This window comes from Peromyscus eremicus, chromosome 16_21 (assembly GCF_949786415.1).
Source record: "Peromyscus eremicus chromosome 16_21, PerEre_H2_v1, whole genome shotgun sequence".
Classification (NCBI taxonomy): domain Eukaryota; kingdom Metazoa; phylum Chordata; class Mammalia; order Rodentia; family Cricetidae; genus Peromyscus; species Peromyscus eremicus.
This window is the reverse complement of record NC_081432.1, coordinates 62,600,019-62,672,107: the sequence shown is the minus strand read 5'-3', so window position 1 is coordinate 62,672,107 and position 72,089 is coordinate 62,600,019.

The window sequence follows — 72,089 nt, the reverse complement described above, 5'->3', positions numbered from 1 at the left end:
TTTGTCACAGTGGTCCCTTTAGAACCCCACAGGCCATCGGAATCCAGATGAACAAGAATATTTGTCATTGCATCCAGTGTGAGTCCTGAGAAGGTACCTGGTACACAGTAGGTGCTCAATAAGTACTCCACACTGCATAGATGTGAACTTCTTCATCCTCTATGGAGGGCCCTGGCTTCTAGTTCTATCCTTTGATTACCCATGGATGCATCATTCATACACCACGCAGCACCCAGCAGTTTCCCACAGATCCGGCCCTGGGCCCAGTGGACAGGCCAATACCTAGCCACAAACAGAACGCTTTCTGTTTGTCCTTCAAGTGTTTGAAGACCCTCAAGCACCTCCAGGTGTTTTATCACCAATTGCCCTTTGAAGCAGACATCACAGGGCCTTGTTTTCCCAAGGGTGCCATTATTTTGAGTACCAACTGTATACAGGCCAGGCCCAGCATTGGCAAATGTGAGCTCACAAGGCCAAGTTACATAAAGGTTGAGTGAGACAGCCTGGGCTGTCTAGCAGACCTGTGAGCATGCTCAGTCCCTCCAGCAGCAGGGCAGAGGTGGCAGCCTGGTCAGTGACTGGAACCTACCTCTGCGACAGCCTGAAAAGGTTAAGCTAGAAAGGTGAGTTTCAGGGTTCTGCATAGCCTGTGGTCTGTCCACTGCTGGCCAATTGCTGGGTTTGTGAGCAGAATAGGAGACGGGCTGGAGAGCGAGCCCAGGCTGTGAGTCACTTCTGTAGAGCCCCAAGAAAGTTACCTACAGTTTTACCCTTCACTGTGACCTGGAGCAACACAGAAAGCCTGGAAACAATGTCCCCATTCGCCTTTTTTTTTTTTTTTTTTTTTTTTTTTTTTTTTTTTTTTTTTTTTTTTTTTTTTTTTGGTGCCCAAGAAGGGAAAAAGTGTTTACAGGAGGCAGGGTCTCATGTAGCCCAGGTTGGTCTCAAACTTAGTATGTTGCCAAGGATATTCTTGAATTTCTGGTCCTCATGTCTGTACCTCCTAAATGCTGGGGTTATAGGTATATGCCATGTGTCACCATGCCCAGTTTTAGAGAAAGTCTAAAAAACTGAAACCACACCAAAATTTCTTTACCTTGCCCTTCTCCAAACATGAGATTTTAAAACATGGAAAAAAGAAAAACTGTCGAGGTGAAAAGTCCTCCTCCTGCCTACAGCAGGTGTCCCATGGTCAAGACAGGTCAGCAGGAAACTCTCACTCCCCTAGTAACTCACTTGTGGACCACCACATCCCTCAGCAAGCCCTCACGTGTGTGCATAAATGATCATGTACATCCATCCATATTCATGCGCATGTACACAGAGACACAGACACAGGCACAGACACAGACACACACAGACACACACATACACACACACACACACACACACACACACACACACACGCACGCACACACACCTGGGGAGACCAGCTCTGGCCCTGTCTGCACCTGTCTTGCTGTGTGACTAAGGTAAGTCACTTTTCTCTGGGATTCATTTCATTAACTATGAAATAGAGTTGACCTCTCTGAACTCAAACCCCACCCCTCCCTCCACACACAGATCTGTCACCTGGATTCTTTGAGACAAGACTCAGCAGGTCCCTGATTCCACCTTGTGAACTGGAGTTCCCAGGAAAGAAGGAAGGAAGGGAAGAAGGAAGGAAGGAAGGAAGGAAGGAAGGAAGGAAGGAAGGAAGGAAGGAAGGAAGGGTCAGTCATGCCTGTGTTAAACATTCCTCAAGTCTGATTGGCTGGTTATTGGCCAAAGGGTGACTTAGCTCCTAAGTAGACATTTACTTCTGTGTGTACCCTAATAATTCGTGACTATTAGGTAAATTCTTTGTAATGTTCAGAGCCCTGGCTGCCACCAACCCAAAGGCTAAGGAGGTCATCAAACAGCCTCTGAGGCTACAGCCGGTTTCCCAACATGCTACCCAAAGATTCCACCAATGCATTTGCAAAGTGTCATGATTTATGGATTTCCTTGTTCTGTTATTTGAAAACTTCATGAAACTATTGCCTTAGAACATGCCATCTAGGGAACCTGAACCTGTGTTATGGTCACTAATATGTGGCTCCAGAATTCTCCCTCCTTCTGTGCGTGCGTGCGTGCGTGCGTGCGTGCGTGCGTGCGTGTGTGTGTGTGTCTATATGCGTCTGTGTCTGCACTCTAGAGCACACACGCACATGTACCTGTGTGGATGTGCATGTTTGTGTGTTTGTGTTTGTGAGGGAGGGTGCAAATGTGGCACAGCCCAAATAAGGAGGTCAGAGGACAACCGCATGTGTCACAGAATTCCCCCCCTTCCATCTTGTTTGAGACAGGGTCTCTCTGTTCTTCACTGGGCTATCCTGTCTGATAGCTTCCAGGAATTCTGCTGTCCAGCTCCGGTCTCCCCATGGCTGACATGCATCCTGCTGCTACCATGCCTGGAATCTAGGTAGGTTCTAGGGATCCGAGCTCAGGTCCTCTTGCTGATGTAAGAAGTGCTTAACCACTGAGCATCACCTCCCCAGCCTTAGGCTCTTCCCAAGTGCCTTTGAGGCACTCCCCACCCCACTTCACTCCATGTCAACAACTGTCCTCTGCAGCCAGCCATGCAGGCTGTTCTGGGAGGGAGCTGGACTGGAGGCCTCCCTCTGCCCAGCCCTGTGTATTTGCTGCACACTGCTCCAGTCTCAGAAGTCACCGAGAGAGCACAGGGGCGGCCTGCTGCAGTCTGCCTTGCTAAGCAAATTACAGCCTCTCAGGGGTGCCGATGACAAATGACAGTTAAATGGCTTGCTTTGCGTATGCAAATGAAGCCTCCTGATTTACATTCATTTGCGCCTGATGGGTGTCTGAAATGGATGGATTTGATTTGTGCTTGATCTGTAAGTGTCTAATTTATTAATCAATAAAACGTCATGTACAGGAGTAAGGATCCCTGGTTCCAGCCGGCCTCCATATATGTATGTAAATAACACCATCTCTCAATCTACTTGTTAGGTAAATGTTAATATAAAACTGACAGAGATCTGCAGCTGTAGAATTTTACGAGCCTCAGAGCTGAGATTTACACATGTTCCCTGCCCACTCTCTGCCCCACCCCGACCCCAGCTCCACCTGCTCCTCACTTCACACCTTCCTTGAAGTTCCTCGCCTCCTCCAGGAAGCCCACCTGCTCTTCCACCCTGCACAGCTGTCAGGCTTCCTGGGCATGGAACTTTGCCCTCAAGTTCACCCTTAACACAACCTTCTCAAGTTCCCTCCTCTCTGATTTGCATTGAATTCACCGTCCTCCAGGGACCCGTTGTTAAATGCTGCTGTCTTTAACAGTCTTGCACCTGCTTAGCGTGCGGCAGCAGGTGTGGCCCTTGAGAAGGAGAGATTGGACAGTCCTTGTCAGTGCTGTGCTCAAACTGGGCAAACTTGGAGGGGTGGAGGGCAGACTCTTCCAACTCCCTCTGTCACCCGAGCTGGCTTCCACCCTACCAACTGCTCTGCCACAGGAGGACCTCAGAGGGCTTCAGTGGCAGCCATCTGCAGATCCATCCTCTCCCCTTTCTATGAACAGGAGCATTGAGTGATGTCTGCTCCAGGTGTGGGGACACTCAGAGTCAGGGCGAGCAGGACTGGGTGAAGCCCTTTTCATCTCTACGACATGGGAAGCCGCACCTTCATGCAACAGCTTGACGGCAAGACGTCACAGTAGGTGTAAACTTGGACTAGTCAGTGGGAGTCACCAAGACAAGGCTGTGATACCGAGGGGGCCTAAGGGAGGGCCTCTCGGGTGGGGTGGGTGAGTCCAACAGGAGTCCAGATGTTTCCTTGGAGGATGGGCACTCACATGTTTAAAAGTTAGGTTTTCTCGTGACGTTCTGGAAAAATTTGTGTTATTTACTCCTCCCTCTATTTCCCCCTCTACCCTGCCCTTCCACCCAACCCCAATTTAAACCTTTTAGCCCATTATTCCCCCTTTAGCCCTTTATACCACTGTGTTCTATCTCCCTCCCCTGAGATTCCCCCTCTCCTTCCTAATTTCCTGACCTCTACGGTGTTCCAAATGAAGCGCACATATCAGAAGATTCAAAAATAACAAGACTGCAAAATAACCAACTCTAAATTACACATCTACATCACACACCCTTCTCCAAAGCTCAGGGATTATTCTGGAAGCATGGGCATAAATATTTCCAAAGACAGGGTGGTGTTTGACTACAGGGAATCTGTGTTTTCTGGACACAGCTGGACAGTTGTGCATAGAACCCACAGCGGCTGTGACAGCATGCACGTACCTGTGCAAGCTCAAACCAGACAAAATCGCAGCGTGCAGAACAGAGGTGGGGAAGCCCACCCCAGCGGAGGAGCTACTGGCAATTGGCAGCTGCTAGGAGATGGAGAGGTCAGTATCCCCTACGTGTAAGCCTTGGTAGGTCAAGCTCACTCCAGTGTGAAGCCACCTCACTCCAGCATAGACTGGACATGATGGGTTAAGAAAGAGAACGAAAAGGACACAGAGTTAGGGAGGGGTATGAGAAGATGAGGAAGAGGGGTTATACAGTCCACACATGTGCAAAATTATAGAAGAAGAAGAGAGAGAGAGACAGACAGACAGACAGACAGAGAAAGAGAGAGAAAGAGAGAGGGAGAGAGAGAGAGAGAGAGAGAGAGAGAGAGAGAGAGAGAGAGAGAGAGAGACAGACAGACAGACAGAGAAAGAGAGAGGGAGAGAGAGAGAGAGAGAGAGAGAGAGAGAGAGAGAGAGAGAGAGAGAGAGAGAGAGAGAGGGAAGTTAGGCAGGGGCTGAGAACCGACTCCACAGGAAAGCGTTCATCTAGCGTGCACAAGACCTTGGGTTTTATCTCCATCACTGCAACGATGATGACGATGATGATGATGATGATGACGATGATGATAAATAAAAATAAAGGGAGATGGACAGAAGCATATCTCTAGAAGCACCAGGGGAGGGCTGGAGCTGTGGTCACCTCAGCATCTTCATCCCTGGGCTTCTCAACAAGTGTGTGGACAGCCAAAGGCCTGAGGATAAAGAAGTACCCCAAAGAAACCAGGAGCCGGCCGACCCATCTGTGGCAGAATTTATTTTACTCACTTAGCCCCGTTGTCTTTGAAGGGACACCAGAGGCCTACGCAGAGTGGTCAAGAGATTTGCCCAGATTCACACAGCTAGCAAAGAGGGGAGTCGGAATTTGAACTCAGATCCGTCTGACCCTCTTTCCTTCCCCTTCAAACACAAAAGGTCCTTTGTAGACAATGTGCTCATCCAGAGGACGAGAGAGGAGCCATGTTCCAGATTACTCATTAGGAGAGCTAAGCAAGCCTGACTAAAGATGGGGTGATTAAGAAGGGGTTGAGGGGAGGCCACTCTACTAAACCTGGCCAGAGTTTGACAATCATAGGACATAAATTATCTCACCCATTAATGATCATTTAGAGATGCCATTTTATTTTATTTATATTTATTTTATTTTCATTTTTTTTTTTTGAGACATGGCTTCTCTGTGTAGCTTTGCACCTGTCCTGGAACTCACACTGTAGCCCAGGCTGGCCTCAAACTCACAGAGATCCTCCTGCCTCTGCCTCCCAAGTGCTGAGATTAAAGGCGTGCGCCACCAGCACCCAGCAATAATGGTATTTTAAAATTAATTAGAGAAATGCACCTTAAGGCCTTGAAAGTGGCGTGGTTGCACTCAATGTTTGGGTCCAGGTTCTACAAGTTGCCTGGGCTACGCAAGGCAGATTCCTCCTGCCACCGGGCACAGAGGAATCACGTCCCTACTCACTAGATGTTAGTGCTTTAAACCCAAGGCTGAGGCTACTCCCACAAAGTGGCTTTTCCCACTCTCATTCACAAAAGACAAACTCAGAGAGGGTCAGTTACCTGTCCAAGGCCACACAGCCCATTAATGATGGAGCTAGGATTTGAACTCGGTTTTCTCTGAGCTCAGATAGTCAACTCTTCTACCTCCTTGAAGGTTAATTTTCATTGTCAACTCAACTAGATTACGAAATGAACAAGGGGTGAAGAGTGACTCTGGGTGTGTCTGTTCTGGGTGAGGGGCTGCGCAGGGACTCCCAGGGACTGACCTCCTCATGCAATCACCTCATTGATGGCAGTACCTTTCCGTTGTTCCTCTCAGCCATTTTGGCCGGCCACAGAAGGGGCAAGGAAGACATCCTGTCAGGATTGTTCTCCTACCAGTACCTTAAAGGAGCCTGGGGCTGGAGAGACAGATGGCCCGGTGGTTCAGAGCACTGGCTGCTCTTGCAGTGGACCTGAGTTCACTTCTCAGCACCCACACCAGGCTGCCCAGAGGCACTATCACTCCAGCACCAGGAGACCAGTGTCTTCTTCTGGCTCTGTGGACACTGCACTCATGTGGCACACACACATTATAGACACATGAACAGGAAAGTGAGCCTGTAATTTCCCAGGTCTAAGCCTTGAACCCTAAGTGGTTGGGACCACAGACATCAAGCCCTGCTCCTTCTGCCCCCGCAGCCTAAGGAGATGGACTGCACAGCTGCATGGGAGACACCACGTTAAACCTGAAGCACTGGACATTCAGGCGCCCCTAACAGGGCAACCCAGTGAGACAGTACCATCACCTGAAGAGGGGTATATGGGCGACACTAAGGCTGTCAGCACCCAAGTCCTGCTGCTCTCTTGCCTGCGTGCTGCTGCTCTCTTGGAGATCCAAGACAGTTATAGCTGGTCACAGCCAGTGGAGAACGTGATAAAACCCCCTGACCAACAGCAACTTGGGGAGGAAAGGGTTAATTTGACTTATGCTTCCAGGTCACAGTCCATTACTGAAAGAAGCCAGGGAAGGAATTCCAGGCAGGAACCTGGAGGCAGGAACTATGTAGGACTATTATTTGCTTGCTCACTCAGAGACTCACACTTAGCTAGCTTTCTTATACAGCACAGGACCATCTGCCTAGGGAATGATACTGCCTGCAGTGGGCGGGACCCTCCTGTATCGGTTAACAACCGACAATTTCCACACAGATGTATCCACAGGCCAATCTAGACTATACAGTTCCTCAACTGAGGCATCCCCTCTCAAATGACTGTGAGCAATATCAAGTTGACAGTTAACGCTAACCAGGAGAGTTGGCTTGGAGACTCTGAGGAAGGCTCCAAACCTCTGTGGGCTCCATTTCCCAAGTCATGGAGTCGCGGAGCGGGTGGGGGATCCCAACTGCTCCTGACACCGGCAGGAGGTGATGGTTGAGTCTGGCTGACAGGTGCAAGCTTGGCCCTGGGCCCAGGACTCCACAAGCCTCAGTGAGCCCAGCAGCTGCTCTTCTGGCCCTGACTTGAAGGCTCCTTCTTGTTCCTGCTGTTTTAGCCTCTTTGATATCTCAGACACAAGGAGCAGACACAGACAGCTTTCTTGCTTGTTAGAATCCTGCCAGGCCACAGTGAGAAGTTCCAGGTGGACCCCCTGGGTGGAAGTACCACTGGTGTGCACACTGTAAGCCTGCAGAAGCTGCAGATCCAAGGCCAGTGGACAGAGAAGGCATGGAAGCCAAGGCAGATTTCAGGTTGGTGGCCTCAGGATCACTTGAAATCCTTTCTCCTCACAGACAGCTTTATGCAGGTGGTGGCCTAGTCCTACTGGGGTCATCAGCTCCACAGACGGCTTGGACAGAACTAACTCATCACAACACATATCTTCCCTTTGTGAAAACATAACGTACGCAGTGATTGGTCACACACAGTGACACCATGTCTCCCAACACTGTCTTTACCTCTGTTCAACAACTTCCATTTTACAAGATAGTATTGCATGCTTCATCTCTTAATGTAACAGACATCCGTACTGATTCTCATTTCATAGATGAAGAGATGGGCTCAGAGAGGTTAAATCACTTGCTGCACCTCCTCCAGGAAGCAGCAAGTGTGAGTGGCTCCCACCAAGCCTTCTGGTGCCCGGCTTGGAATTCATTCATTTCTCCTGTCATTTTGACTTCCACGATACTGACACGGATCATCGCATGAGGAGACTGTTATGATCACTGTTCATGTGCCCGCCTCTCCCACTGTGGTGGGAGCTCCAAGAGTGGAACCCTGTCCCTTCTGAACCCAGGATGGAAATAACAACAGCCAGGAGATGGGGAAGGGCTCCAGCCCTCAGGCTTAATCAAGCCCTTGTCTCTATCACCTGGACCGAGGGCCAAGCACCAAAAAGGGCCCATTGGCTGTGTAGAATTTGCAGCAAGCATTTAGAGGTCCTGGCGGTCTTGACTCCATGGGTGGGGTGTTTCTCTGGGGTCCTGGGGTGTCTTTAGGAACAATGCTTTGTTTTGTAAACAGTTTCCCTTTCTGTCCCTTATCTGCCTCTGCCTCCCCACCCCCCTTCTCAGCTCTTTTGTCCTGTCTTTTCCTTTCCCTTAACTGGATAAAATGCAGAACCAAAATATAGTTTCCTATTACTTGATGTACAGTTTGCATTTTTAAAAAATCTGTTCCCAGCTCTAAAAAGTATGTGAGTGGGATGTTTTTGACTTTACTTCTGTCTTGCTCAAACACACACACACACACACACACACACACACACACACACACACACACGGAGGGGGAAGTGATCAAATTCTACTTCTTGCATGACATTCAAGTCATCTTTTTTTTTTTTTTTGATTGTTGATTATTGGTAGAAAAAAAATTAAGGTTCTGCTTGTACCCCTGAGGTTCTTCAAAAGTGAGGTGTGACTCATAGCCTCTGCCACCAGGTCAGCCAACCTGCATCAGCCGATGGGAAGCAGCGGCCAGAACATCCCTTCGGAATGTCAGCCCTGTACGTGGGAGCCTGGTGCCCAGACAGAGAAGAGCCAGGCCAGACCTGCACACATGGACCGCATGTAGAGGGAAGCAGGTTCAGGGCTTCGAGTTACTAGGAAATGGTACCAAGAGAAAAGGCTACACATCCAGTATGAATACAACTTAAATTATTATATTTATCCATTTTGTGGGTTGAAGGGTATGTGTGTAGAGTCAGTGGACAACTTGGGAAATTAGTTTTCTCCTACCGTGTGGCTCTCGGAACCAAACTCAGGTGGTCAGGCTTGACAGTAGGCAGCTTTACCCTCTGAGTAATCAACAGAGGGCATGCACCTAGGCTGTATGGCCATGAGCTGCCATTTTGTATATGGGACTTGAGCATGTGAGAACCTTGGTACCTGTGGGGACCATGGAGCCAGGCCCTCTTGGACACCCAGGGGTGTCTGACCTTTTGTCCCAATGCATGGAAAGTATGAGGCTTAAAGGAACAAAGCAACCTGCTCCAGGCCCACATAGAGCCTGGAACTGGAATCCACTGCCACCTCCCACCCCCAACCCCCTACCCCCAGCTTGAGTCTCCACTGTGGTTGGTCAGCCTCCTTCTCTTGGGCAGCTGCACCTCCATATCAGAGTCACAACTGCAAGCAAGAGGTCCCCAGAGAAGGCTTCCTTTAGCCCCAAGGTGCTGTGGGATGTTCTGTATGGCAAATGTGTTGCTGATTGGTCAATAAAACACTGATTGGCCATTGGCTAGGCAAGAAATGTAGGCGGGACAAGGAGGAGAGTAAAGCTGGGAAGTGGAAGGCTGAGTCAGAGAGACACTGCCAGCCGCCATGATGAGAAACAGCATATGAAGATCCCGGTAAGCCACGAGCCATGTGGCAAGGTATAGATTTATAGAAATGGATGAATTTAAGCTGTAAGAACAGTTAGCAAGAAGCCTGCCACGGCCATACAGTTTGTAACCAATATAAGTCTCTGTGTTTACTTGGTTGGGTCTGAGGCTGTGGGACTGGCAGGTGAGAGAGATTTGTCCTGACTGTGGGCCAGGCAGGAAAATTCAAGCTACACCAAGGCCTTGTGTGTAATGTGATCACAATGACCTCTGGTCCTCCAAATCTTAGCAGCTCTGCCTGTCAGTCACAGGAGCAGGTGACAAGAGTGCCCTGTGGGAGGCACCCTGGGCATTAGCAGCCAGACTGCCTGGTGATTATTATCATCATTACCATGACAGCTGTGATTGCTCTTCCTAAGTTAGGAGGCTGCAGCTGTGTCCCAAATGCTTGGGTGTAACTGAGGGCGTCCTGAAACCTGAAATGTGACCTGGACCCAAGTTCAGAAGGGTAGAGAGAAGCAAGGCCTGGGTTGCCCTTGTCAGTGTCTTGGGGGCCCCGGGGTGTGAGCAGGGACTGTCTAGGGTCAGGAGACCTCTCCATAGCAGCCTATCAAGGAAAGGCTGTGCTGTGACCCCATTAACCACCAGGGCCTGTCACCCCTCATCCAAACACCTCCTTTGCAGGTGGGAGGACAGGGAGGAAGGAGGTTCCATGGGCTCTGCTGTCTACCGCAGACTCCCCTGAGAGCTGTGACAGGCTCAGCTGCTGCCACAGGGGTGCAGGCAGGAGGAAAGAGGGCAGGAAGGAATGCAGGCCACACTTTGCTGATTGTGCAGGCTCAGAGAGGGGCCAGTGAAGCTGCCTCTGATATGCACAATGCAAAGAAGGAAAAAAAAATGAAACAATTCGATTAGGAGAGGGGATGGGAAAGGCAAGGAGACGGAGGTGACCTGCTTTCACAGCTGGCTCAGCGATGTGGAGGCAGACGGGTCTGGCCAGAACTGCAAGGCTAGGATGCTGCTGCACCGGCCTAGGCCAGAGTCAAGAGGAGGAGAAGGAAGGAGTCTGATGTCAGATGCCACCACCTGTGACCAGTCACACAGGGCCGTCTATTCCAGCACAGGAAGAGGAGGGAGAGCCTGGGAAGGCTCACAGGACTCTGCAGCAGGGGTGGGCAGAGAAAGAGCAGATCCTCAAAGCCTCAGTCCAAGGGAGACAAGGGCTGTCTTTAAAGCCTCGGTCTGAGAGAGGCAAGGCCTATCCTTAGGAAGCCTCGGTCTGAGGGGAGAGCTAAGCCCTACTTTTAAGTATCTTTAGGCTGAGCAAACAGCATCTCAAACCTCCCTGAAGAGACATGCACATACACAGGTCCTGTTTCACACAAGTGCCTGCAATCTTCTGTAGGTTCAGGGCTAAATGAAGCGACCAAGCAAGAGGATAGATTCTCCCCACCTTTGTTGAATTAGAAAAATGGCAAGAATCAGTATGTTTAGGGCAAAGGGCTGGGCTGCCATGGTGACAAAAGATCAGGGAAAATTCTCTGGAATCTGTACCTGGCTGGGAACGACCGGAGGTGGGGCTGGGGAAACTGTAGACCTGTCTGGAGGACAGGAGGGCTGACCTAGAGTTCTCCACTCAAGCTGCAGCACTCACCAAGGACCCGGACATCAAGAGGAGACCTATGATTTGATTACTTTTCTATTGATGTGAGGAGACACCATGACCAGGAAAATTACAGAAAGAAAGTTTTATGGGGACTTACAGTCCAGAAGGTTAGAGTTCATGACCGTGGCAGGGAGCACAGCAGCAGACAGATGTGGTACAGGAGCAGTAGCTGAGAGCTCACATCTTTATCCATAAGCAGGATGCAGAGAGAGCACACGGGCAATAGTGTGGACTTTTGAAACCCCAAACTCAGCCCCAGTGACACACCTACTCCAACAAAGCCACACCTCCTAATCCTTCCCTAACAGTTCCATTAGCTGGGGACCAAGTATTCAAGAATATGGCCTGTGGGAACCATTGTCATCCAAGCCTACACAATCTGCTACACAGAGGGCCACTAAGAATCAGGTGAGATTGAGTGTTACCTCCATGGCTGTCCTCTATCTCCAGTGAAGGAATTCTCTAGAAAATCAGCACATTGCTGAGTACTATAATCCCACAAGTGGCATTCACTGAGTGCTTATCAAGCTTTCACAGGTTTGCTGGTGCAAACTTTTGTAGACCTCATACCATAGGGCAGGTCCAACTTCAATATCTGTGGAAGGTTGGTTCCAAGACCCCCTTGAATAAAATGGACAGGGTGGGCTGGCAAGGCAGCGCAGTAGATAAAGACACTTGCTCCCCAGCCTGGACCTGAGTTCCATCCCTAAGACCCGCACGGTAAAAGGAGAAAGCATACTCTTTCAATTGTCCTTTTGACCTCTACTCATGCCAGGGCACACGTGCTTAAGTACACACACATACACACACACACACACACACACACACACACACACACCCATGCACACACATACAAGTTGTCTTCTGATCTCCATGCAAGTCATGGCACAGGTGCTCAGTTACACACATATATATACACATGCATGAATGCACACACAAATTTTCCTCTGATCTCCATGCATGTCATGACTCACATTCTTCACACACACACACACACACACACACACACACACACACACACACACACTTTAAAGTTAAAATAGTTTATACAAATAAGCAACTTCAGGGAGAAAGACTTCTTTTAGTTCCAGGTTTCAGAGAGTTCAGTTTATGTGTCTTGGCCCCATGTCCCACGGCCCAGCATGGCAGACGGATCATGTGGACAGGAAGCTTCTTTACCTCAGGACAGACAGGAGGCAGGGGATGGGGGATAGGATACGACAGAGCTCTCCCCAAATACATTCCCTGATAACCTACTTCCTCCAGCTGTGCCCCACTTTTACAGCTTCCAGAACCTCCAAAATTAGCTCCACCAGTTGGGGACCAGTCAACACAAGAGCCTATGGGGAGGAGGATTCACATCCAGACCAGCGTAACACCACTCAAGGCTCACACGCTTCCTTCCACACGCTTCCCAGCATCTCTCGATTACTTCCCATAGCGCATCCATGGCATGTTGGAGTCTGTTGTGTAGGGGACTGAGACAAGAACAAAGCCTGTGCAGGTTGGTGCACATGTTCTCTTCCTCTGAGGGAGGCTGATCTAGTGGCTGTGGATGCTGTGGGCATGTGGCACTGGCTGTGAGACGGGAAAATGCCTGAGTGCCTGGGGCCAGACTGTTTCCGATTTCAGAGTTTTCCAACAGTTGTGTAGATAGAACCAGCATCTGTAATTCAGATATCTGAAATCTCAAGGACTACAAAAACGTATGCACCCCCCCCCCCGTGTATGTGTATCTCTGCATGTATGTGTATGTATGTGTGTCTGTGTTCACGCTCCTACATGCATGAGATCTTTGGATGTCCCCCCTTATCACTCCCCGTCTTATTTTTGAGACAATATCTCTCACTGAATCCTAGTAAGCCCTAGGGCCCCACCTCTCTCTGCTTCCCCAGAGCTGGGGTTACAGGCATTTGCTACCATGCCCAACTTTCTGCGGCTCCTGGGTACCAAACTTCCATTTTCACAGTAAGCACTTTACCAACTGAGCCGTCTCCCCAGCCACTATAAATCAAATGATTTTAAAGTATGGTGTCAGATGCGGCATTTCAGATTTTGGGGACAGGAATGTTCAACCTACATCGTCATTTCTAATTTCTCCAGTTCCCAGACCAAAATAAAAAGCCAAAGCACATGGGGCTGGAGAGATGGCTTGGTAGTTAAGAGCACTCACTGCTTTTGCAGAGGACCCAGATTTGGTTCCTAGAACCGATATGACAGCTTACAACCATCTGTAACTCCAGTTTCCAGAGATCTGATGCCCTCTTCTGACCTCCACAGGCTCCTGAACACACATGGTACACACAAATTCAGGTAGGCACACATGGGTACATATAAATAAGAAAAAAAAAAACTTAAGAAAAAACAAACCCAAAAAACAAAGAGTATAAGTAATGTGTCAAAGGTGTGAAGCCAGAGATATGAAGCCAGGGGTGTGAAGCCAGCTGTGGTACAGCTGGAGTGTTATCCAGGGCTTCTGCTGCATTGGATTCATTTGATTGCTACCAAAGCCTAGGAGCTCACTACTCCATAGGAGGCCCAGGAGGCCCTAGCACAGTCTGGAGCACATGACAGAAGCATCTCAGCTGGCTGTGTGATGCTTAGGAGCCAGCAACCACACTAATACTTCAGTACAAACAGCTGAGTTTCCTGCTGAGAGACTACACTTCCCAGCTTCTCTTGCAGGCTACAGAATTCATTTCCGCCTCTATAAGGGGCTGCATCCCATCTTCCTCAGTAGGTATTTTGGCCATCTGCACATGTGGATGATAAAATGCTCTGTTGAATAAACACGCTCCCACCTAAGATCAGACCAAGCCTCCCTTTCTTTCCACCTCCCATCTCTCTACAGCTGCCTTTAACTAACCCTCTAACATAACGGTGCCAAAGCTCGGATGACGTCTGGAGCCCCTTCCCCTAGCAGGCAGCTCCAAGCCCCTATTCTAGGGCCTGAGTAAAGTCCTCTTCTCTCGCACAGTCTCTTCGTTTCATTCGCTGTCTCTGCCCTTTCTCACTCACCTTATTGTTTCATGATGACGCAGTCTGACCTGGGGGTGGGAGGGGTCCACCCTGCATTCAACCAGGACAAGAATGCAACACAGGGAAATGCCAGTGCCAGGTAAGCCATTGGACCTGACTCAGAGGTGCCTGGCTGGGTCTGGGAGCTCTCTGGACCTTTCTATGTAAGACCCACTCAGTTGAAGGTTCTAGAGACTTTCCAAGAACCACTCAATCAGCCAAAGCTCTGGGAACCCTCCACTGGTGCTGTGGTAACTTAACCCTGGAATTGTAATCGTTGAGGATGCCCCTTTTATGCTCCGAGTGTGTTTGGTCATTTCAGAACATAAAGAGCGCTCTCGAAGCAACTGAACATTGACCTTGTCTTGTGTTTGTCTCAATTTTCTGCAGAGACTAACTCAGTAGAAGATTCCAAGAGCTTTCTATTGGCTAAGACTAGCAGAGATTTCCTGGATTTCTCCAGTGGCCCACAGCCAAAGTCTCCAGAGCCTTCTACTGGCCCTGTGATCTTAGGTCTGGGGTTCACTGGAGCTCCATAATTGAAACAGCCACTGCTGGGGCAAACTTGGACCTTTCGGTTTTTAATATCTACACTGATGTAAATAACTCCCTAAGACAGAATGGCAGGATGCTCGAAAACTCACAGTTTTCTTTCATCTTGCTCAAAGCCCTGGCTTACCACCAGGCTCGGAATCAGAATGTCCACTGTTTCTTTGGGGTCTCCAAACTTGCATCTTTTTGTTACAATTATTCCTACCTGAGCTAGCATAGAACTCTTTTGCCTTATGCCTCTTCTGCCAACTCTTTTGGCCTGTTTGTGTTTCTGCCTCTCGAGCATGGAAAATCCTGTTTGTCTCTGTAACAGGTAAGAGGTAAAAAGTACTCCAGGTTGTCTGCTCCATCTGCAGACACACACAAACACACACAAACTGGTTATGGATAAGTAGATCACTGAGTTCAGTCTTACATGATTCACATATCTTATGGATATGGATAATATTGAAAAAATGGCCCAGGAGATGATGGCACACACCTTTAATCCCAGCACTTGGAGAGAGAGGCAGGCAGATCCCAGATTTAGAAGCTAATTTGGTCTACAGAGTGAATTCTAGGACAGCCAAGGCTACACAGAGAAACCCTGTGTCAAAAAAAAAAAGGAGAAAGGAAGAAGAGGGAGAGAGAGAGAGAGAGAGAGAGAGGGAGGGAGGGAGGGAGGGAGGGAGGGAGGAAGGAAGGAAGGAAGGAAGGAAGGAAGGAAGGAAGGAAGGAAGGAAGGAAAAAGGGTTTCATGCTGGTCTGCTCTACTGAGAAGGCAGCTCTGGGGTTGGGTTTTAGCCCATCTGCCCCAGACCCAAGCATGCTTGTTTAAGCGTTTCCTCCAAAGTCTCTGTCCTGGGTCAGGCAGGCCACCTGACTGTGATGGGGAGAAGGAGAGAAAGCAGAGCAGCCCAGGAAAAGACGCTTTGCTCTTGAGAACAATTAAGAGGTGAACTGTTTCCCACAGAAGTTACAAATGACAAGGTGGTCAACTCTCTGAGTTCCCCCCTTTTCCTTGGCCTTGCTGACTATTTTAAAGCTTTTGTTGAAACTAACTTTCTGTAGTTTAGGATTTGGAAGTTCACTGAGTATGATCTAAAAGGGATGTATAGATAATCTTAATATTACTATTATACATACCAAGTCAGTAAGTGGAATTCAAGTCTTGTTTAGGAAACGGTATGTGCCGGATGGGCTCACCTTGGAGTACCATGTGCCTGCTGCCATCTTGGCTGATGACCTCATCACACTAGAAGCATGCTATGTGACTTTGTCACCATCTCGGTTACGGTGATCACATGGTACCCCTCTACTTATAACTGCATTCCCTCTTTTAGACGAAGGAGGCAACACCAGACTTTCAAGATGGTTTGTTTTAAAACTACGTGATACAAAAATATGATACTTTTGCTATCTTTATTAAGCTTTAGCTATTTGGAGAAACTGAGTCATATAAAAATCTGGCATTTTCTAAAAGTACACTAAAAAGTCCATTTTCTCTGTAGACTGTTTTTATGGTTTAAAGTTTATTTTGGTGGGGCTGAAGAGATGGCTCAGAGGTTAAGGGCACTGGCTGTTCTTCCAGAGGTCCTGAGTTCAATTCCCAGCAACCATATGGTGGCTCACAACCATCTGTAATGAGATCTAGTGCCCTCTTCTGGCCTGCAGGTATACATGCAGACAGAACCCTGTATACATAATAAATAAATAAATGTTTAAAAAAAAGTTTATTTGGTAATAAGAGATCTTTAAGTCATGAATTATATATTTTTAAGGATCAAATCTAACAGGAAGAAAATTGTAAAATACTAATCTTATGAAAGGTACCAACTTGTTTTAAATTATTGAAGGTAATTAAGATATAGAAGTCAATGGTCAGTTGTGCTAAGTATAAATGTAATTTATTTACAGAGACAAACTTGGAGGAAAGACTAATTTTATCTCTTGTATAGTTTTCTATTATCTCCTATCATATAGTATTCTACATATGTTGTCAATATAAAGCCTGAAACAAGTAAGTCAAAACAAGTTTAAAGTTAACATAGTTTTAAATATAAAATAATATTCAAAATCAGGTATATAAAATTTGCTTATACAAGATTGAATGCTTGCATAAAACGGTTTAAGTTTGTCATATCTGTGATAGGAAATTCATAGGCTCTAGTAGTTCTCTTGGATGGGGCACCGCACCAGCCCGCCAGAGCGAGTTAGCCTCATTACAGGACAGGGATGCATGGGAAGTCAGACCTGCCCTAAGTCTGCTGCTTCTGCCTCTGGCTGTGTTGGCCTGACCAGCTTTGGTCATAAGGATCTGACCAAAAACTCTGCCTCCTTATCTAAAGATGAATTACTCCTCATGTCTCACATGACAGGGGTGGATCCTCTTGCCCAGTGGAGGATCTCAGAGTCTGCATCCACATCCTACATGTCTCCAACAGCAGAGGCGGGTAGCAATGACTCTGCCCTCAGTGTCTCCTGACTGACATAAGAAGATGCTGTGAGCAGGACCTTATACCTAAGCCTACCTCCTACTGGCATGGGACCTGAGTGCTAGTTCACTTGGTCATGCCCTTTACCCTGTCATTCAGTTCTTCTTAGCAAAAGCTAATTTCAGGGTTTATCCTCTAACCACCTGTCTCCGCATTAAAGGAGGAAGTCATCAAACTCACAGCTTAGGAAATTATTCAGAATATTCAACAGCTGGTTTTGTATCTGTAGAGTCAGCAAATGATTCTATTAAGGGGTACCCTAAGCCAGTGGTTCTCAACCTGTGGGTCGCGATCCCCTTTGGGTTGAACAACCCTTTCACAGAGGTCACCTAAGACCATCATGCATACTAGATATTTACATTACAATTCATAACAGTAGCAAAATTAGTTATGAAGTAGCAATGAAATAATTTTATGGTTGGGGGTCACCACAAAGTGAGGAACTGTATCAAAGGGTTACAGCATCAGGAAGGTTGGGACCCGCTCACTTATGTGGAGATTCTCTCCAACCTGGGCTTACCTGTGGTGCTTTTAGAATCCAGTGAGCCCCAGGTCTTCTGCCTGCACCCTCATCTTGACACCAAGAAGGGGTACACAGGTTTTGGCAGGGACACTTCTAGATGTTTTCCAAGAAATTCCCAAAGCCAGTATTTGTTAAGGCTCATTTAATTTAGTTATCTTGCTTTACAAATTATGCTTCTGAACGACCAATCTCCTTTTAAATAGAATGATGTTAAGAAATCTGCCTACTGCTGCCGGAATGTGGTGGCCGAGAAGTTTGTCCCTCAGCAGAAGGAGTGAAGAGCTAGCTTCCTTGTTAATTCAGTCACACGTAAATTATTACAGAGTTGACATGACTGACTGCTTTTATCTTTCATCTGTTGGTTGGGTGTATGGAATGAAAATGCAAAGATTTTTAAGAGGTTCTGCTAATAGGGTTAATTTTAGGAAACTTTGTAAAGCGAATCATTTACTTTGGATAAGGCAATCGCTGCCTCTGGGAGTATAGTTTTTAAACTGAAAATTGGAAGTCATTTGTTTTTGGGGAAAACAGTTTAGAATTAAATTGTCTCTTTGTACAGCCCAACAATATAAAATATATTTACTATATAATCTTGGAATATAACAATCTGATGTTAACAAAAATATGTATTTTTGTGTTGTCAAATACTAAATATGCTCATTTAAAGAAATAATTCCACTTTTTGAATTTTTATCTCATCAAATTGTTTCTAACCAGAAATTTACTTGGCATACTCTGTTTTCGTTCATTAAACGCTACCTGGTGTTGTTAATATTTGACACAAATACACAAAGTCTGTCACGTGTGACAGCAAGGCCTACCACTTAGACAGTTCTGTCAGATTGTCCCTTAGGTGCGGACATTAACTGACGTCTTTTCCAAAGCTTCCGGGTGTTTGCTCCTCATGCAGGAGTCTGGGGTAACAAACAGCTGACTACAGCCACCTTGTCCTTCCACAGAACACAGTCCTGACGGTTGTCCAATCACATTTAACTCATGTTTCTCTGAGGTGAAGTTCTCCTCTGTCTCTTAATGGTCCCCACTAAGTTGTACAGTTGTTCCCTCCTGACTTCTGCTCTGGATCTTTGACAACTGTCAGTTTTCTCATGGCCCCTGGGATGGATCCTCCACTGAGGCCTCCAGCTGCTGCTCCCCCATCACCCTTCTGTCAGCCTTCAAACAGTGACAGAGAGACCAATGTCCCCAAGCCCCTAAAAGCGTTCGGGTGACCTCTAAAAGGGGAGTAATGGGCTGTCTAACTCATCCTTCTCCTTGCCATTCTGAACACTGTTTGGGGGACTCAGAACTGAAGCAGCTGGACTGAAGCCTCCTTTGCATCAATCCACCTCCCCGTCTCACAGCTCAGACGAGCATCCTTCAGGACCAGCTCGACTCCCTGCTTGCCACATTATTCCCCTCTTTCCTCCTTGTTATCCCGACTCATGTTTTTACCCCATTTTTAAATGTTTTACTTACAGAACTTAACCCTATACCCAAACAAAACGTCCCGCTCAAGCTCTCCCAATGCTCTCACCCTACAACAGCTCCCTGAGACCTTTTAGGTGCTGTGGAGAAACAGGCTAAAGGAACGTCACCCCTTTCACCCTGAGCCAGATACAGTTCTCTGCATTAGTCCCCTGTTTTCTCCTGTCTCTGTCCTTTGATGCTCTGTAGCTCCCCGCTGTTCTGCTAGCTCATTTTAGTCCAACAGTCCTGGTGATGGGACAATCACTGCCACCTGAATCAACTCTACGCCCATTTCCTCCCACCTCTCTTCCTCCCTATCCCTCAACCTTCCCAGGAAATCCCTTGGTTTTGCTCTGTAACCAAATCATCTGCTCACAACCTCTAATAATTATTTTCCAAATCTCTCCAGGAATACAAAATGGCAATCACTTGATCCATCAAAGTCGATCAAGTTACATGACTAGAAGACCCTCCCCTAATGGACCCACGACTACCCCCTCTAACAAAGACCCTCCTCAGTAGAAACAGCTATAACACCCCTGCCCTGCATATTTTATATCCTCTCAGAGTGAAAGACTACACTTTCCAGCTTCCCTTTCGGACTGTGGAAGTCATTTCCGCCCCTATAAGAGGCTGCATCCCATCTTCCTCTGTAGGCATTTTAGTCATCTACACATGTGGATGACAAGATGCTGCCTTGCCAGGAATAAACACGGTCCCACCCAAAGTCAGACCAAGTTTCTCCTTCTTCCTGCCTCCTGTCTCTCTACAGGGGCCCTTAAATAACAATGACCCCTAGGTATAAGTACTCTTACATCTGGAGTCACAACTAGGTCACATCAAAGTGTAGCCAGGGCCAGGTGCCACTACAGAAACCTAAGCCAATAAGTTTCCTAAGAGCATGTGTCAGGAGAGATGAGGGGGATCCACCACGGGAGAGGTCTAGTGCCCCTTCTTCCAGGAAGCCTTCCTGGCTGCCACTGCCCTTATCTGATTTCTACCATCCTTATCTTCCTGAAGACCACAAGCTCCACCATGGGGGCTGTCCTTGACCCTTCCAGAACATTGGCACTGAGTTAGGAGGGCTGAGCACTCCCTTCCCCATCAAAGAGGGAGACCTAGTCACATGACCTACCCCAGTCAGCCCCTTCAAATCTCTACCTGCCATTTATGGAATCCAGGATCCCCCAGAGATCACAGGGACACTGGACTCATGAAGCCCATCTCTTGGGCTCCATCACAACCTCTGTGCCTTGCTCAACTTGTTCAGGCCTTAGGTCTGTGTAGGAGGGACTTGAAGGCCCTCCTCCACCATGCCTGCTCTCTGCTCCGCCTGGGTCTTTTCTTGCTCTTCTGAGAACTGACACAAGAAAACACGGATTCACTCAGCACTGTGAGGAGGTAAGTTCAGGGGATTGGGCATTCAGAGTCCTGGGGAGAGCCAGGAGCAGCCGGCCACCTGGGAAGAGGGGATAGGATGGGCTGCATGGGTGATGGGAACAGAGCCCAGAGGGTCCTCTCTTCCTGGACTCCCTCTCTGTGGCCTCCCCACTCCCATCACCCCCCCACTGTCAGCCCCCAGCCTTCCCTCTTCCCTCTGACCGCTCCTTCTAGAGGAGGAAGCCGCCCCAGCCCAGGATTCCTGCACAAGACACGAATTATCATAAACACAATGGTTTCCATGAGGAGACTGTCTGCCTATGAGAGGGACCCTGGCTCTCACAGCCCTCACCCACCTTGCTGCTGCAGCAAGCAACTGGCCACTACTTCCTCTGGAGACATCCTCTCTCACCTCAAACCCCAGGCGCCGGAAATCCTGGCCACTTCTTTCCTCCAATCATGGCCTTTTGGAACTTCCCAAGGGACACTTGACTCCATCCTACCCCAAGCTGCCCTGTGGTGTCTTACCCCTTGTGTAATCCAGAGCTTCCTAGATCTCATGCTTATTCCATGTCAGAACAGCAGAGGCCAGCGGGAGGGACCAGGCCAGTTCTGGAAGCTTCCTGGGTGTCTGGATCAGTGTCCTTGGTCATCATTTATATTTTCAGCAATGAACATTGGCTGGAACAATGGCTCAGTTTGGAACGTGATTACCATATAAGCCCAAGGGCCTGAGCGCTATGCCCAGAACCCATGTAAAATAACCACATGACAGCTTATTGCAAGCTCAATACTGAGGAATCAGAGGCAGGAGGATCCTCTTGCCGGCGTGGTGAGTTCCAGGCCTGTGAGACATCCTGTCTCAATTAACAATGTGTAAGGTAGATGAGGAGTGACAGTCAAGGTTGTCTTGTCCTGTGGCCTCCACATGTGTGTGTACACATGTGTAAAACTCACCCTCCACATACATGTGTATACATGTGCAACATGCATCCCCCATGTGCACCTACACACATACACACGCACACAACTATTGAATGAATGGATTAGTTCTCCTGATGGGGCCTCTAAAGTTTGTTTGTTGTTTGCTAAAAAGATGTATGTATTGTTTTTAGTTGTGTGTGTGTCAAACGTGTCTGTGTGTGTGTGTGTGTGTGTGTGTGTGTGTGTGTGTGTGTCAATGTGAGTGCAGAAGTGTCAGGTCCTGCTGGAGATGGAGTTGGCAGGAGGTTATGAGCCACCTGACATGGATGCTGGGACACCGACTCTGGTCCTCTGAACAGCTCTGTGTGTGCCTGCCTGCCGAGAATCTCTCCAGCCCCAGGGCCTCTTAAGATTTGGGCAGAATCTCTTTCCTTCTGGTTTCTTCTCGTCCCAGGCTCTTTGGTTTCTAATGACACAAGGCATCTTATAGCCCAACACTCGTCCCAACTCACCCTGTCCCCTGCCCCAAGTGTCCACTTCTGTCTGTGCCATCTGCTACCAAGCCAGACCCCCCGAAGGCAGAGACTGAGAACCAGTCACCAGCTGTCCACATCCAGAGCCTTCCTAAACAGAGCTAGAGGTTGCCTCCTCTTTCAGGGGTCGGTGACCCCCTTCCTGTGAACACTGCCCCAGAGGCACCAGTCCCCCAACTTTAATCACAGTGATGTTTCTTCGCTGACAGGTACTGACAAGGGGTCACACTAACTGCTGGAGGAACAGGAAGAAACGAGACAGGAAGACGAGAAAATGACCTCTCTCCACAACCTCCGGAGAAAACCAGATTTCTGCTTATCCCTTCACTTAGAAACCTCTGAGCACCCACTGCAGGCTGGACACACTCCTAGGAAGTATGGGTGAAACAGAGGACATCCCACCCTCAGAAACACCCCACAAAGCACCCAGGCTCCAAGCCACCCACTTCAGCAACACAGTATCCAAGCCCGCACAGCACACGGCCCAGTCACCATCAGTGTGCCTTTGCGTTTGAGCAGAGAACTAATGGAGAGCTGGACTTCTATGTAGGATAAGGAGGCCTTAGGCTCGACAGTTAAGAGCACTGGCTGCTCTTTTAAAGGACTAAGGCTTGATTCCCAGCACCTACATGGTAGCTCACAACCATCTGTAACTATAGTTCTAGTGGATCAGGCACCCTGTCTATGTGGGCACTAGGTACTTACAAGGTACGCATACAAACAGGCAAAACACCTATACATATACAAAACAATAATTTGCAAAATTTTTAAAGAGGCGTTAGGTGGATAAGGATCCTAATCCCTTCTCTATTTATCATGGGACAATGAAAAGGTCCATCGATATATAGATTTCTGGCTAACTTTCTCCCTCTGGGACCCAGAGAGAGGCCTCCACCCTTTACTGCCCTCTTCCCTCACCTGTCCCAGATACTGTGAGTGACCTGATGGGGTCAGATGAGGCAGTGTGCAGGCTGCAGTCAGGGTCCTGGTCCTGCTGTGGCTGTGGACGCACCCACTGAAGGACTGTTTGACGTGGGCCTCACTGCTAGCTCAGCTACAACCACCTGTGTGAAGGTGAGGAAGCCTCTTAATACTCCATGCTCTGGGTTCCTTGTTCGATTTATGAGGAAATACTACTCTTGACATTATTACTACTAATGTAACATCCCAGAGCTGGGACATAGTTCAGATCATAGAGCATTTACCCAGTGTGCACGAGGCCCTGGGTTCAACCTTAAGCATTGCATAAATTAGAGATAGTGGTGCATACCTGTAACCTTAGCACTTGGGAAATAGAGGCCAGGAAGATCAGGAGTTCAAGGCCATCCTTGGCTGCATAGTGTGTCAGAGGTCAGTCTGGGCTACGTAAGTCCCTGATATTTAATAAACATTTTGGAAAACCATCACTTGTGAATATTATGGTGGCTCTATGACCACTCACCTTTCCCTCTGGGCTTCAGATTCCCTGACTTTGAAAGGAACAGGTTGGATCTACACTCCCCCTATGGGGATGTTATCTTCTACAACTCATGTTTCATCCCTTTGGGCCCCAGATCCTCAGGAATCTTCTCTCCCCCATCAGTACTGGAGGCCTGGGCATCACCCCCCCCCCCAGGCCTGAGCCGGGGAGGAGGAAGCAGTCAGACTCTTGGGATCCCCCCCCCCAATTCAGTACTGGAGGCCTGGGTATCACCTCCCACCCCTGCCAGAGGACTGAGCAGGGGAGGAGGAAGCGGTGAGGGAGCTCTTAGAGCCCATGGATCTTTTTCTGTGTGGGTCTGCTGTGCCTGGTAGTGAGGGAGAGGAGATGTGATGTCGCCCTGAGGGGCTGCCAGCTGCCACTGCCACACAACAGTGTCGGAGGCAGAGAACATAATGAACACAACGGTGTTTTCATTCTGAGAGAGAAGCGTGAGTGAGGCTGCACCTTCTCCGGAGCCTCTTGTGATGTGTCTCCTTCCCCCAGTCTCCTCCTTTGCTGCAGGGGTCCGACTGCCCTCAGAGGCCAGAGGGGCACAGTGGAGACCATGAGTGTCCAGGGAGGCAAGCTTCTATGATGGAAGAGGACATCCGGTAAATGAATATCCTTTCCCAGCTCCCTCGGGGGCCCAGAAGGATCTGTGTCCGGCTATAGGAGGCCACTGGGGTCAGGAAGAAAGAGGCATCTCTCCAGGAAAAGACCAGGGCTGTGGGGCTGTGAGTCTTGGCCGAGGCAGGGTCCTAGGTGCTGGTTCCTCCCTACATGCTGAGGCAGAGGGGTGGCTGTCTTCCCAGAGTGCAACTCGGAAACTGGAGGTACCTGCACTCTGCCACAGGTCCATCCATCAGACTCCAGCCCTCTCCCTAAAGAATCCAGTCTAAAACCACCAAATCACACTCCTGTGGCACAACTGTACCTCCAATATTCTCCTGCCGTAGCTTGTGCAGGGTGGCACATCCCAGAGCCCTTGTGTGAGAAGGCCTGGAACCCTTGAGCATGCCCCCATCTCTGTCAGGTCACCAAAGGACCATCTGTGCCAGAGGCAGGGAGGGGAACTGCCTGACCACCCCAGTCCAGGAGGGCCAGGTTGACTATGCCTCGTGGACATGCCTGTGAGTGCCTGGCTGCTCTGGAGCCTTCCCAGAAAGGAATCCCTGTGGCGGGTGTCTGTGAGGGACTGGATGGAACATGGTGGACACTGGGGGGGGGGGGGTTTCAGCGTATCAGAGACAAAACCCCCAGAGCCTCCTCTCTAAGCTCAAGAACGAAGGTGCTGGCAGGATAGCTCAGTCAATCTGTTGGCCGTGTAAACATGAGGACCTGCGTTCAACCCCCAGAACCCATTAAAAAAAATGAAAAGTCAGGATGGTGGCAGAGGTTTGCAATCCCAGCCCTGGAGGGGTAGACATAGCTGGATCCCTGGGGCTCACTGGCCAACCAGTCTAATCAGAGAGCTCAGGTCCCCCAAAATAAGAACCATATTGGATGCTGTCCTCTGATCTCCACACACATGCATGCACATGCATACCTACACATACACACAGACACACTCACACACACACACATACACACACACACACACACACACACACACACACACACACACACAGAATGAAGATGATGGAGAGCAGGCCTGGGGCATTGAGACAAAACCCAAAGGGACACAAAGATCACTGGCAAGGTCTCAGACACACTGACCACTAGCACAGGTGACGTGGGCAGAGGATGCTGAGAAACATGGCTGAGCTAAACAGGAACTTCTGCCTGAGCAGAGGTGTCTAAGTCCAGCACCTCCCCCAAGAGACTGGTGCCAAGCAGTGGGCTTGCAGGCCACAGAGAGGCTCTCACTGTGTTCTTCAGACATATGCATCATCAGACACCGTGACAGCTTACCGGCAGACATCCAGAGGCACACCCAGCCTGTGCACAGAACCCACACATCTATAGACTCACACAGGCATGCACTCATGATCTATTTCTGGGGGGCGGGGCTGTCTGCAGGCACGTGCCTGTCAATTCTATGTGAAAATCAGGACAGTGCCAGAAGGAGGCTCCTCAGCTTCTGCAAGGAGCTTTGTAGGCTCCTGGTGATTGCCTTTCCAAGGCAGGCTTGCAGCCTGTGAGCTTTTCCAATTAGGAAACCTGGGCCCCGAGAGTTGACAGAAGCAGCAGGGGATCATTAGGAATGCAGCCCAGGCAATGCTGCGGTGGGGCCAGGGGAGGAGGAGGGGGAGGAGGAGGAGGAGGAGGAGGAGGAGGAGGAGGAGGAGGAGGAGAAGAGAGGAGTGGGAGGAAAGGGGGGACTGGACCAGAAGAGGGAGGGGGTGGAATGATGAAGAGGAGGTGAAGAAAGGTTAGAGGGAGAAGGAAGGAGAGGAGAGAGGAAATGAGGAGGAGAAGGGAAAGAGGATGTGGGGCCGTGGTGATGGGCAGATGGGTGGATGGGAAGGACCACAGCGAAACTGCCACGTCATAGACACACCTGCTGCGTCTTCAGGCACTGGTAGTCAGCAGCCCTCACCAGCAGCGGCTTTCTCTCTTCCCCCTCAGAGAAGCCGCCCTCACTCAGGCTACTAGAGGGGCACCGTGGCCTCTGAGCTAGGCTGTGAAAAGAGGTAAGATACAAGAAGGCCTTCTGTGGTCCTCCCTGCCAACCTTAGCTCTGCTCAGACCTTACTCTGAGCCAGCGGAGCTGACCCTGGTACCCTGGCTTCTCCAATGCTCCCGTTGGAAAGTGAGTGCATCAGCTGTTCTCTGCTGGGAGGAGAGCCCTGGGCCTCTGAAGAGGCAGCCGGGAGACGTGACTACCTAGAGCCACATGTCCCCATCTTTCCAAGGGCACCTAATGCAAAACACTCCATCAGCAGAGGAAAGGATTTGGGCAGAGGGCGTGGCTATGAAGGACCAGGTTTCAGATTCCCAGTGTCCTGTCCTGCCACTTACATGCCATGTCTACAAAATGCACAGTCGAATGTGGGCGACTGAGTCTGAGGGCCTTCCCAGACCCCACCAGCTTGGAAACTCAACAATCTGATTAATGTTGCATGGTGGACCTTCCAGCGTGACCAGTCACTAACATGCCTTCTCCCTGTGATACAGAACTACCACCTCAGCTTGATCAGACCTTACCTCATCAACTCAGACACAAGAGGGACATCCCTCTCTTTCCTCCTGGCTCCACTACTTACATGAGCCCTATAAATCCTTCCGAGTAAAGCCTGGGGCCCGTGTTAGTGATATACACACCGCTATGTGTAGGTACCCGCCTTGCTGCCAACAGAGGCAGATTTAGCGATGCTTTTGGCAGCCTAGCCACATCCTTGGCTTGCATCCTGACTCTGGCCCATGGACACCTGGGTGTCTTACACATCTGTGTCCTCCCCACTCCGACTTGACTCCAGTCACCAAGCTGCTTCTGCTGTCCTCTCCCCCACTGCCACACAGGGAGGGAAATGAGCTGAGGGAAAAGAAGCCTGTGATTTTTTTCTACTGTTTATAAATCTCTTAAGCTTGACATGGTGATGTTTTTCAGCTCCAAGTCTAGCTGGAATGTTGCTGTTGCGCAGAGAAAAATCAAAGGAAAGGGATTATAATTATGGGTCAGGTCCCAAGCGAGAAGCCACTGCCATGATGGGCTTTCCCTGGTTTGGACATCTTTTGTATCAGCAAAGAGTCAGGCATCCTGGTAGGATGCTGAAAAGAAAGCCAACCTGAGTGTTTGCCTCCACTTACTCTCTCTATTCTCTGCCCTCATGAAACTCAGGGTTCCCACAGAGAGTCTGCTGTCCTGGTCCTCAGTGTGGCAAATGCCTACAGCCAATTCTAAATGCCCAGCTCATAGGCATGTGGGACCTGGGCCTGACAGAGTCATCACATCCTAGGGAACTGCCAGTCTCCAGCTGTTTTCAAGAAAGGATTTATGTGGGCTGGTGTAAGTAGAGAAGTCAGATCAAGAGAGTTGTTAGTCCCTCCCTCCCAGATGCAAGGCCGAGGAGGCATTGGAGACCTTTGAACGGGTCAAGTCATGTTGGAAGGTCCAAGTCCATCAAGGCTGAACACAGCCTGTATTTTTTTAGCACAGTGGTGCTAATTGGTAAGAGGAAGCCCTACCTCAATGGCTGGCTCCATGAATTACCCCATGCAAGTTGTCTTCCCTCTTTGGATCCCTGAAAGCTGCATCTTTAAAAGATGGGGTTTTATCTTTCATTATGTTAGTGTGTGTGTGTGTGTGTGTGTGTGTGTGTGTGTGTGTGTGTGTGTGTGTAGGCATGTGCGTGGATCCTCTGCAAGAATGGTATGTACTCTTGAACCTCAGAGCCATCCCTCCAGTTTCCCTGAACCTGCACCTACAAGGAGGCCGAGTAGGTGAGTGGTGGGGTGGGCCTGTTAGAGCTGGAATGGTGGGATAAGGCCACTGGACATTTCAGCCTTCCACACTATCAACACCCTGATATGCAGGCCATCTAGTACCTCTCTTTCAGACCACAATGCAAACAGCCAGTGCCTCCCCAAGCCCAGCTGAGATGCAGGCAGGAACACAGCAGCTCCAGGTCTGGGTTCAAATTCTCTATCCCTGACAGCAAGTGATGACTTCCTAACCCCCACACGAACAAACAGCTTCCATGTGTCTCGATCCTCTTAGCCTACCATAGTAGCCTGAATGTCTCACCTGGGGCTGAGCTGTTTAGGCCTGTTCTGGTTTTTGATTTTATTCATCTCAAACTTTCAGTGTCAATAGGAAGCTGTGATAAAAGCCAGCCTTTGTTCCCTGGAGCCCCAGGCCTGGATTCCTGTGGCTAAGCCTTTCTGACAGGATTGGAGTCAACAGCTCTCTGTCCCCTAGGCCCTGGCTGGATGCCTAAGTGGCCCATATACCTAGGTCCCCCAAAGACCTATGAGCCCAGTCCTCTTCCTCCTAAACCACAGATTCAGAGCTGGAAAATCGTTTGCTCCAGTGGCCGCCTGTAGCCAAAGAGAAGCGAGAAAACAAGGCCATGCTCACCTGAAGCAAATGGCTGCTCCCTTTCCTCACCCTGCTCTAAGTGTCTAGTTTCAGAGGATGTGTCGTCCATGCCCTCAGCCAATGGGGAGGAGAGCAACCTGCATTTTGTGTTGCAGAAGTATTCCTGGCCAGGGAAAGGCAGCTCCATGGACGATCCCACGCAATTTGCCTTCCTCCTTGGCCCCCCAAAGCTGCATTTTTTTTTTATATAATTAGAAGGATGAAGGGCGTGGGAAACGGCTCCGTGAGTAAAATGCTTGCTTTGTAAGCATGAGGACCTGAGCTTGAACCCCAGGATCCATGTTGTAAAGCTCAGTGTGGCGACACACACAATCCCAGCACTAGGGAGGCAGAGACAGGCAGTCCTCGGGGAGAGCTGGTCAGCCAGGCCAGCCCACTTGGGAAGTGCCAGGCTACTGAGAGACTCTGCCTCAGAAAACAAGGTGGGCAGTTTGAGGAGTGAATGATAGGCTATCTTCTGCCCACATGTAAATATACCTGCACATACAAACACACATATGCGCATACAAACACACATATGCACATACACATACAGTAGTGATATAAAAAACCAGGCAGAGCAGAGGGCTGCCAGGGCTTCTTGTGGTTGGCATGGTTAAGATAGTGCCCTCTGGACAAGGACAGGCAGTGGAGGCAGGATGGGATAATGGTTAGAAGCACATAGTGCCCTGAATTCAAATTGTGTTCTTCCCTAGGTGAACATTGGACCTAGGGTGAGTCACTTCTCATCTGTGAGCCAGTTCTGCACTGTAAACCAGGGGTAATCAGACTGTCCATCTCATAGGTCAGCTGAGCCAGCTCATGAAGGCACTTGACATAGTAATACACATCATCCATTGTATACTATGACTCTTTCCCTTTAGAGATGAAGTTGGCAGCTACAAGCCATGTTTCCATGATGAAGAGCTAAGCAGCAGTAGACGCCGTGTGAAGCCCGGTGGGCTGACCCCTGAAACATGATGAAAGTGGGATGGATATTCAGATCAGGTTGCTGAACCTCCTGCCCACTAGGCAAGCACTCTATTGCAGAGCCAGCCCTGCAGACCCAACTCCAGGGTTGTTTTCGAGGGTCACAGCTGGGCTGGGGAGAGAGGTAAAGAGCTGAGATGGCACTGGGGTGGACAGTTTTGATTCCAGGCAGCAGTGGGGTTCAGTGCAGGGAGTCGGGTACCTGGACCCAGCAGAGGATGATGCTTTTTGGTGTTTGCCAGGTCTTCATGTCTGGCACATTCCAGAGGACTGTGTAAAATCTTAGCATCAGATGCTAAGAGTTCATACTTGCTTGGGCAGAAGGCGGTGTTAATCCCAGTGGCCTGTTAACCTGACTCCAGGTCCCCAGCAGCCACCTGAAATCTAGACTCACATTCATCAGGGTCAGCTCTGAGCAGAAGCAGGCAGAAGCCCAAAGCCTGGTCTTACCCTGTTGGTCTGGCTTTCCCTTCTAGCCTTGCTTCTCCTCACCTGCCGAGGGTCCCCAGAGAGTGGCCTCTTCCCCAAATCACAAATTTGAAGTCACACATGGGAGAGTCACAATTAACAGCCATTGCATTTGACTTGCTCAAGAGTATCTTTGGGTTATCTGGGTGTGGTGGTGTAGTCCTGAACCCCAAAAACTGGAGAGGTAAAGGCAGAAAGATTGCCAGCCTGGGTCACGTGGTCAGAGAGTGACTAGTCTTGGGGCCTCAAAGGGAAACAGTGACTCTCAGCATCCTATGCTGATTCTGTCCCTGTGGGTCTCATTACTCTGCAGTGGTCTGTCTTGCTTCCGATAATTGAAGTCCCCCCATTAGATTGGAGGGAAGGTACCATGACTCCCTCTCTACTCGCTGGACTAATACCATGCTCAGAAAGGGTTGGCTGAAGATGGGCTGTGTAAGTGTATGAAGGGATAAATGGGCTGTAACTATTCAAAAAGTTAATAAACAAATGTCATAAAATAATAAACAAGAAAATAAACAACAACTACTAAATAAACAATAAATGAAGTAAATAATTAACAACTAAGTAAAAATAAACAACGTATTTCTGTTGTAAGAAAGTGGCAATAAAGTAAATCTTCATTAATGTCAGTAAGTGATACCCCTGGTGATGCTCCTGCCTCATACATTCTCCTTTGCCACATCAAAGTCTCCTGCATCCTACTGTCTAGTGTTGGCACCCCTTGTTTACCCTTCATGACCCTCCGATCACCCTTCTCCAGCTGACCACTGTCCAGGAGGCTGTTTGGTGTGCTTTGCATCAGTGGCCACTCCGCTTTCTGCCTCTACCTGTGGGGAGGATCAGAGCCAGCTGGAGGATTCAAGGGGCATGCCAGCTACTCCATCCTCAGAATGACTTGCTTGTGGGACACTTTCTGAGTACTGTCCACACTATGGGCTCACTGCCTCCCTCACCCTTCCCTGTGTTACTGGCCCCAGGGCACATCACTATTCTCGTGGCTTCCCTACGCCACACCCACATCTTTGTAAATAGTTCCTTTCAAAATAACTTGCTGGCGCGTTTGCCATCTGTTTCTCGATGAGACCCTGACTGAAGCACAGCTTCAGGGAGCTGAGATCTGAGAGCCTTGTTTTCATGGGGTCTGACAGACTCTGGGCCATATTTTCACTCTGATATTTACCAGCCATGTGCCTTATGTAAGAGCCTCGGTTTTCCTATCTATTTTCAACAGCAGTAAAATTAGTACCTCCCTATATTTACAGGTTATTCTGGGCACTCAAGGCACAGAGAAGAGTTCCACAAATGACAGCCATCAGTATCTTAGCATCATCCTCCCATCAAGAGAATGTGTGGCTATCTTCCCACAAGCTCTGGTTTCAGCCTGGGGAGCTACATGGTTCTGGAAAATTCACTTTGCTCTGGCCCAGTGTCATACATTTCATACCAGAGGTCACAGTGACTGGTTAAGAGCTGCACATGTGTCCCACAGCAGGTCCAATGGGAGTGGAGCAGGCAGTCCTCTTGAGGGTGTGGGGAGAATGTGTCATAACTGCTTTATGTGTTGATCTATGGATGTGCACAGCCTATATCTCACTACTCGGGGAGAAGGCTGTACCGAGGATAAAGCCAATACACAGGCAGCAAGGAGCCACACACTGAGGAATCTACCTTCTCGGGAGCTGTAGAGGTGGCTCAGTGGTTAAGAGTGCATACTACTCCCGCAAGAGGATGAGCTCAGGTTCCAGCACCAACATGGGATGGCTCCTAACTACCTGTAACCCCAGCTCCAGGGGATCTGGCACCCTCTTCTGGACTCTGTGAGCACCTGCACTCACATGCACATACACAGTCATGCAAATATGTATAATTTAAAAAAATTAAAAAGTATATCTTTAAAACATTAAATCACATTGGGCTTCCAGCTGCTTATATGCAAATACATAATGCAGGTTGGGAACTTGGTGTCAGAAGTGGGACGTTGACATACTTAACCCTGAAATCTTGGGCAGGGCTTACATGACTTATACAACCAAGCCAAATGATTGGGGTGAGCAAGAAGCAAAGGTTTGCCTGTTCGGGGCGACTGAGCCCTGTGGTTTGAACAACTCTGAGCTATTTCTGACAGCACAGTCATTACAGATTTGTATATTTACAAGACAATTTCTTAGCAAATGGCAGCAGAGTGACTTGAGAAGGGACGTCCGCTCTCATCTGCACAGCGATGTCAACAGGGCTGGCAGTAGACCTGTCACTCCTCCAGCGGGCACGCAAGAACAAGTGTGACTGGATTAAAGCCTCTGTCAGGCCGGGGGCCTCAGAAGGCTAAAGCATGCGTCGTAGTTTACCGTAAAAGGTAACGTAAGGTTTACTGTAAAAGATTTTACTTTGGTTCTCGCCAGCCCATGGAGAGGAGAGAGAGAGAGGAAAATAAGGAAGTACAGCTTTGATAAGAGGCCCCTGCTGACAGTGTGGCCCACAATCTGCATTTCCTGCGATGGTGATAGTCTGAAACCTGGTGGGGATGGAAAAGGGACAGTGTCCTGTGTGAGCAGAGCCAGATGTAGGAACTGTTAGGGGACATAAGAGGAGGGTCAGTAGCTGCAGGAGTCCCAATGCAAACATCTTTTGCAATGGAGCACCTCTGGCAGTGAGGACAATCGCTCGCCTTGTGAGGATGGAGCTGGGGTCTCACCAGGAGCAAAGAACAGAGCTGGGATGCCTCCCTGGGACCCAACAGCTCCCTAAGGAGGCAGAGGCTGTGAAACTAGAAGCGAAGGAAATAAACAGAGCAAGGAAGCCTGTTGCTAGGAGACTGTTCGGACTTAAGACTGACTCAGCAATATCTTCTGGTTACGTTTATTGGCACATGGTATTGACTGGGAAATAAACAGACTGGAAATCTAAGGCCCTTAGAGAGAATTACATTGTCAAGCCTGGCTGACAATGTCCCTTGATAGCGCAAACCTTCAGGCAATCCCCACATTCCAAGCGTCTTCCGACATGTGGCGTCTGCTGAGATAGATGGTCCTCTCTAATGTCCATTTCAGGGGTGTTCCAATAAGATGAAGGACAGGGAGGGGCCCCCACCTAAACATGGAAGGCAGCCACTGCCAGGGGAGTCTAGGGACACTGGACAAGGGTCAGGTTGTGGTTTTCCTTCACTCTTCCAAGTCTCACATTCTCTCTCCACTAGGGCATGATAAAGTGGCAGGTGACCAGTTCACCAGTCTGTATTTGAATCATCAATGACACCCGATGATGATGATGAGGAGAGCAGACAACACTGGACGATGCTAGACGTAGGGCAGAAAACAGCAACGGAGTGACATTTTGTAGTGTCTCCCTCAGGGTGTGCCAAGTGACTTCCATTTACAAGTGGTAGGGATGAAAGTGTTATATGGATACAAGAGTATGTGTTGGCAGCTAAGAGGCAGTGTGGGGGTGGGGTGGGGTGGGGGTAGGGATTGACTTCCAAAGGTCAGTCATGAAATCATCCAGCATCCATGAAGCAAGCACCTTTTGTGAATCTGGGGAAGCTGACTCCACCTCCAACTCCAACGTGGGGTCTATGGATGACACTAAGCTGATTGATGATGGTCCAGGATGCTGGCCACAGAGACACGTTTCAGAGGAACATGAGGTCCAAGTCTGTCCACTTATAGTGACTCACAAGCAGAGCATTTAGTAACAGTTTGCTTTTTTAGATTTAAGTTTTATTTATGTGATATGTGTGTGTGTATTCGTGTGTGTGTGTATGTGTGTGTGTGTGTGTGTGTGTGTGTGTGTGTGTGTATTCATGAGTGTGCAGTGCCTACAGAGGCCAGCAGAGGGTGTCAGATCCTCTGCAGTTGGAATTACAGGCAGTTGTGAGCCCCTCTCTGGGGGTTCTGGGGACTGAACTCAGGTCTTCTGGAGGAGCAGCCAGTGCTCTCAACTGCTGAGCTATTCTCCAGTCCCAGTAACAGGGTTTACAGAGCGCTGACTGTGCCCCAAGGATGGTTCTAACCAACAGCTGATACAACATCAACTGGATCAGAGACAGGGTCTCTGCCCTCTGGGACTGCACGTTCTTAAAGAAAGTCAGGTGTGTCCACATGAGACTAGGATGGACCTCGGGCTCAGGAGGTCACAAGCAGCATTCAGGTAGAGAGCCAACAAGACATGGAGCCCAAGGCTGTCCAAGATGCTCTAAAGTACACATTATGACAACTTTTTAGGTGCAAGAACCAAGAAGTGTTCTCAATCATCTCTCCATATTCGAGTTGAATTTCTCTCTTGAGCTCAATTTATTTCTTCGGATTCCATCATAACATCTAGCCCACTGGCAAGCAGGAACACAGACAGCATTGATTAACATCATATGTCCACTAGAGAGGCTCTTGAGGATGGATCCTAGGACAAAGCTGTGTATGATGTCAAGATGGTCCATGACATACTGCTGTAGGGTGAGGAATTGCTGGAGCATGCCAGTAAGAACAGTGGGAAAAGAGTTATCCTCCCTCTGCTCTGACATACACATACATTGGGGTCAGATGTTCAAAACATGAGGGGTGGCATTGAAGAAATGGTCAATCAGTCAGTAAAGTACTTTCCATAAAGCATGGGGACAAGTTCAGATCCCCAGCATTGATGTATAAGCTGATTGGGATGGCATGTGTTATTAACCCCTGGCCCTGGGGTTCCCTGGAGCTCATTGGTTAGCCAGCCTAGCTGAATCAGTAAACCCCTGCCTCAGTGAGAGACTGTGTCTCACAATAAATAAAAAGGGTCTGTAAAGATAACTCAGTGATTAAAATCACCTACTGCTCTTATAGAGGAGCCAAGTTTAATTTCTAGCACCCACACTGGACAGCTCATAACTGCCTATAACTCCAGCTCCAGGGGATTTGACCCCCCTTGCCATTATGTGTACCTGCATTTGTGTCCACATACCTACCCCCTTACAATTAAAAATAATTAAATAAATAAATAATGTGGGAAGTGATGGACAAAAACATCTGACATCAACCTCTGGCCTCCACACACATGCATACACACACACATACAGACACAGACACACAAGCACACATGCACTCCTGCACACACAGGCACACACCAAGATGACCATGTGCATATATACTTGTACCCCGCCCCCCATACACACAATTAAAAAACAAAAAAGGAAAGACAAGACTTGGAGAGAATTGACATGTAAGCCAACCAAGCCCAACTCCTTCACTTTGCTGAGGCCCAAAGGAAGAAAAGAGCCACCTCCCCAAGTCACACCATCTGCTGACAGAGGGGAGGGCACCCCATTCCCACATTGTACCCACACCCATGTTAGGGAGCAGATGTTTCTCATTTTCTGAGCAGTGGTTTTCAGCCCATGGCCTCCAGCAGCTTGTCAACACTTAGAAATCTGTTGGAAATGGATTCTTGGTTCCCAATCCAGGCCAGCAGACAAGAAACCCTAACACCGGCCCATCATCTGAATTTCCCTGAGCTGTCCTTCCTGGTGACTTGGTGCACACTGGGGCTTCTGCAAACCAGTGTGTGGTGTCTGGGGTTGCTGCAGTCGGAATGTGAGACATCCCCCTCTATGTTCTCCAACAGTGGTGTCTGGGGTTGCTGTGATTGGAATGTGAGACATCCACCTCTAGGCTCCTGTGTTTGAACACTTGACCCCCAGCTCATGTGCAGTTGGGGAGGGCTGTGGAACCTTTAAGAAGTAGAAGCTTGATAGAGGAAGTAAATCAATGTGGGGCAGGCCATGAGCCCTGCCCACTTCCTGTCCATTCTCTGCTTCCTGACTGAAGCCACCATGATGGGCTGTCTCCTCTCAAGCTGCGAGCCACAGTAACCCTTCCTGCCTCAAGCTGCTCCCCATTGGGTACTTGATCATATCAGCGAGAACCGTAACTGCCATGGGAGGAGGGCTGGAATGTGCCTTTCTTTCTAGTTCCTGCTTGTTAGCGGAAGGTCAACACTGAACAACTGGTTTCTGTGTTAAGACAGTTTTATATCTGCTCTTGTCATCTGTAGAAACTGAAGCAGACACAGCCACGTGGGATTTACACATGTCATCCCCCAGGTTAAGTATACAACCGTGAACAAGAGACACATTCATGCCAAGTCACACCTACAACAAAGAGCATCAGATAATCAAAATACGAAGCATAAGTTGGTAAAGCCCCCAAATCATTTGAGCTTCTCTTTCTTACTTAAAAATATTTCTTAGGCCAGCATGATGGCTCAGATAGTAAAGACACTTATGGCCAAGCCCAGGTTTGATTTTTGGGACTCACATAGTAAAGAGAACTGACTTAGGTCCTCTGACCTCCACATATATGCACACACACACACACACACACACACACACACACACACGCACGCACGCACGCACGCACGCACGCACGCATGTACGCACGCACTGATTAAATTTTTTTTGAAAATGAAAGAAAAACACACCCTAGCCTAGCAACTAGTTTTTATTATTTGCATATTCCTTCCCATCTTTCTTTGTAAGTATCCTTTAAAATGAACAAACAGAATTCCTGCTGTGGGATTTTCTTGACTAGAATAATTCTGCACTGGAGGCTTCTTATTCCATTCTTGTTCATCTTCACTAGAGACACCCCCATCCTTAAATCATGCAATTAACATGTGAGTTACCCGACAAGCAAAGATTCTCTTCAGTCCTGGCTGATGCTTCCCTGGTTCTCAGGAGTGGGCCACACCCTCAGCTCACACTTTCTGCCAGAGGCAGCACCTCTCCCCTCCCCATTTGCCCTCCTCTTCTGTCTCCTGCCTGTTGGGCAGAGACCCTGGCTTGCTTGCCTCTGACATTTCTGGTTTCTAGTTAGCCTGCTTCCCTAGGACAAAGACGCTTGTTGAGGCTAAGCCTGTCTCTGCCATCTGACTGTTTAAGGAGGTTTAGCCATGGTAAATATCAGCCAATGTAGACTGGATTTATTAAGTAAAGAAGTGGGTGTATCAGCACAGTCAGTTTTCTTTTAATAATCAACAAAACATACACAGGAGAAAATAAATATAACAACAGTCAAAGAGCTCAAAGCCGTGATGGAAACAGTCACATCAAATGAAAACCTAAAACTCTGACAGAAACATTTTACACACCAGGCATCTTGGGGAATGGGAACTTCGTGACACTTTGTAACAAGAGAGGAATTTCCCCACTGGGTCCCGGACAGGAAGGCCTCTGAAGGCAAGGCTGCTCCACAGTGCATTTAATGATGTATTTATTTTTATTTTATGTGTATGTGTGTGCATCTGTGTGTGGTTATGTGCACCACAGGCATGCAGATGCTTTCAGAAGTCAGAAGAGGGTATCAGAGCCAGAGAACTGGAGTTACAGGAGGCTGTGAAAAACCCAGCATGTGGATTTACGTTTAACTCTGTAGATGTGTGAGATATGGTGCTCTCTGTTAGGAAGCAGAAGCCAAGGCAAGTTGGAATTCTGGATTTATACTTCCTGCTCCTGCTTTTCCCACAGACTGCAGTGGACAGACACCCTTCTAGCCCTGAGTATCCATGGTAGACTTTTCTCAATGGCTTCAGGCAGACATTCCTTCTTTCATGTTTTCAGAGGAGCAACCATCCTCAGCCCCCATCCCCAACTACACACTAGGCCTTTCCATAGACTGGCCCATTACTGTCACTTGGGAATGCAAACCCCTGCTTCTTCCTCTCAGGCCCCTGCAAAGAGGGAAGAAATGATCTGTGACATACCAAAGAAAAAGGAAAGTGTATCCAAGAACAGGCATATTAAGTGAACCCTGGACTTGGCTCTGGTGTTGTCTCGGTCTTGGAGATCTCTGTCTAGTGAACTAAGTTGGTACCCACACTGAGGGTCTCTCTTTTGGAACCTCCTGAAAAGCTGGCCTCCCTACCATGGTTCTACCTAAGAACAAGCCAGAACTCGAGAGATGGTGAGATGCCTGGATGAGTATATGATGAATGTGGTAGATGGATAGATGGATGCGGGATGAATAAGTCAGTGGATGGGTGAATGGAGCTAATATATGGAAAGATGGGGTAGTTGATAGAAGATTGGTGAGGTAGACGGATAGGTAGATGACTGGGTGTATGAATGGAGCAGACAGATGTGTGGATGGATTGATGAATGGGGAGGATGGGTGGAAGAGTGACTGGGTAGATGAATGGGTGTGGGAAGCTAAGTGAACAGGGAGCTATGGAGACAGCAGGTGAAAAGACGGAGTGGCAGGCTATTTCCTGATGGACAAACCGACACTGATGGGGAGCAGGAGGAAACAGGCTCTTTTTGTTTATTTGCTTACTTCGCCGCCTTGTTTCTTAAGAGCCGCCATTAATTCACGGTAACGTGAACTCCGTGACAGCTCAGCCCTCTGGGTCACACCTTGGCATTCCGGCTGTTGCATTCTGGGGAGCCCTGCCTTGCACAGATGAGCAAACTGATGCCCCAGATCAGATGAGGGGCCAAAGTCCCCAAGCCTGCCTGGTTTCCACGCTCTCTTCTCTCTCCTCCTCCTCCACTCTGCAGAATGCCTCTTGTCCTCACTTTGACCTACTGATCTTCCACCCTTCTCCGTTCTCACCCTAGCCGGTTTCTTGGTTTAAAATCACCCCACAATAAAGCAGCCCACGAGCTCAATGGTCTCCACAGCCAAAGAAGGCGGTAAAGGCGACCTTCTGTGTCTAACAAAACCGTTTCACATCATGTATAATTAACTATAATTGTAATTTTTTAAAAAACCCTTTGCCTTGCATGGTGCGGAAAGTTCCCTCTGACATCCACCATAACTCAGCCCTCCCCTCTACACTTGATTAAAGCATTTCCCCTGGATTCTCCTTTTCCTGGGACTATAACTCATTGTCCCTGCCGGCATTAAAAAAGGCAAGTATAATTAAAAGCACTCTAAGCACTCTGCTGGGGGCCCCTCCCGCCTGCTCCCCAACATTCCTCCAAGGGCAAACTGAAGAGTGGGCTGCACTTCAGCTGGCCCACCCTCCACCTCTCCAAGGAGCCCGGACAATGAGGTCACTCTGAGGAGAGTTGGAGGCTGGGCCTGGAGGGGGCAGGTGCCCATAATCTGCTCTCTTCTCCGGAGATGACCTCAGCAGGGTAAGGGGAAGTAGCCCCTTCCCCCATCAGCCCCTGCACATGTGAGACAAGCTGGCAGGATGTAAGAAATTTCCCTCAGAAATATCGATCCAGAGGGGCGGGTGGCTGCCACTCAGGAGCTGTCTCTGCCCCATCCGGAGGGGTCACGGTCAGAGGCAGGCAGAGTGAGCAAGCTGCTGCTGCTGCCTCAGGGTGCAGGGAGCACTGTTAGTGGACTCAGGAGAGTCATCCTTAGGCTCAACTCCAGGGCCTTGAACTCACCAACGTTCCTCCTCCATTTGCTCTGCACCAGCTTTACCTTCCTCAAGCCTGGGAATCTCTGGCACAGAGGAAGCCTTCTGCATGGAGCAGACAGCTCAGGGAGAGGCGAGTCCAGCCGGCTCAGGATGACCCGTCCCACCCACACATGCTCTTGACCTTGTCCTTTCAGAGTCTGGCCTACTTACTGCCAAGTGGCTTACACAGAGAATGATTTTTCCCCCGATTTTCTAAGTCAGTGAGCATCCGAAGCAGAGGCTTACCAAAGACCAGGATAATTTTCTGGACAGCAGTAGAGTGAGGCTGGCGTTCTGTCCCAGACATACCTGCCTTGCTCTGGCTGCTTTGACCAGCTGTTTACTCTCTTCAAGCTCTACCTACTCTGCCCACCACAGCTTCCTGGAGAGCCATGCACCCTCCTGATGATGGCTTGATGGCTCTGGAGCTGACCTCATGGTTATAACCTGGGGTGCTCTAAACTGGGGTGCTGAGCAGCTGGGAGGAGCCAGGAACATCAGATGGGCCTCCCAGGCTCCCTCCTGCTTGGTGGTCATCCAGCCCTTCTGTAGTCCCCAGGGACCCAGCCCTCCAGAGTACAAGCCTGTGTCTGGAGTCCTGAAACCCTAAAGTCCTTCAAATACCAAGGAGAATGTGTTATGAACCTAAGCTGGGGTAGCGGGGGCAGAAGCAGGGAGGTAGTAGATCCCGAAGGCTCAAGGATGCTTCTATACCTTGGGTAAGTGTGCCAGTCCAGATTGTGCAGCTTTGAGCGAGTTCCCTGGCCTTTCTGTACCTCTTCTTTTAAATGAGGCTGATTTTTTAATGCAGTCCTGGGGATTAAACCGAGGCCCTTGTACATGCCAGGCAAGCGCTGCACCTCTAAGATGCATCCCCAGTCCTAAACGGGGTTGTCGGTAGATCTCACTCCTAAGAACTTTCTAGGTTAAGAGCATTAACATTTTCTAAGGAACGAGGGGCAAGACTTACTGCTCAGTTAGCTCTAAGTCCACATTGCTGATGACTCACTGGTGGCCATCCTACCTCATTGCATGGAGGACATTTCCAGTAGAATCCCCAAGAGTTATGTTATGTCATTTCTGAATTTGGGGCAAGAATTTACTTGTCCAGTTACCTAAAAAAGGAAGTACCCAGCCATGAGTAATGAAGACCTGCAATAGGGTGTCTATGGCTACCCCATGACTGCTCATAGAGAGCTGGAAAGGAGCCTCCCACTTGGTAGGGTATTGATGCTTGCACTTGAGGTTTCTGGGGACCACAGTTGCAGTGGTTAGCTTGAGTTGTCAACTTCATGCAAGCTGGAATCACTTGGGAAGAGAGCTCAAGGAGGGACTATCTAGAACAGGTTGGCCCATGGGCATGTCCAGAAGGGATCATCTTCATGGTATTAGGTGGGAGACCTGCCCATTATGGGCAGCAGCATTCCCTAGAAGGGAATCTGAGCTCTGTAGGACTGGAGAAAGCAAGATTCATGCATTCATTGCTTCCTGCTCTTGACTACGGGTATGATGGGACCTAGTTTCTTAAGTTTCTACCACCTTGATGATCCAAAATGATGGACTGTAATCTAGAATTGTGAGCCAAATAAACCCTTTCTCCCTTACTTTTGTCAAGTATTATGTCACAGCATCAAGAAAGGGAACTGACACCAGGGAAACTTTCCAATGGTCTCCTCTAGCCCAGGTCCCTCTCCCTGAGGTAGGCAGCTGCAGCCATACCCTGAGTCCCCACAGAGTAGAGGGGACATTGATCCTCAGGGCTGTATGCGACTCTGCGGCTGTTGAGGGAACAGGTTAGCTCTCCTTCCTGGATTGTGGGAGGTCTTTGCCACTGTGCTAAAAGCTTCAGGCTTGAGGAGATCTGACACAGCTCCCCACCCTCCACCCCAGGAGAGGGGAGAAGCAGCTGGAGCCACCCCACTCTTCAGGCTTTCCAGTCAGTAAGCTGAGGGTGGGGGAGGGTGCTAGTGAGTCAGAGGAAGATGGAGCAGGTTAGAGAGAGGCCTGGGACCCAGGGAGTTTGGAGCCTGGTAGAGGGAAAAAGGGTTGGCTTGGCGTTAGAATCAGTAAATGGTTGTAAAATTCTGTCCTTTCATGTCCCTGAAAGCCATTATGAGGTGGGTGATGTGGAAGCTGAGGAACAGAGAAATAATGTTGTCTGTTCAACAGATCAAGACTGAGGGGAGGGTCATGGAAAGGAGGGTGAAACCTCCGACAAGGGTGAGGTGGGATGCAGAGGCGCTATGGTGTTTTCTGCATTTTTTTCTAGCACCTGAGGAGCAGTTGCCTTGGTGGGGAAGGGTCAGCCTATAAATGCTCTCCTGCAAAGCGCTAGGCTGGAGGCTTCCGGAAGACTCTGTAAATCAGGACTCCTAAGTGAAGCCATTACGGGCCGCAGCTCTCAGTGCATAGCCAGATGCCACTGCTTGAGACATTATTGGAGTTTAGTTTATCACTCCTGCCGCTGTAAATCCTGCCTAGAGCTGATCCTGTGTGGTGGATGTGACACCCTGCCTCTTGGAATCCCCAGCTACCAATCAGGCAGAGACTCCCAAGGCCACTATAGCCCTTGGAGAAGTAGGGTGGCAGCTTAATGTGGGAGAGGTGACTACCTGGGCCCTGGGGCTAATACCCAGCTAATCCCCTGATAATACCTAACTGGCTTTCCATCCTGAGAAGTTGTCAAGCCTTGGAGATCAGCAAAGGAGCAAAAGTCCCAGAAGGGTATTAGGGCTGTGTGTGTGTGTGTGTGTGTGTGTGTGTGTGTGTAAGCAAATGTGTTCTTTTACACTTGCCCTCCTCATCCCTCCCTTGGTTGTCTGATCTCTCTCTGCCCACACCATTCCTCAGACTGAGAGGCGTTTAACCTGTCCTCTGACAATGCAGATTCCCAGCTCCTGCCTGGGAAGACTGCGCTGCTCTTAGACACAGATCCATCATGTAGCCCTTGCTGCTGTCCTTCCCAGTGCTGCCTGTGCAAGCAGCTGTGTAGATGGGCCACCTTCGTCCTCTCTACCTCCCAAGTACCCTCCAAAGGCCATGGAGTAAAGTTTTGCCATATGTCCACAGTCTTTCTCTACCCCAGACTGCCAGCTCCTGGAGACCAAGAACCTCATTCCCCTTACCCCTGCATTGCCCTGGTTAACCCAGAAAGAGCTCCTCAGAGGAAACCAATAAATATTAACTTGTGGTAGAACTCTGTGGTTTTAACATTCCTCACATCACGGGACACATAGAGGTTGCTAAATAAGTCTCTGAGTTGAAGGAATAGCAGCCTAGGCATTCTCTGCACCCAGAAGCTCACAGCATCTGAACCCTCACAGATGATGCTCCAGCCAGTCACCTGAGCCACTGCTGTGGCCAACCCTTCCAGAGATCCAGAGCTGTAAGTCCTATGGGCTCTTCCGGGACTGAGCCCAGAGTCTTCACTGATTGAATCACCGTTCCTGGTAGATGGGTCAGAGGTAGCCTTTCAGAAATCGTGAGCAGCAGCTTCAAGGAAACTGGGGACAGAGATGGCCAGAGCCTTACTTCCATAGGCAAAGAGGCTGCATTAGTAACACTGCGTCAATGGAGCTGAAGACGCGCCCAGGGAAGGAAATGTTTCCTCCTGACCCAAGCTGGAAGAGACAGGCTCTCCCACACCCAGCCCTGCATCTGTGCCGTATCTCCAAGCAGAGCTTATCATACCATGGCCTATGACCCATTAGTGGTCATGGGATTGATTCAGTGGGTTATGAGCAGCACGCTGAAAGGACAGGACAGTAGAGCCCAGAACAAAGACACTATGCTCAACAAGGATCCTGCTAACAGACTCTTGTTTCCATTTACATGCCTTGGGGATTTGTAAGTATTGTATGTATGGTTTGAGTTCTCATGTATATGTTTACGTATGTGTGTTCTGGAATGTGTGGTGCATGTGTGTATGTAGATGCCTGTGCATATGCATGCATGTATATGTGGAGGTCAGAGGACTAGCTTGAGTGTCATTCCTCAGGTACCATCCTACCACCGTCGCTGTCACCCTCTTTTGACACAGAGCCTCTAACAGGCCTGGAAACTCTCTTTAGTTAGGCTAGGTTAGCTGGCTGGCTGGCTTCAGGGATCCTCCTGTCTCCGCCTCTTCACTCTTAGATTACAAATCTGCACATCTGGCTTTTTTCCTCTGTGAGATCTTGGGGATCAAATTCAGATTCTCATGTTTGCAAGGTAAGCACTTTACCAACTGAGTAAATCCCGGGGATTTGCAGAGGGCTCCCAGTCAAAGATGAAGAGCACCGACAGACACTGAAGCCCCAGACCATGCCCCAATCCACCTCTCATTCACCATGGTTTCATACAGCCGATATTATCTGTCTGCACCTGGAGCTGATGCTCTGGGCAGACAGTAGACTGCAGGATTGGCCAGGTGAACAGGACAGGGGTGGGCGAGAGCAGAGGGGGAGACAAGAAGGGAGTGAAAAGAATATTCCCAATTCCTGGCCACAGTGGAAACAGGGTCCGCCTAGGGTGGAGAGGGGCTCTTTTACCAGCATGCTGTGGCCCCAGCCAGGGTCAGACTTACAGGAGCTTCCAATGCTGCTCTTGAGGCCTGAAGAGCCCATGGGCACTGGAGAAGCATCAGGCACAAGGCCTGTGGTCCTGCCAGCATGCTCATAGTAACCAGCTAGAGGAGCCTCTAAAAACACACAGGCCTATTTCTGTCACTGTTTGAAGATAGAGGCTTCCCTAGAGACCAGGTAGAAAGTCTCCATTGTGCATGCCAAGGCATGTGCACACACACACACCCACTCCATCCAAGAGACCCGGTGTGGGCTTGCCCCTGGCCATGTCCTTCCAGGAGCAGCAGGTGAGTTTGAGACTGTCTATCCTGTATGTGTGTATATTTGTGTAGGAGGAAGCCGTAGAGACATCTCACTAAGATCTGCTTCCAGGTTTTGCTGAAATGCCGCCTACCCACTATCTGTCTTCTGGCCCCACCCATGTCCTCTGGGAGTTACCTTTGGCTGGCAAGTGGGCTCACCTGGATAACAACTTCCTCCCTGCATGCCTACAGAATACCCACTGAGGTATGCCAGGCTCAGGCTCATCTCTCTGTTTGGTGTTCTCTCTCTCTCTCTCTCTCTCTCTCTCTCTCTCTCTCTCTCTCTCTCTCTCAGATTCACAAGGACAGCAGTAGGGGCACATGTCAAGTTCTTCAGGGGTTTCCCTCCAGGGTCCTCACTTCTCATGGGGAGGGGGGAGTTCATAAAGCCAGAGCTGCCAAGGCTTCCTGTCAATCTACAGTCATTTATCATGATGTAAAGCCCTTGGGGATCCATGGTTTGGGGGGTTTCTGTAGGGCTGAGCATCACCTGTTGCTTGTTCAAGCCTTCTCCTCTGTGTCTAAACTGGTGCTAATCCGAAGCAAAGACTATGGTGGAAACAACAGAGTCCCACATGGCAGCCTCCCCCTCTGGGCACAAGGCATCTGCCATGAGCCTGGAAGCATGTCACAAGCTGCCTCATCTCCCAGAACATCAAGAAACAAGAATAGAAATCAGGGAGCAACAATCCCCACATAATCTCCAGCCTTGTCCTCATAGCCTTCCCTGCCCTCACCGTCCCCGTGGTTACCATGGACACCACCTGCCAGCTCACGTCCTCACCTGGTTACTCCAAAGACACACACCGTGCACCGTGACCACACAGCAACCTCCACCATCAGTGCCAGCAGAACCCTGCCCTGCCCCACAGCTGTTCCTGTCGTCGCTGCAATCAGGAGCTGGCCCCACTGCCATTTCCTCCATCAGTGCAATCAGAGCCCTATCCTAACTACAGCCATTCTAGCCGTCTAATCATCAATATGATCAGAATACCACCTTACACCATGACCAGGACAGCCATGGTCACCCTCACACAATCAGAATTCCATCCTATACCATGATAGCAACATCCATCTTCTCCCTGCAAGCAGACAGCCAGCCTCCAGCCTGTCTCCACTCTCAGTGCAATCAGAGCCTTACCAGATACCATGAGCACTGCAGCCAACCCCTCCATCAGTACAGTTGGTACCCTAGGCTACACCATGACCGTGACAGTCATCTGCCCATCAGTGCAACACAACCCCACCCTACGCTATGATCACAGCAGTTGTCTTCACCACCAGAATGGGCAGAACCACCATACACCAGTCCATGGTAGTCACCTCTACCCCCGGTACCACCAGAGCGTCACTATATTCCATGACCTGGACAACCATCTCTATGACCTACAGGAACCTGCAGCACAGGCCTCTTCACTCTCGAATAACCGGGGCCCCACCCTAGATATGACCGTGACAGCCATCTCCACCGTCAGTGCCACACAGTGTCATCCCATCTCAGTCACCGAAGCACACCCTCCCACATGCTGGCTTTCTGATGGCACCAGGCGGACCTGGGTCAAGGCTCTGTCTGAGATAGAAATACACAGTCTAGCTTTGGCGTGTTCAAAGAGAAGCCTCAAGTAGACTGATCTGAAGGTTTGCAGCTTCTTCAACTCTAAGACAGAGTCTTGACCTGTAGTTGGAGGGAACACCACACTCTTCCCACAAAAGCCATGACTCATGGAGTAAAGGTCCCTGCTGCATGGCCTGTTGACCTGCGTTCCATTCCAGAACCCATGTGTGGAAGGAAAGAACAGCTCCCTCCAGCCGTCCTCCGACACCCACACCCATGCATTTGTGCTCTCACACACACATGAACATAGGTGCACACACAAAAAGAGCTAGGAAAATGTAGCCTAAAAATAATAGAATGTACCATAGCTTGCCGCAGCGATCTAACAGAAGGCGTGAAGCTCAAGGCCAACCCCTGGAGTCCCCTCAACAGTACACCTTGGCGTTTGTCATGTTGCTGCCCAGAGAGAAAAAATATACGTTTGAAGGAGGGCTCGGACATCAGGCTCATTTACTGTCCCAGACACTATGACTTGTGGAACTCCCATTTCCACCCATTTTGAAGGTGAGATATGGGAAGAAGGTCAGAGAGGGTAAGACAAGCTCCTAGACCAGCCAGGATGCACGGTCTGCCTCTGAGACTCCTGGGAAAGAGGGAAGAGTGGAGTTATGAGCTGCCTGTGATCCCTTGGCTCTATGAGGAAAAGAAGAGACACTCTCCCCTTGGCTCTTCCATCACCCCCAAAAGTTGAGCGGAAAACCAACACGATGGTCTCCACCTGCTACCTACTAGCAGGATGCAACAAGGAGGTAGGGCCTCCTGATGCTATTTTGGCTAAAAGAGGGGGCAGGAGGAAAGCCCCTTAATACAGCCTCTAAAGAGTACAAGGGATTATGTTGTTTACAAGGTCCTTGCAAAGCTGGCTTGAATCTCAGCTTCCTTTCATTCCTGTTCTGAATTCCAGCTCCAGAAGAAATGAGGGACACATGGCCACGAAGCTAGAGAGGACGAAAGACCTGAGAGAGGTGTGTTTACACCCTCTGCCCAGTCACCACAGTATGAGGACATGAATTTTGTGCAGATTTCTTATTTGATCCTCTGGGAGCCCCACCTGAGCAGGTCTGGAGGATGAGCATGCAGACATGACCAACTCATGAGGAGGTGCTTTGGAGGCAGCAGGAGGGAGGCAGCTTCAGTAGGCATCCCCAGGACTTGACCTCTTGAAGATCTGTGAACGATGCAGTTCTCAGAGGTGCCAGGAGATGGCCTGCCTGAGTGGGTGCCGTGTGAGCTGCTAAAGACTTGTCCCTCACCTGTGAACACTGTCTCCTTCTCCTCTGTCAGCCTTTCCCTCCATGTCACCTCTCTCTTTAATAGGTCTTTTGTCCTTTGCTCATTAGCCGCGGGGACTGTAGCTCAGTTGGCCTAGTACTTGTCTACCATGCACCAGGCCTCATGTTCAATCCCCAGCCCTACATAAGCTTGGCATGGTAGCATCCTCCTGTAACTCCAGCACTTGTGAAGTGGAGGCAGGAGGATCAAAGATTCAAGGTCATCCTTGGCTGTATATTGAGTTGATGTTAGCCTGGACTACACAACACCTCATACATAAAACAAAAAAATGCAAACAAAATCAAGAGGCAGCCGGGCGGTGGTGTCCCACGCCTTTAATCCCAGCACTCGGGAGGCAGAGGCAGGCAGATCTCTGTGAGTTCGAGGCCAGCCTGGTCTACAAAGTGAGTTCCAGGAAAGGCGCAAAACTACACAGAGAAACCCTGTCTCGGAAAACCTAAAAAAAAAAAAAAAAATCAAGAGGCTGCAGACTCCCACCTCAGGGAACTGTGAGCAGATGACAGTGCCAGTCAAATCTGAACCCTGGCCATGGTCTGGGTCTTGGCCCAGGTTGGCCTAGGTCTCTTAGGAAAACAGTCCACACACCCTCCCACAGTCAGGTGAGGACACAAGGATTGTGATTCTGCTCCATGAATCTCCTCTCTGGGAATCTGCCTGGGAAATGAGAGTTGGCCTGTGGCCATGGGTCTTGCAGCCTTTCTGTGCCAGGAGGCTCAGCACTTATCCACAGCAGCGCCATACCCTGCAAGTGTGGGGGCCAAGTGCTTCTGAGCTTCTACCTCTCCTCCCACAGACAAGGAAACTGCCCTATTTCCATCTCTGCTGCTGTGATTAAAAAAAACACCCTGACAAAGAGACTCTTAGAGGAGAAAGAGATCTATTTCAGCATGCGATTCCAGGTTACAGCCCATCCCAGAACGCTGAGGAGCTTTAAGCAGTTAGACACTCACAGTGGAGAGCGGAGACCGATGCATTTGCTCTCTCTCACTTGTTTGCCTGTGCGCAGCTCTATTTCTCCACTGTGACACCAGCCAGGACCCCTGGCTAGGGAATGGTGACACTCACAGTGGGCTGGACCTTCCCGCTTCGGGTAAGACAATCCCCGCGCATCAACCCAACAGAACAATCTTCCATTGAGCTGACAATTAAAGCTAACCATGGCAGGAACTAAGGCACAGGGAGGTCAAATGGTGCCCAAAGTCACCCAGCAAGCAAGCAGCAGGGCCAGGTTGAACATCCCCTCCACGGGATGTTTTAGTTATTTATATCATCACTGTGATCTAATATTTGATAAGAAACTACTAAGAGAGAAGCAATGTGACTCAGAGTTTGAGGGGATACAGTCCTCACCATGGGGAAGGCACCCCAGGGAGGGTGCCTAGAGGCTGCCAGCAGGAGAGTGTGCAGCTGTTTGCTCACATCTGGGCAGATCAGGAAGAAGATCCAGGACAGGAAATGGGGTGGGATTTTGAACCTCAAAGCTGCTAGACCCCACCTCAGAAAGGGTCCACAACTTCTCAAAGCAGCACCATCTGCTGAGGGCTAAGGGTTCAAACCCATGAGCCCATGGGAAGTGTTTCCTATTGAAACCATAGCGGGCTACCTCCAAGGACTGGCAGACAGCATGCTACAGCAAGGAAGCCAGGGGCCACTTTGATAAAAGCCACTCTACCAGCCAGAGCAGCTCTGGTACATATACTTGGTAACCAGGAACTGGGGTTCAGCAAGTGCGAGCAACATCCAGGACTAGCTGACAGAGACTGGGAAAATATATAAACTGATACTGAAGCAGCTGTCTCCAGATGTCATGTAAGCTGCAAACTGTACCAGTTTGGAGCCAGAGAAAAGTGGACCTACAGAAGCTTCTCCTATCCCAGGGTCAGGAGAGCATGGTGAAGTCAGGAAAGAAAGCAGGCTAGAAGGGTCTTTGGGGTTGACTACTCAGGATCAGGGATTGGAGATCCAAAATTCACCTACTTTCACTTGGGAGTTTGCCTTGGAGCCCAAAGAGTATGGCCTTCCAGTGTCTGCGGCCTGAGATGGGTTTCCATCAGCCCAGAGTGTCATACTTTGAATTTGGTTGTTTCTAGGAACAGTGGTGGCCGGGACTGATTCTACGCCCCCTGTACCAGCCTAGTCTGGAATTGCTGTCACTGCATGGAACATCCTTTGCACCCTGACCCCTAGTGTCTGCCCCAGGAAGGCCCTACATGTCATGCCAAAGAGCTCAGCAGAGATGCCTGTGAGTAACAGAAGGATTTTGAGTTGAGGCTAGCAAGGTTGAGTTGCCAGAAGGGAACTGTCCTGCCATTTGTGGACAATGCTGTGAGTCCCACTGTCTGACATAAACTTTCACTCAGCCTGTTACTTGGCCATTCACCCCAACCTCACTTTTCACCCTCCCTCCATCCAGCTCCCCCTTTTCCCAGAAAAGCTGCCAGGATGCACTCTCTGCTTGGGACATGGACCCCTGCTGACCTTCCTCTGTAGTTCTCAATGCTAGCATCTGAAGCCGCAGGAGGTTCTAAAACTTCAACAGCCAAGCAACACCCGGTCTGATGAAGTTAGACTCTCTGGGGACAGAACTCAGGGCCCAGTGATTTTTAAAGCCAGTAGGTGATTCCAGCAAGCACAGCCACTGCTCTGCCTCTTACCAACCTTATTCAGCTCCTTTCGAGATTCAGCCCCAGGTGTCTCAACCAATCATCAAATATTTATTGAGTCGGGCACTATTCTAAGCACTGGATATAAAAATAATAACGATAGCTAATGTTTGTTGAGAACCTGCCATATACCAGACACTGTTTTAAGTGCTTTCCATACATTAACTCATTCAACCCAAACCACAGCTCTGTGGGAGGGACTAGGATCCTCCCGACCATGCCCATGAGGAAATGAGAAACACAGAGAGCCACACGGAGTCTGGGTTTGCGTTTACATAGACTGAATCACAGTTTGTACCTGGATACTCTGTGCTCCCCTGGTCCTTCCCCCTTGCATGGCTCCCAGGCCGCAGAGACACAATTAACAGGGGGGCTGATGGTCAATGTGCAAAGTGCTATTGCAAGCTGGCCTGAGAGTACCGGCAAACCAACTTTAGATGGGCATTGGCATCTAAACCGGCACCTAAGGATGGGAAAGAAGAAGGAAGCCAAGCAGAGAAATGGAATTCCAGGCAAAGGGCCCAGGGAGCACAAAAGCCCAGAGATCAGAAGGGGCATGATGCAAGATGTATTCTAGGAAGCAGCAAGCCCTCGGTGGAGGAGGAGTGAGGGCACAGAGCAGGTGAAGAAGCAGGAGAGCCATCACCTGGCAGACAGAGTGTTTGTCCTGTCCAAGTGCTGCATGGGACCTGCAACAAGGCACGCAGTGCCTATTCAGGAATTAGAGGGACAGAGATGGGAGGCAGAGTCACTCAGGAGGTTAGTACAGTGACCTAGGAAGCCAGGATTGAATCACCTCCTCCTGAAAGCCTTCCAGGCTTCTCAGTGCGTGTCTGCAACCCCACCATCATGCACGACAGATGATGACCTATCCGTCTCTCCACCTTCCCATCAGCCCTAGAGCACCTTGAGGGCAGAGACCAGTAGAAGTGGCCTCTGTTCCCAGCAAGGAGCAATGCCAGGAACTCAGTTAACATCTCCCAACCACATGCGAGTGAGATGGAGGGATGCTGAACCGAAGGACCTCTTCCTCTTTAGATCTGGGACTTCACACACCATGCAAAGACCATTGCACCCTCAGTAGAGCCCCTTTGCTTCTCCCTGATGGCTGAGCCCCCACTCCATACTCCCCTCTGAAGGACAGCCAAACCCCACCTAACATGGTAGCAGGGATAGAGAGGGCTATGGTCCAATCCACCAGAAACAGCAGCGTTCCGGGATTCCTGCACTTCAGTGTGTGTGTCTAGCAGCCCCAGTGCCTAGTGGGCAGTGTGGCCACTGTATTCATCCTGCCTCTAACAGGGAGTTTAGAGTCAGGGGCCAGTACTACAGACTTGAAATATGCAGTATACTAGATGGCCTGGAAGCCATGTGCTGCCCCCCTCCCCACCCCCCAACCAAGCCACATCAGAGGAAGGCAGAAGCCAGGAAGGAGGTTCTAAGGAGGAGACCAGTCACATGCCAGTTGGAGTCTGAGCAGAGTTGAGCTTCCTGGTGCTAGACTCCTGCCCTGATTTCTTTCTGTGGTGCTTCTTGAAGATGCTACCTGCCCTGCTTGCCCCTGGACGCCTGCCTTTCTTTGGAAGTGCTGAAGCTGCAGGCCACGGAGAGCCAGATGGGGTGACCCACTGTCTACTGGGAAGAGGCAGGCTACAGCCCCGCCCGCTAAGGCAGCAGCTCCCCTTCCCTGTCATGGGGCATTCTGCTGACACATTTTTAAAATTTAAATTATAATTTTTGAGCGTTTCATATGTTAGTACTGTATTTACATCACTTCCACCCCTCCAACTTCTCCTGTGTCTTCGGTCCCATCTTGAACTCATGACCACTTCTATTATTATTTTATATATATATATATATATATATATATTTCTTCTATTATTATTTTTGTGATATATATGTATCCATATGGACATGTGTTTAGGGCTGCATATACATTTAGAATGGGAAGCCTATCGGGGGGCTTTATCCCTAGAGAAATCTGATTTTCCTCCTTTAACAGCCACTAACTGCCTACAGCTCTTCGTTTGGGGTGGGTCTTGTGAAATTTCCCCATCTATGTTGGCATGTTAACTAGCGTGGTCTTACTTGGGTCTTGTGATTTCACAGGTTGTACCAATTCTGTCACATCTAGAACATAGCATCACCTAGGGGTCTCCACAGTCCTCTGGCTCCTACGCTGTCTCCAGATCAGAAACACCACGTCCTCTGAGCCTTCTGTATAGGGCTTGTGTTTCATATATCCTAATTCCTGCTCACACGGTTTGCTAACATCACAGGGTCAAAGCCTGGCTCAGCTGCGTGACCTTGAGAGGCTCCCTACACCCTTCCTTGCCAATTTCCTCACCATGTACCCTAACAACCAGGAGGGTCACAAATCCGTGTCTCACGGGGGACCAAGAGGACCAAATGAGACCCCAGGGTAATGTGTTCAGAACAGGGCCCAGCACATGATAAGTGCTTACTCAATAGGTACATTGGTGAGAGCTTTCTGGAAAGCCAAGGAACCAGGACCATTATCCAAATCACAGACCCACTCTGTGCCTTAGTTTCCCAACCTGTTCAGTGGCAGGGGGCGGGGTGGTCCATCCCTATGAATGACCCCAAGACCACCAAGTCATGTTAAGGATTCTGAAACTGTTTAGAAGTTGAAAAGAGAACGTTCTCTTCCAAGGGGGAGGCTGGATGGCAGGAGACAGGTCCATTAATCACCCTGACTGGGAGGCCGTGTGGGTTTTATGGGTCCTGGGGCCCAGGCCTCTCTTCTGAACATCATTCAGAATTTATAGACTCTTGCCATTGTCCTTCTTAACTCTTTTATTCAGCTGTCCTAGAAGCAAGCCTGACATTGACAGGCTTTGCTGCCTGACCAGGAAAATGCAGCCAGTCCTGCTCAGCCCCAGCTGGGGTAGGAGGGAGCCACGTCCACCGAGAACCTGCTTTGGGGCCCACTGGATTTCTACCATCAGCAGATGTGCAGCCAGCAGGAGGGCTGGCATGCCTCCTCTCCCTGCTGGGGAACGATCAGACAGTGACAACTCCATCAAATGAAATGCAGGAGCCAAGGTCCCCGCCTTGCCCATCTGCCTTGCCCTCTGTGTATCTGGCCTGGGAAGACTGGGGCCTTCCACAGACTGGGGGCCTGGCCTGGTTATCATAGAAGGCAACGGGAACAGAAGCCCAGACGAGAACCCGGAGGAGACCGGGTCCCCTGCTTCTCAGTTACTTGCAAGCTGTGTGACATTAGCAAAAGCACAGGACCCTTCTGACCTTTGATCCTCTGACCTTTGATCCTTCTGACCTTTGATCCTCTTCTCGTCCCTCAATGGCTAAAGCCCCCGTGTGTCCTGACTACTCAACACTGGAGTGAAGGCTGAGGCAGTGTACACACTGGAGGGGGGAGCTATGGGAGAGGGGTCTGGAGAATGTGTCAGGACTCAGGGACTCCAAGCTCACCGCAGCCACTGCGGAGTGACTCCAGCCTGTGACCTCACCTCTTCGTGTTCAGTTCCTTTGTTCTTACCATTTGGATAAGATTGCCTAATTCACAGCTATTGTGAGACCAAGATACAGTAACATCTCCAAAGCTTACCAGGGCTCCACACACAAGCACCAAGAGAGGCAATGTCCCCACAGGTGCCCAGAGCACAGTAGTTAGCCTTTGACACAAGGGGACTTACTATGGTTACTGCTGATGGCCATCTGGAAAGATCTGGAAACACCAAGGAGACAGCATTGGGAATGTCTGTGAGTAGTTTTCTAGAGGAGTTCATTGGGGTGAGAAAACCCACCACAAATAAATAATAAAACCCATCTACAATAAAAGTGGCACCATTCCATGGGCTGGGGTCCCAGAGTGAATATAAAGAAGTGAGCGGAGTGCCAACATTCACCTCTCTGCTTCCTGACTGTGGAAGCAATGAACTCAGCTGCCTCACCTTCCTGCCACCATGCCTTCCCTGCCATGATGGACTGTAAGCCACCACAGCCGCTTTATCCCCCAGGTTGCTTGCTGACAGGTGTTCTTTGGTCTCAGCCATGAGAATGATAACGAACACAGGGTTCAAGTCTTGGCTCAGCTGCATGCTTGTTACGTCACCTGGTGACCCCCTCCCCGACCTGTCCCTCCTATTTTTAAAGCTGCAAGTCTTGCTTCCGGGTATCCCCAAGTCCAACAGACTGTGACAGTTCTTGCAACACTCGGGACTCAGTTTCCACATCTGCGCACCAGTCATGTCTCTTGCAAAGGGAAGGGTGAGGAAATGATGGTGTCCCACGTGCACTCCAGGGCCTGTAGCCTGCTGTGACTCTCCACTCATTCAGGAGTCAGGGCAGTTCTCGGAATTTAGGACTGGAGTTAACCAGTTCACAAAAGGAAACAGGCTGAGTGAGAGAGATGCACATGACCACAGCTCTTAGACGGGACTGCTGAGGTCTGAGCCCAACCTTCCAAGAAGCTGTAGTCACATTCTTCCAGTCCTGAAATCCAAGTGACCGAGGCCCTGATGTCCCTAGCCTATCTTAGAACCACAGCCTGGGACAGCAGTGGCTGAAGTGTGTGTGCAGAAACAGGTTCTTGGGGCCGAATCCGAGCCCTGCCATCTTACTCACTGTGTGACCTTAAACTGCTTAACTGCCCATCCTCATCAGTGAACCAAGCTGACAGGACCCATCCCATAGAGTCATTGAGAGTGTGGCGTTAGGGTTGGGGAGCAGGCCCAGTCAGTAAAGCGGGTGTCCTGCAAGCATGAGGGCCTGGGTTCCACACCTACCACAGAACCGAACAAGCATGGTGGGACTCTTGTATCACAGCACCAGGGAGGCAGAGGCAGGTGGACTCCTGGAACTTGCTGGCCAACCAGTCCTGCCTGCTTGGCGAGCTCCAGGCAAGCAGGAGGCAGTAGTGACAAAGCAAAGTGGCTGAAAAGTGAATGATACTTGAGAGCTTCCTTTGGCCTGCACGCGCACGCGCGCACACACACACACACGCACGCACGCACGCACACACACACGCACACACGCATGCATGCACACACATGCACATACAAGGGGGGAGAAGAGGAGAGAGGGAGAGAGAGGGAGGAGGGAGGGAGGGAGGGAGAGAGAGAGAGAGAGAGAGAGAGAGAGAGAGAGAGAGAGGGGAGGGCTAGCTTGTATTGAAGTGCTGGGCTCACACAGAGCTCTGATGACCAGAAGCCACTATTATGACATACTATAATCCAAGCATGACCTGGTCACTCCATTAGCTTCTCTGAGTGCCTATTTCTTCACATTTAAGTGGAGACAACGCCATACTTCCTCCCTGCCGTGGGGTCCAGAGGAGATTAGCAAAGCCACAGGTACAGCTTTAGCACGTAAAGGGGCTGCACACTGGAACAGGAGAGGATGTAATGTGTACGCTAATAAACAGCAGTATAGACACGTACCATAGGTAACAGGACATAATGGAGAGAACGCCCCGCATTAAAAGCCGGATTGAGAGCCAAGACAGAGAAAGACCCAGCCGTGCAGAGGAAGGCTGAGACAGGGCACAGAGAATGAGGCCTGCACCGAAAAGGGGGATCGATGTGGTACTGCAATTTAAAAAACCAATATACCGTAAATACTAGCCTGACTGCCGAGTGACAGAGCAGCAGGGTGGCCTGGTCTGAGATAACTCACCTCCCCAAAACCTGGGCCACCACAGATGTCCCGGCCATCCTGCTGTAACATGGGAGCCACGGCTCTCCCCACCTGGGTGTTATTCCAGGGAAGTGGGTCTTCTGATCGACACACTCTACTCAGTGGCTGAGGTTATAGATGGGCTTGTCAGGGAGTCTCCAAACGGGCTCAGGGCCTGGACTTCTTCCATGGGAGAGGGAGCCTGGGCTGGGCTTCAGTCCCATGGCCTGACTGTGTACTGTTGAGGGAGTGGCCACAGCCACATCTCTCCTCTCAGACTTCTTCTGATACCCCACTCAGATCTCCACGTCCCAGGCTCCTGTTCTCCCCAGGTGGTCACACCCACACTCACCACTACCCCAAGTCCCACCCTGGACACTGATCTCATGATTTCTCCCTGGCCCTTCCCTACTCCTACAGTTCTTTAAACTCCAGGTCACGGATGTCCTATTCTAGTGCGTTTTCTGCAGCTATGATAACACAACCAAAAGCAATGTGGTGGGGGGAGAGGGTTTGTTTCATCTTACACTTCTGGGACAGCTCATCACGAAGAGACGTGAGGACAGTGACTCAAAGCGGGAACTGGAAGGAGGGACCGCTGCAGAGACATGGAGGAGTGCTGTTGCTGGTTTCCTTTCCAGGCTTACTCAGTTCGTTTCCTTACACAATGCAGTCGGTACTTGCCCAGAGGTGGCACCGCCCACAGTGGCTGAGCCCTCCCACGTCAACCATTAATCAAGACCATGTCCCACACGTACGCCCCAAAGGCCAATCTAATGGAGGCAATGCCTCAAGTGAGATCCCCTCTCACCAGATGACTCTTGCTCCTGTCAAATTGACAAAAATTACCCAGCACACTCCTCTCCCACAAGGGGTCTCCAGCCTTTGTCTGGGGGGTGAAAGACCCAACTCCATTTTCTTATTCTTAATACCTTCCCAATTCCTTCACCTCAAGAGCTCGGGAGTTCTTTTTGACCATCAACAGGGTCAGCCCTGGGGAGGGCACTGGAGGTGTTACCACTCAGAATACAGGTCTTTCTGGTCTACCCTCTACACAACAAGGAGGCCCAACCAAAGGCCTCACATATCCACTCAGGCTCCCCGACATGTCTCTATTCAGCACCCACATAATCTCCTTGCCCCACAGTCCACAATTGCACTCTCGGGGCATAGAGACCATTATCAAACCCCTATGCTGGAGCAAAGCTCCCAAAGGCTCCACACACGGTCAGACCCGCTATTAATGCCCAGCCCTTCGACACGCTATGCTCTGTAGATACAGCCTGTCTGCAGTTCCTCCACCACACTGTACAGACTTGTTCAGACATGCAACTAGAGCCAGGAATGTGGGGTGTGCTTCCTCCCACACTGGGGCCAGTGTGAACCCGTCTGTCATCCTCACCCCACGCCCTCTGCTCTAACCCACCGCCCCTCCACCGAACACACTGTACTCGTGCAGTGTAATGAACGGCCTCAGTGGAGAGGAGTCCCTCCATAACTTCCTCATCTTGATTTTCCCTCATGCAGATGGCTACACAGTCATTACAGTGTGTGCGGCCTCCTGCCCAGTAGGCTTGGAGGAACTGACAGATGTAATCAACACAGAAAATACCATAAATTCCCCCACAGTAATGTACACTTTAAGGGGTGGTCTCTGTGATAGAATATTCTGTAAGTGGGCACACAGTGGCCCCTCTCCACACTTCAGAAAAGTAATGTATCTACAACTTCTGTCATGGCTAGCTCACAAAGTCCCATAGTGCCAGACATTGATCCAAACATTTTCTGTATAGTAACTCATTTACTTCTGGAACCTAAGAAGTAGACACAAGTATTATTTCCCTTTCATAAATGAAGAAACCAAGGCATGGATAGTAATCTACTAAAATTTACATAACCAGGAAAACAGAACCCTGCAGAAGCCCGAGCAATAGGGGCCTAGATACACACATCCACACATGCCTTAAGATACATGTCAGTAATTTTAATGTCCAGATCCTTAACAACATGCCATGTTCATCTACACCATCCTCACCATAGTCTAGACCTTCTAAGGACAAGGAACTTGCCTTGTCTTACCAGATGAAGACTTCTCAAGCATAAGGGACCTGGCTGGCCCCTTGCAACCACTCTGGCTACAGGTACAGTCCCCTGCCAGGAATCTCACATCCAGAGTCTTCTCTCTCTACAGACTGGGCACTGTCCTCCAGATGGCCCACATTTGTCATGTGCTTAGAAGCTGTGACTCTGGACAGAGGATCCTGGGTTTATTCCAGGGTCTCTCCCCTCACTTCTCAGTCCAATCCAGATGATGCAAGTTCTCAGGCCACAAGGAAGATTAAATGGCTCCTTTAGGGTCAGCTGTCCCTAAATTAAGAGCATGTCCCCAATCTCTTTATCTCACTGATGTCTCCTTGGGTAAGATGGTACGGTGTCAGCTTACAGTAAGGCAGGGGGGCATCTGGGAAAGCGGCTTGAGGGTTTGTTTCTTAAGTTGCCTTTATACCCAGCACATCATCTGCATCACTGTCACAGACTGTCATAATCATCACCACCACCTCCATTCAATCATCATTATCATCGCCAACGCCACCGCATCTACTGCATCATCATCACTCTATTATCCGCATCAGCATCACTAGATCATCACTTCATCATTTTCTTCACTACTACCACCTCTACTCCATATCATCATCTTCATCATTCCATCATCATCATCATGACTGTCACCTCCACTCCACCGCCACCACCATCATCAACATCCTTGCAGCCTTCAACACCACCGTCACCTTCACTCTATCATCGACATCACCACTACTCCGTCTTTATCATCCTATCACCATCATCCTCCCCCTCATCCTCATTACCTCCACCCCATCACCACCATCACCACCACAGCCTCTACTCTGTCAACATCAGCATCCCATCGCCCAATCAACATCATCACCATTATCATCTCCGTACCACCTTCATCACCATCACAACCAAAACATTGTTGTCAGCACTATTACCTTCTTACCATCATCACCACCAGCACGCCATCATTATCAAACTCACCATTATCATTATTAGCTTTATCTCATGCAGTTAATCATAAGTGACTTGGGCTGAATCTTGAAAATGCTCACACACACACACACACACACACACACACACACACACACACACACGAAGAAGCATATCAGAAACCAATCAGAGTTGAGGCTCTCTATTAACAGTTACCCCAATGCCTAACATCCATAGAAATAATTGGGCTCCTGGAAACAAGCTGAGCCACTGAGGTGGACACTGAGGCTAAGGAAAGGCAGCACAAGCTGGAGACGACTGTCTTTGCAACATCTGGCCTGCTGGGTGGCACATGGCAGACATTCAGTAAGCACTGAGGAAACTCATCGGAACAGGGGAGGACAAGTGACATCAGATTATGGTGACTATGGACAAAAGAGATTGGGCTGGACAGACATACCTCAAACATTCAAGCTACCTGCAGTCTTAAATCTTGAAGCGGTGGAGGGGCCACCTCAGAGTAAGCAAGAGATGTCTTGCTCACTTGGTGCAGGAAAGAAGAGACTCATGTTCTCAAGGGGGGCACTGTGGCTCACATTTGTAATTCCAGCACTTTGGAGAGGGGGCTGAGGCAGAAGGATTTCCCTGAGTTCAAGGATTGCCTGGGTTACATAGTGAATTTCAGGTTAGCCTGGGCTCAAGAGTAAGATTCTGTCTCAAAAACAAAGCCAAAAACAAAAAGAAGAAAAAGAAAGAAGCCATATGGGCTGAGACCATGAAAACATAAGAAATAAGCGCTGCTGAGGTGCAAAGGCTTGACAACGGGAAGGCTGCCCCACCCTGAGACAGGGAACAGTCCTCTCTCTCTCCACCTTAGTCAGATGGGGTGCAGACCAAAAGCCAAGAGGGAAGAATGGCCACCAAGCAGTCTGGGAGGAAACGTGTCCTAAAGCACAAGGAGGAGACCTCCAGGGCCAGATCCACCACCGGGTGAGATCTCGCTGGCCCCCAGTTTCCTACCATTTGCCCAGGAATAGACTATAAGCTTCCTGTTTCTCTGGGTAGGTTCCCAGAGGAGGAAGTGCCGTGGCACTCTGCAGTGGCAGGGGAAATCCATGTGTCTGCATGGATCCTGCAGCCTGCTTAACCTGCTCCCACCCCATCCAGTTCCCTCATCAGTGCAGAGTGTGGTCAGCGTCACCCATTCTGCTGTGTGATTTGGGGCTGTGGGAACCACAAAGGTGTTCTTTGTGTAGTGGTGGTTCTCTTAGAGGGTTGGAATGGAACAGTATACCTATGTGTGCAGGTGTGTGTATAGGTGAGTGTGTGGGAGTATGTGCTTGTGTATGCATGGTCCAACATGGGAGTGTTTCTGTGTGCACCTGGGCACGTAGATGTGAGAGTCTACACCTTTAGGTGGGCATATTTAAATGTGAGTGTGTGGCTGTGCGCATTAATGTACTTGAGTCAACAAGGAAAGAGATACCCTTCTTCAGCTGCAGCCCCAGGTTCTGGTCCTCTAAGGGGAACTCTGTCAGAGTAGTGCACCAAGCCAAGAGAAGCATCTGACCAATGCTGTCTGGCAGAAGAGGATGAGAAAGAGGTCACAGGTTCCCAGCTCCATCACTCTGGGGCTGAGATGGGTCAACAGAGGTACCTTTGCTCTGAAGCAGTAGTTCATGGGCTTGTAAATCAAAAGATCATTGAGCAGGTTGAGTGTAGTGGCACATGCTTTTAATCCCAGCATGGGGGAGGCAGAGGCAGGCAGATCTCTGAATTCAAGGCCAGCCTGGTCAACAGAGAGAGTTCCAGGACAGAGTGAGTCCCTTAGCAGTGACTACATATGGAGGGGTATCTGGAAAGAACACTGTGGGCTCTGGAGAATGAGAATGAGAAATGAGTCCCAGACAACAGGAGAGAGACCAAGGAGAGAGTGCATGCCTAGGTGTCATGTAGCTCAGGCTGGCCTTGACCTCAGTACCTGGCTGACAATGACTTTGAACTTCTGATCCTTCTGTCTCCACTTCTGAGTTGCTGAGATGGCAGCAGTATGCAACCAAACTTGCTTCCTGGCTGCTAGAGATCAAACCTGAGGCTTCACGAATGCTGGGCAAGCTCTCTACCAACTGAGATACACCATTGCTCTTATTAGAACTTCTATTAGAGATATAATCTAAGGCAGGAAGGAGAGGCTGGCCCTCTGGGAAGAGGAAAAGAGAGAGGAAGGTAAGGTCTGGGGGGGAGGAAGAGGGATTCAGAGGGATGCTCAGTTCTCTACTCCTGCCGTTGTGCCTTGGGTCCAGCTCCAGTGTGCGGGACATGAACGGCTATAAGATACCAAATAGTAATGTACTGAGCCCTCCTGCTTCTGGCTGTTATTGTGAATACCGGACAGCCATTAGCAAGCCCCACCTACTGCAGACAATACACAGAGGGGTGAGTTATAGATACACAGGCTTGCTCCTCATTCTCTGACTCAGTTTACCACCTATGTCCTCATGTTGGTTAGTTTCCCAATGCCCTTGGCTTGTGGGGATATTCCAAATGGCAGGACCCAGCTCTATCCAAGTGAGTGATCTCCTGGCTTTCTGTGGCTCAGAAGCCAGGGTACAGCCTTGTGTCTCCTCTGCAGGTCTCTCACACCTTCTTCTGCTCAGTCTCCCTCTACCAGGCCAGGAGATGGGGAAGGCCACAGAGCACAGCTGGAGCAGCTCAGGATGCTCCACCCTGCCCTTCGGGCCTCAGCGTTGTAACAAACCAGGTGACTGGGATGTTCTTATTGCTGACCTTTGGCTTCTGAACTCATCCTCCGACTGATCAAAAGCTGGCCCTGTGTTCTAGGGCACACCTGGCCCACCTCCCATCTCCATCTGAGACTCTTACTCAGAAAACTGGGGACGGGCGAGCTTGTGATGGCTGAGAAGCTCTCAGTGACTCCATCCTTAGCTCGGGTTTGGGTCCCCGGGTATCAGGAATCTGTCCCCTACCACCTCCTGGCTCTTCCTGCCCCTGGATCTACGAACCCACAGCTTCTGCTTCTGTCTGTGAGCCCTAAGACATACAGGCTCAGTGGGGACAATATCGCCCCCAAGAGGGGAAATGACTTCTTAGTGGAGAGGTAACAAACAAGAAATAGATAAAAGTCCCTCCTTGTTCCATCTACAAAACAGCAGTGTGAGCCCAGGGTAGGAGGAGAAACTGTACATCTGCAGGATTTAAATCTCATGGGACAAATGACTAGGAAAGTTTCAGCCAAGAGTCCTTCCAGGAGTAACAATGAAGGAGGATAAAGAAGCCGAGGCCGGAGGGCCACACCCTCTACCACCCCTGTGTCCATCTTTAGTGACTGCCGTCTGATGTACATGCTGATGTGTGTCCCTTCCCAGCTATCTTCTCTAGATCCTGTGAGCAACCTGGACCAGATGGCTTTCCTCAGCAACTTTGACTTTTCTGTCTCCGGAAGGCCCAGTGGCCACCGCCAGGCCTGATGCTTGATGGGAAGGGTAGGCCTGCAAGAACCTGGGATTCACAGAAACCCACCTTTAAGGCCCCAGCCTTGGGTCTGACTGTTGGCCTTTTGCTGACATAGGAGTCAACTTTTGGATTGAGTCCTACCATCAGAAAGCAGGCCTTGGAGGACAAGTGTGGGTTATGTTACACACGAGACAGAGGAAGGACCTCTGAAAGATGGCACTCACCTCACTGCCCCCCACCACCACCAGGCATTCTGCCGACAGCTTGGGGGGTGGGGGGTGGAGGGATTGGGGGTGGATGTTGAGGGTGAAGGGGGTGCTGTCCTCACTGTCCAGTGTCTGTTTCAAGCCATGTGAGTCCCATTCATGGCCAGGGCAGGACTGAGCTTTAGAATGAGTGCCCTAAAGTTACCACCTGGGACGCCAGCACTTGGAAGGCAAAGCACAAGGATCCTATGTTCGAAGCTAACCTGGGCTACATAACGAGACTGTCTCAAAGGGGGAAAAAGTGATATGTGTTGGCGAACACTTGTGCTACAGGATGGACAAGTTGGAGCGGGAGGCAGAGTCAGGAGGAGACAGCAGGCGCTGGGGGGGGGGAGGGGCTGTGTGTTTCACACTAGCACCTCAGGCAGTGAAGGGTGAGCAATGGAACTAATAAACCATAAAGTCTGGCTTCCCAAGCAAATGCCCGTGACCAGAAGACCCCAAAGCACACAAGGAGAGAGAGAGAAGCATGTCCCACGGCCCCAGAGGGGAAACTGATGTCCTTAAATCCATCCCTAAAGTTTTCTGGAGAGCTTCCTGATGGGGGAGGGAAGCAGAGGTACCATCCTTCCACCTCCCAAGTCTCTGAAGGCCTCTGCCTGTCTCCTCTTTCCCCCATGGAGGCAGTAGTCCCTGGAATCTGAGAAAGGATGTGGAGCCTGCCAGAAAAACATGGGTCAGCACACATTTGCCTGATTCACATGATTATTTCACTTCATGGGGTGAGACCATGGGTCTCAAGTGACTAATAAAAATATGGCAGAGTCAGAATTTGAACCCAGCCTATCCAAATTTCATTTGTATCCCAGTATGTGACAAAAGTCTACCTCTGCTGCCTTCAAAGAAATCCACAAAAGCCTCTGCTCAGAGTCCAGCTCATTCTCTCTCTCTCTCTCTCTCTCTCTCTCTCTCTCTCTCTCTCTCTCTCTCTCTCTCTCTCTCTCTCTGTGTGTGTGTGTGTGTGTGTGTGTGTGTGCACGCGTGTGCTTCTTTGCTCCATTTCTCTGCCCTTGTCTGGTAGCCTCTCCCATCAGAGTGTGACTCCTCTAGGATCAGTCACTGTGCTCATCCAAGCCTCAGGCCAGGGGACTTTTTGGAAGAATTCTACTTCCAATATCTATTCTCAATTGTCCCTGAGTAGATACCCCACCCCCAGGCTGGGAGCTTGGAAGTTTCTACATGCCCCCACCCCCCAAACAACAAGGAAAGCAAGATTAAAAAGAACAGACTTGCTCCACCCTTCAGGCTGGCCGTTGGAAGCCAGAAGCCCTGAGCTCTTGATTTTACTTTGAAGCAGGAGGGAGTATAAGAAAAAGGCTCTCTCTTGAGCCAAATCAGGGCCACGGGGTCTTAGAGCATCCCCACCTCCCATCTGCATCCCGTATTCCCTCCCTGCATCCTCTCATCCCACACAGCCTGGCCTTTCAATGCTCCCTGCTCACCCTCTCCAGCTGCTCACATTTCTAGGCCTTAGGAAAAAGCCTGCACTTCAAAGACAGACATAGGATCCCAGCCTCCTTCCAACCGCGACAGACCCTGTCCTGTACCCGGCCGGCCGGAGCTGTCACTGGCAGCTGTCCTCCTGAGTATCACCAGAGACTGCACCAGAAACGCTGTTTGCTGATTGTGTTTCCCAGGGTGAGGGCAAGAAGATAAGGAATTACCTTCCTTCCAGGGCAGGAATTAGCCCTAGCAGGAAGGCTAGGAAAGGGGGTTCGCAGCAGAGCATGGGAGGAGGCCTGGAGGAGAGAGAATGGCTACAGAACTCTAACCCCCTGCCCAAGGCAGAGAGAAAGGATGCACCAGTCAGCAGGAGGGCAGGAGCGGCGCTGGATCAGGGAGGCTAGACACTTCAACCCCAGGTCTTCATTGCCTGACTTTCTCCCTTTTGAGCTTCTGATGGGCTCCCCTAGCAGGTCCCACCCCCACCCGCACCCCCACCCCAGCTGCATGGCTTTAAAACTGCCTCTGAACCCAGGACATGACACAGAACCCCAGTTTCTTTGCTCCATCTCGCCACTCTCCCTGATGCACAAGGGCCCAGTTCCCATCAGGCCCCCACCCAAGTGCAAGAGCACACTTAAAGCCTCTGTGCTGGAGCCTGGAACTCCATAGCCTGGAGGTACTTTCTTCCCTAACTCGGTTCCTACCCCAGCCTTGGGGATCAGATCTCTAAAGCCCCAGACATACAAACACACACACACACACACACACACACACACACACACACACACACACACACAGGTGCACTGATTTAACCATGATAGAGAGTTAACATCTATAGTAATGCTTATAACTCCAGCTTGGAGGACCGACTAACAGGCCCTCTCTCTGCAGGTGTCTGTCTGTCTGTCTGCAGCTGTTTCTGAATGCACTTGGCATGAGTCGTGCTCAGTTCCTCTGCAGGCTCTGATATATTCTCTCTCTCTCTCTCTCTCTCTCTCTCTCTCTCTCTCTCTCTCTCTCTCCTCTCTCTCTCTCTCTCCAGCTCTGGTTATCTGGAACCCAACGCTTCTCTTTTGTGCTCTCTCCGCGGGGAAGACAGGGAGCAAGGCACTGCTCTCCTCCCGGGAACTGTCTGGCATTCTCAATACTCCTTGTTCAGGCCAGCGTTAGAAGCCGGGCAGGGCTGGGTAGGAGACAGAGACCTACCAACCTGGGCATGGCTAATGCTAGCTTACATATTGCTTCATCATGGCATTCTATTGCCCCAAGCCTTGCGGGCACACACAGTGCTCCTTATCTTGGTAAGATCTGTCTGAAGCCAAGGTAGGGTCCCTGCTCCTGTCCTGGCTGCCTGCTCAAACGGCAACCATATCTCCCTCCCCTCCGTGGCACTGCATCAACCCTTCGCTTATCTCCACCCTACCCCGGCCAGGCACTAAGAGCTGGAAGACCCCAGAGCCTTCGCCCAGAACCCAGCAACATCCTAGCCTGGCTTGGTATGTGCTGAGATGCAACAGAGTGGTCTGGCGGCAAAGTTCTGCATTCAAGGGTTGCCTTTGTAGGCGGCTGGGGTCTCTTTCTCTGACTTCCAAGCCTCACCCAGACCCGCTCTCCCCGCTTCCCATCAGTTTCACCCCCTCGCCACACACACATTATCAAAACACCAGAAAGGAGAATGGTTGAAAAAGAGAAATCGTCCACACCAGTACCCAGGATGGAGGAAGTCCTCAAGTGAGGCAGGAAAGAGGCAAAGTTCCCCTGTTTCCCGGTGTGCGCACATCCCTGCGCCCATCTCCCGCGGACAATCCAGCATCGCCAAGACGCAGCAGTGACAGCCACTCACCTGGGCAAGGCGGCATCTACCCGCGGCTGGGAGGCTCCGAGGCCGGCTCCGCAGGGCGCCCGGGCTCCCTGGCTCGGCCACGCATCCTTCCTGGCTGAAGATAGGCTCACACTAAGCTCTCCACTCCAGCGATCCAGCGAAGGCAGGCAGATGGTGGCTTCGGACCATCCACGCGGGGAGAGCCCTGAGCAGCTTATTCAGTTATATCCATGGCATTTAGCAAGAAGAGGCGGGAGGGGGAGTACAACTTGTGCTCTTCTCTTCCAGATTAAAACAATAATAATAAGGGGAAAAAAGGAAAGAAAAGATAATCCCTTCTAGGAAGGTGAGGTTAGGATTTTCCTGAATGAAGAAACCAGGGCATCCCCAGGAGCCTGCAGCCTCTTGGATTGTGAGATGTCTTCAAGTTCAGGCGAGCCTGTGTGTGTGTGTGTGTGTGTGTGTGTGTGTGTGTGTGTGTGTGTGTATCAGAGGGAGGGAACCAGGCACTCACATCCACACGCACACACACAAACACACTCCCCCGCACTCCCCGCATGCACACTGCCCCCCACGCGTGCGCGCTCACAAGCTCGCGCTCTCTCTCTCTCTCTCTCTCTCTCTCTCTCTCTCTCTCTCTCTCTCTCTCTCTCTCTCTCTCACACACACACACACACACACACACACACACACACACACACACACAGAGTGATCACACACACGGAGAGGATGCTGCGGGGGCTGTGCAGGCAGCTGCGGCCAGCGGTGCAGACAGCCTTAGAGACCCAAGGCGCCCCAGGACCCGGCGGCAGAGCGCTCTGTCCCTGCCGGGCTCTCTGGCACTGCAGCCCCCAGTGGCCGCCTTCGGAGCTGCAGCAGTTCCGGACCCCGGACCCCGGCACAGGCTTCAGCATGGATCCACACCCGGGGAATCCGTGGTCTGACAGCGTTGGTGCTACGTAAATTGGCTGGATCTGCAGCCCGACAGGGCCACAAGCTCCGGGAACTTGGAGTACCGGCTCGATTCGCGGCGCAGTGACACGGCAGCCCCTGTGCACTGCGATGCCCGCGGCCAAGTTGAGCCGGTGCTGCCGCCTCTCGGGCGGAGAGCGCCTTGCACACAGCCGCCAGCCTGCGGTCTGCCGGAGGAAAACCCGACCACGCTGGCCCGGGGCTGCGGATGGGGGTGGCGATGGGAGGATCGCGCCCACTCAGGAGCCAGCTAGGGTCCTGCACTTTAGCCAGGCATCCACGGCAACCCGCGCTGGGTGTACGCACACACAACAGACTTTCACTGAACATTCCAAGACTGTCCAGGAGAACGGTACCTGGAAGCGCTTGTTGGACCGCCCAGCACATCCTCCTCCTTCACCAGCCCCAACACACGTGACATAGCAAGAAACTGAGGCCCCAGATTAAAGCGGAATTTCTAAGGCACGTGGTAGGTAGTGGAGTCTTCTCTCTGGAACCGCTGTAGGCTTAGAATCACAAAGCTCGTGCATCAGAGGCTCCGTGGTTTGGGGGCTATCAGCGGCTAGTTGCTAGGGAAGAAAAGACAGGGTGATGGCTCTCTGGGCTCTGAAGAGGTGTGCCACATGTACCTTTCCCTGTGGGGGTAGTGAACTAGAGAGTCCCCGTTGTTGCTCCAGATGCTAACACCAAGGGCAAAGGGCATGCCTCAGTTGATCTCTGCTCTCCTGATGGCTCACTTGTTCAGTGCACCTGTACCACTTACCCACAGGGAGGCACATGTGTCATGTGGATGTGTCTCTGTGGTCCAACATTGGTTCAGCTGGACACAGCCGTACGAAAGACCCAGTCTCTTGCTATCTGGATACCTAGTTGGGTGCATACCTACTGAGGTGCAGGCAGCCCAGGTAGGTCTCCTGTGCAGGGCACCCTCCCGAGGTGCACTCCAGGAAACTGTGGAGTTGGTATGCCACAAAGACCCTGGAGAACCAGCCCTTCCCAGTAAGGATTCTGGGGAGGGAAAGGGCACGGCTAGGGTGCAGAGCAAGGTGCAGGGGTGCACTGGCCCTGGAGAGGAGGAAGTGAACTCCAAAAAAGAGAGGCAAGAGGAGCAGGATAGAGGACGGGAGGGAGAGGAAGAGAAGGCATAGAAACAGAGAATGTGCCGAGAAGGGGAAGGGACAGGAAATGTGCAGCTGCAGAGAGTCTTCCTCTTCGCTTACCCGTTTTGCACAGTGCCATAATTAATAATTATTATAATGAACATAATCATTTAAAAAGTGATATTGAACGGATTAACTTGTAAGATGGATGGGGTGCAAAGAGGACATACAGCCTGAGCTAATCTCTGAATTCTCCTGAGGGGGTGGGGCAGAAGGCTAGACTACTTGTAACTGGGCTCTTCCAGGAGAGGATGAGAGTGTGGAAGAGCTAGCAAGGGCAGGGCCAGACAGAACAGCACAGAAACAGAGTTAGAGAGGGGGTGTGGGGAAGAAAACGATACAGGAGGAAGGTGGGTGTGGGGCGGGGTGGGGGTGGGGGTGGGGCAGAGCACAGCTAGGCGGACTTCACTCCTGACAGGAAGGTTTCCCCCCAGCTCAGCAAAGGCATGCAGCTTCTCTGACAGGCCTGGATCAGGAGTCCTTTCGAGGATAACTCAGTTGTGCTCGCCTCAGCATAAAGTGAGTTTGGGGCTTGGACTTGGGTGCCCTAGAAGTTCACTGTGGCTTTGTGAGGAGTGTTAGACACAGCAAGTCTCTTCCCTTAAAGGGGTTGAGTGTGTCAAAGAGATGTCTAGCATCCTTGGAAGATGGGCGAGTGGCAGATGTCTTTCGATGTGTCCAAGCACACCTCCACATTTCTGGGTGGTGGAGGGTCACTTGTGCTTCGTGCTGGACATTGAAGCTGCCCCCCATTCTTCAGTGTGACTCCAAACCCAGTGAGGAGAAGCTTCAGGCTCATACCTACTCCCAGCAGCCCTGGCTTTCCCGGGGCTCCTCCCTGTTGTCTGTAAGCCTTGGCTCTCTGGCTGAGCTGTGAGCACAGTTCCCTGGGCTGCTACTGCACGGTTTGAATTGCTGATCCAAAGAATGAGACCCTAGTCTTTCTCTTGAAACAGGGAGAAGTAGTGATATCCTGAACTTACCAGAAGGTCTCTAATAAGTGACTATCTAAATGTGGCTTCAGAAGCCCAAAACCTCATGATTTTACCACACACCAGGGTACTCTCTAATTAAGAACAAGCATCTATCGTTGCCCCCTTCAGTGAGAGTCAGTCCAAACTGACCTGTCAATCGCCTGAAGGTGAAACGCCCCTCAGGAAAAGCTGCTTTGTTACAGAGGCTTTAGAAATAATGTAAAGCCCACCTAAAATGTAGATCAGCCCATGCTCATGACTGAGAGCATACGTTCCTCTACCCTCTAGCAATGTCCCTCTTCTACACAGCACTCTGTCTTGTCTGAATTCTTTCAAAGATCGCAAGGACCAGGGAGCTGAGGCAGGGGCATAGCAAGATCCCAGTGGCAGCTGTTGAGGAGGCTGAAAGGGAAGGTAGGCTTGAACCTTGATGGTCCATGGAGAAATGCCAGGACTCAGGGTGGAGGAGTGCCCCTATTGGCTGCCTGAGTAGAAAAAAAGAGAGAGGAAGTTGGCTCAAAATGCAGTGGGGGTTCAGGTTAGTTAGGAGGACAGATGCCCGGGGCTGTGGGATCCCAGGGGGGACTGTTAAGCCGTAAGTATGCTCTGTGAAGGAGGAGTGAAGCCCGGAGTCCCAGAGGCTCCGATGCTCCTCCTCTGAGTTTCCCTCAGCTCATAGGCCTGAGGGATAACGTGGGCCAGAGGAGCAATAGGTATCCTGGTACACAGGGGCTGGGGAGGTGACTCAGCCAGCAAAGTGCTTGTGAGAACCTGAGTTCAATCCACAGAATCCGCTTTTTAAAAAGCTAAGCATAAGGGCACAGGCTTACAGGCTTGTAATCACATTGTTGGGAAGGTGAAGGTGAGTGGGTCCTGGGGTTTGCTGGCTGCCTAACCCAGGCGACTAGGAGAGTTCCAGACCAATGGCAGACTCTGTCTAGAGAAGAAGAGGAGGAAGAGGAGGAAGGAGGGAGGGAGAGAAAGAGGGAAGGAGGGAGGGAGGGAAAAAGGAAGGAAGGAAGGAAGGAAGGAAGGAAGGAAGGAAGGAAGGAAGGGCAGACAGTTTCTGAAGAAAGATACCAAGGTAGCCCTCTGATCATCACTACACACACGGGCACACACGTCATGCACTCCTGCATATACATGTGCACCCACACACAGATCTTGGAACACAGTTACAGGCTCCGGGGTCTCCCTCCACAGTCCATGGACTGGGAGTTGGAATCTAGTCCTTCATTCTTAGCACCCCATCCAGGCAGCCAACCCAGTCTATCCCAAGGCCTGTAGGAAGTTAACACATGTGTCTTGAGGAGCTGAGGCCCAGGGCTCAGCTTCCCGGACATGCAGAGTGAGATCTTCCTACTTGCAGAGTATCTTTTATCCTTCTTCCTTTTCCCAACGTGTAGTAAGAAGCAGCCAAAATAAATTCTGATTAGTATGCATATGTATTCCTCAATTCCATAACAGAATGACTAACACCACCTACAGCCATTAGCCTGAGTTTGTTTTCCAAACCCAGTTTGCTTTTTCATCTTGCAGCTCTCTGTTTACCTCTCCCTCCACCTCGAGCCCGATGATCTCGCCCTGCTGCTCCTGTCCCCAGTCCTGGGTCTGAGCTAACAAAACCTTGGGCCATCCTGGACATCACGAGCAAGTAGCAGATTCGTCTTCACTGAGGTTGGTCTACATCCTACTGTGCCTTGTGCTCAATTGTGTGGAGGAGAGGAGGAAGGAGAAGGCAGTGCTTCTTCCTGGAGAAAAAGAACCCACATCAAGGCTGGCGCTGCTGTTTGTCATCTGTGAAAGACATCTCAGGGTGCTCCTGTCACTGGTTAGGCACAACTGTCCCCTGAAATAGATCGCTATCTCCATTTTGCAAACAAAGATACAGAGGCCCAGGTAAGTAACATACTGGGTGTGAGAGATTAGAGCTGTTGACTGATGACTTATATTTTTCTTTTCTTTTCTTTTTTTTTTTTTTAGATTTATTTATTTATCATGTATACAGAAGAGGGCACCAGATCTCATTACAGATGGTTGTGAGCCACCATGTGGTTGCTGGGAATTGAACTCAGGACCTCTGGAAGAGCAGTCAGTGCTCTTAACCTCTGAGCCATCTCTCCAGCCCTTCTTTTCCTTTTAAACAAGATTTGTTTCACTTTACGTATATGAGTGTTTGTCTGCATATATGTATATGCACCATGTATGTGCGATATCCACAGAGGCAAGAAACGGGTATCAGATCCCCTAGAACTGTAATAATAGAAAATTGTAATACACCGTGTTAGTGCTGGGAACGGGACCCAGGTCCTCTGCAAGAGCAGTCAGTGTTTTAACCTCTGAGCCATCATCTCTCCAGCCCTGATGGGTAGGATTGCAAACAGAGACTTCTGGCTCCATGTCCCAAGTTCCATCATGTGTGTAAGGCAGACTTTCTAAGTCTAGTCTCTCTGCCCTTAGCAGGAATCACTTGTGCAGCCCGAAGAGTCAGGAATGCTGGACAAAGAGAAACCCGGGGTGACCAAAGGTAGTTCCCAGGGTCTTTCCACACCAAAGAACCACACAAGCAGATCTCTTAAAATAGTCTAGAATTCAGGATGGTGTGAAAATAACCTTGGAGGGGAAGACAGTTGGTACTTTTTGCTGTGACCTTGAACAGCTGTTCTCTCTCTGGAACTCAGTTTCTTCACCTCTAAGATGACAGTCTCTAGGAATCAGTACAAGCAATGAAGAAACCAGCCGTTCAAAAGCCGTGGAGATGGCCCAGTTGGTCACATGCTTGCTGTTTAAGCTGGAGGATCCGAGTTTGGTATTAAAAAGCTGCATGGTAGCCTGTGTTTGCGATCCCATTGTTGGAGACGTGAATACAGACCTGAAGCTCACTGGCCTGCCAGCCTGGCCTACTTAACAAGAAACTTTGTCTCAAAAAACAAGGTAGATGGCATCTGGGAAACAGCACCCAAAATCGTTCTCTGGATTCTACACACACACACACACACACACACACACACACACACACACACACACACACTGGGAAAACAGATATTTAAAGCAGAACTGGAGACCACAGACCCCATCTACTTCCCTGGGCCCATGGTACACTCTGGCAGTGAGGACCAGCCACGTGTCTGGAGTGTCACAGTCTCCTGTCAGGGAGTGCTCAATGGTAAACAGTGTGCTCTATGGTGAGCGCTAAGTGCATTCAGAAAGACCTCAGATCACCACTGTGCCCAGGACACTCTCCACCATCACCTGGGCTTCATCAGATTCCCCTGTGGCATTCTCCCTTTCTCACCATGAGACACACAACAGTAAGAGCACTAGGACCAGTCAAAACCATTCCTCTCCACCCCAGATAACGATCACTTCAGCTCTCATTAAGAACA